At 47.7% G+C, this 72,089-nt stretch overlaps 2 protein-coding genes and 1 long non-coding RNA gene across 7 annotated transcripts in view; 1 reads left to right on the top strand and 2 right to left on the bottom strand.

The window, feature by feature from the left end:
• Positions 1 to 4,220: 4,220 nt before the first annotated feature.
• Positions 4,221 to 37,342, bottom strand: LOC118367680 (urotensin-2 receptor-like). 3 transcript variants are annotated; one of them, XR_008119567.1, is made up of 4 exons: positions 37,061 to 37,342; positions 34,683 to 34,733; positions 5,781 to 5,874; positions 5,297 to 5,424 (listed from the first exon to the last, which is right to left on the bottom strand). XR_008119567.1 is itself a non-coding variant. In XM_052509712.1 (3 exons), the coding sequence occupies exon 3, from the start codon at positions 5,776 to 5,778 to the stop codon at positions 4,627 to 4,629; it is 1,152 nt and encodes a 383-aa protein (XP_052365672.1). In that variant the 5' UTR covers positions 5,779 to 5,874; positions 34,683 to 34,733; positions 37,061 to 37,342; the 3' UTR covers positions 4,221 to 4,626. The 3 variants fall into 3 exon arrangements, 2 of the variants coding, with proteins under 2 accessions (XP_052365672.1, XP_052365673.1); XM_052509712.1 differs by having other exon boundaries at positions 4,221 to 5,874; XM_052509713.1 differs by lacking the exons at positions 34,683 to 34,733; positions 37,061 to 37,342 and adding an exon at positions 7,610 to 7,840 and having other exon boundaries at positions 4,221 to 5,874.
• A 9,612-nt stretch (positions 37,343 to 46,954) lies between these two features.
• Positions 46,955 to 48,122, bottom strand: LOC127925029 (uncharacterized). Of its 2 annotated transcripts, none has more exons than XR_008119569.1 (3): positions 48,108 to 48,122; positions 47,308 to 47,367; positions 46,955 to 47,027 (listed from the first exon to the last, which is right to left on the bottom strand). It is a non-coding gene; the product is annotated as an uncharacterized LOC127925029 (long non-coding RNA). The 2 variants fall into 2 exon arrangements; XR_008119568.1 differs by lacking the exon at positions 48,108 to 48,122 and adding an exon at positions 47,748 to 47,762.
• Positions 48,123 to 68,980: 20,858 nt separating this feature from the next.
• LOC127925028 (inward rectifier potassium channel 2-like) overlaps positions 68,981 to 72,089 on the top strand; it is a 15,730-nt gene continuing 12,621 nt past the window's right edge. For both annotated transcript variants that reach the window (XM_052509710.1, XM_052509711.1), the window contains exon 1: positions 68,981 to 72,089. This exon is cut by the window's right edge and continues 295 nt beyond it. In XM_052509710.1, coding sequence (XP_052365670.1) covers positions 71,347 to 72,089 — 743 coding nt within the window. In that variant the 5' untranslated portion in view covers positions 68,981 to 71,346.

Genomic DNA, 72,089 nt, shown 5'->3' on the forward strand with positions numbered 1-72,089 from the left:
CTTGCTGTTTGGGGTTTTAGGCTGGGTTTTTGTACAGCACTTTGAGATATCAGCTGATGTACGAAGGGCTATATAAATAAATTTGATTTGATTCATAATGGGGCATTGTGTGTAGATGGGTGAAAGAAAACAATCTATTTAACCCATTTTGAATTCAGGTTGTAACACAACTAAATGTGGAATAAGTCAAGGGGTCTGACTACTTTCTGAAGGCACTGTAACTTTGCCCTGTGATTCTCAGAGCATGCTCTTCATATAGCCTATAGTATAGGGTATGGAACATTTGATGGAGACCACACTAGGCGGACTCTATTGCACGCCCAGCAGAGAATCAGGTATGAGGGGCAGCATTGGGCACACATCGAGATATAATAAGCAATTAAGTCTCAAACACTGAGCAATATGACATTTAACTGATTACAAATGACATGCCCCTCCCCTGGACTAAATAAGACAAATATTAAACCCTCCCCTTTAAAAAGTACAACCATCCCCGATTTTCCTCTGGGTAACAAATGTGTACATTTCAACCACTACCGTATGTCCTTGATTGCCACGTGATTTGAATGGACAGAGGAAACACATCATTCATCAGTAATGTAATATTAGACCGGCCTTTTACCTTCTGCAATTCATTTAAAACCCTACTTGATGGATCTGTGTTGACCCTGAACCATTCATCTAAAGGAGAATATCTCTGAGGGACTGGGATGGATAAAGTGCCCTTCTGTCTCTGTTTCTTTAACTCTGGCGTTAATGATCACATCATACAGAGGACAGAACCATAGTATGGTGATATAACTGATATAAATGGATATTTCTATTATATTATTTCAATAGGATGTTATGACTAAACATTGTATTGAATCAAATAATGAGATTATTAGAATAGTTTGGGACTGATGGAATCAGTTTTAAACATGTCAATTATGACATACAGTGCATTCAGAAAGTATTCAGACCCCTTGACTTTTCCACATTTTGTTACGTTACAGCCTTATTCTAAAATGGATTAAATAAAAACAATCCCATAACGACAAAGCGAAAACAGGTTTTTCGAAATGTTTGCAAATGTATTACAAATAAAAACCAAAAGTATTCAGACCCATTGCTATGAGACTCGAGATTGAGCTCAGGTGCATCCTATTTCCATTTATCATCTTTGAGATGTTTCTACAACTTGATTGGAGTCCACCTGTGGTAAATGTAATTGATTGGAAATGATTTGGAAAGGCACACACCTGTCTATATAAGGTCCCACAGTTGACAGTTCATGTCAGAGCATAAACCAAGCCATGAGGTCGAAGGAATTGTCCATAGAGCTCAGAGACAGGATTCTGTCAAGGCACAGGTCTGGGGAAGGGTACCAAAAAATGTCTGCAGTGTTGAAGGTCCCCAAGAACACAGTGGCCTCCATCATTCTTAAATGGAAGAAGTTTAGAGTAAGCATAGAGTAGAGCTGGCTGTCTGGCCAAACTGAGAACTCTGGGGAGAAGGGCCTTGGTCAGGGAGGTGACCAAGAACCCAATGGTCACTCTGACAGAGCTCCAGAGTTCCTCTGTGGAGATGGGAGAACCTTCCAGAAGGACAACCATCTCTGCAGCACTCCACCAATCATGCCTTTATGGTAGAGTGGCCAGAAGGAAACCACTCCTCAGTAAAAGGCACATGACAGCCCGCTTGGAGTTTGCCAAAAGTACCCAGAAGACTCAGACCATGATGAAACCAAGATTGAACTCTTTGGCCTGAATGCCAAGCGTCACATCTGGAGGAAACCAGGTCCGCTCATCACCTGGCCAATACCATCCCTACGATGAAGCATGGTGGTGGAAACATCATCCTTTGGGGGTGTTTTTCAGCGGCAGGGACTGGGAGACTAGTCAGGATTGAGGGAAAGATGAACGGAGCAAAGTACAGAGAGATCCTTGATGAAAACCTGCTCTAGAGCACGCATGACCTCAGACTGGAGCGAAGGTTCACCTTCCAACAGGACAGCAACCCTAAGCAAACAGCCAAGAAAACGTTGGAGTGGCTTTGGGACAAGTCTCTGAATGTCCTTGAGTGGCCCAGCCAGAGACCGGACTTGAACCCGATCCAACATCTCTGGAGAGACCTGACAATAGCTGTTCAGCGACGCTCCTCATCCAACCTGACAGAGCTTGAGAGGATCTGCAGAAAATAATGTAAGAAACTCCCCAAATACAGGTGTGCCAAGCTTGTAGCTTCATACCCAAGAAGACTCGAGCATGTAATCTCTTCCAAAGGTGTTTCAACAAAGTACTGAGTAAAGAGTCTGAATACTTATGTAAATGTGATATTTCTGTTTAGTTTTTTTATAAATTGGCAAAAATATATAAAACTATATTTAAAAAAGGCTGAAAGGTATCAAAAGGTGGAAAAACTCAAGGGGTCTGAATACTTTCCGAATGCACTGTATATTTAAAAGGTATGCTACATGGTCTCCCTATATAATTTTGTTTGATTACCTCCACTTTTCTAGTCTGCATTGTCACGTTGGTATGAAGAGAATCGGGAGACAGGTGCAGGAATGCGTAATAGGGTTTTTAATTAAGCCCGAATTACGGCGTGCGGTGTAAGGGCATGGGGACAAAGACCAAACGAACACGTAACAAAAACACAGGGTTGAATCTTCGGCAGCCACAACCGGTCCGTCCGACGCCGCCACAACCGGTCCATCCGACGCCACTGGTCCATCCGACGCCGCCGCAACTTTGGCAGCGGCAACTGGCCTGTCTGACAATGACGCAACTTCGGCAGCTGCATCAAGTCCTGAACGACCCGCACTGCGTTCCTGTGATCGTCCTCAAGGCCGGTGTCGTTGCGCTGCTAGTGCAGCACGTCGGGGGGTGTTACTGTCACGGATCCATCCGGAACTTTCATTACACACACCTGTCCCCTATTCCCAATGATTAGCAGCTTGACATGCATCAACAAGTCCATTCTCCTTCTCCCCTCTCTTAAATGCACTCGCACAATACTTCTAAACAAACTCCTTCACATATGTACACCTCCACCACCCAACCCCCATCTCTCCCACCACCCAGACCATAACCCCCCCACCCACCCAGCCCCTATCCCCCACAACCTCACTCCTCACTGTCAAACAACAATATTTGCTCATCTGCATCAAAGAGCCACAGGGTTTTGTTGGGTGTATAGTACAGTCAGTGTTTGAGTCAGACACAGACAGACACGCCGTTGCTACAAGGAGACACACAGAGAGAGAGACTGCCCAACGAACACACACAGGGAAGGGGAAGACCTGAGAGAATCACAGACACGCTGACACAGACACACAAATAAAAGTAGTGCAAACTCAAATCCAGGGATTTTTCCACTCAGCACTTTCTTCTTGGCCTTTCATTCTCTGCTTTTTTCTCTCTTTTTCTGTCTCTCCTTCTTCTCGCCTTCTGTCCCCCTCCTTCCCTCTACATCTCTTTGCTCACTCTCTCTGGCCATCCCTCTTTTTCTCACTGTCTCTCTCTCTCTGGCCATCCCTCTTTTTCTCACTGTCTCACTCTCTCTGGCCATCCCTCTTTTTCTCACTGTCTCTCTCTCCCTGGCCATCCCTATTTTTCTCACTGTCTCTCTCTCTCTGGCCATCCCTCTTTTTCTCACTGTCTCTCTCTCTCTGGCCATCCCTCTTTTTCTCACTGTCTCTCTCTCTCTCTGGCCATCCCTCTTTTTCTCACTGTCTCTCTCTCTCTCTGGCCTTCCCTCTTTTTCTCACTGTCTCTCTCTTCCTGGCCATCCCTCTTTTTCTCACTGTCTCTCTCTCTCTCTGGCCATCCCTATTTTTCTCACTGTCTCTCTCTCTCTGGTCATCCCTCTTTTTCTCACTGTCTCTCTCTCTCTCTGGCCATATCTCTTTTTCTCACTGTCTCTCTCTCCCTTGCCATCCCTCTTTTTCTCACTGTCTCTCTCTCTCTGGCCATCCCTCTTTTTCTCACTGTCTCTCTCTCTCTGGCCATCCCTCTTTTTCTCACTGTCTCTCTCTCTCTCTGGCCATATCTCTTTTTCTCACTGTCTCTCTCTCTCTCTGGCCATCTCTCTTTCTCTCCCCTCGTCTGCTATTGTCATAAATACCATAAAACCGTGGGTATGAGATCTGTATTTTCAGTTATGTTGTGTTCTTTTCTGAGGGGTCAGGAGGAACACATCCTCTCCTCTAAGGAACAAAAAACCTGTGACATAGACTCTAGTATATAAAGCATGTTTTTATTTGATATATTATATCATATTATACACACCAAACTGGATATAAATACAGATGTCATCGTCACCATGCAAAGCATTGCAGAGTTCATTACAAAATAAAAGTCCAAACTCAACATGCAGGTATCAATGAGATATTTCTCAAGTTTTGAAGCTTTGGTATTTTTGCTCAGCCCATCACATTTTTAATCTCCAAATAGGAAATATGGTCCAGTCACATCCGTGCATATAAAGTGCTGTCTTTAATATAGTCCTTAACAATCACACAGTGAAATGCCCTTTGATATTTCAGGGGGAGACGGGGGTGTTTGAATCGGACAGTTTGTAAGCAGCCCCCCACCAGCCCCCAGAGCAGTCTATTATACCGGACTGTCTGTGTTGTCACGAACACTACTGCGGACTGCTCTTGCGGCAGAGCTGATTCGCTGACGTCGGTGTCTGCCTGTTCCTCCGTGGTTTCCCCCCTGTGAGCAGCGTGTAGAAGAATGGGTTCACGCAAGAGTTCCCGTACGTCAGCCCCGTTAGGATCCGGTTCACCGTCACCTGGGTACCCACCGGTACTGTCCGCAGCATGTCGGGCCGGTATAGCGGCAGCAGCTGCCACACCCAGAAGGGCAAGAAACAGGCCCAGAAGGCCAGAACTATCCCCAGGATGAGGAGAAGGACCTTGGGCCTTGGGGCCCGCGGAGGGTAGGACGTGCTACCCCCACTACCACTGGCCCAGGGCTGGGTCTGGGACACCCAGTAGAGACGGCCCAGAGTAGCATACAGCGCCCCGATGGCCAGCCCCGGCCCTATCATACTGGTACAGAACAGCACGCTCATATACACTTTGGAGCTCTGCTCGTCCCAGGCAGGGACACACAGCTGTCCGTCGTCTCCGTCCTCCAGATGGAGGGTGATCATCATGGGCAGGCTGAGTGCCACCGCCAGGCCCCAGGCCAGGGCCACACGGAGCAGCCCAGAGGAGGGGGAGGACGAGGTGGCCAGGGGGTTGGCCACAGCCCGATAGCGGTCCAGACTCATGGCGGTGAGGGTGTAGATGGAGGCGTGCAGGGTGATCAGGTCCAGGCTGAAGAGGAGGCGACAGCCCAGCTCCCCAAACGCCCAGTCAGCCGCCAGGCTGTCGTACACGATGAAGGGAGCCGTGAAGAGGTAGAGGAGGTCCGCCAGAGCTAGACTCAGCACCTGGAGATGGAGGGAGGTGGAGGAAGAAGAGGTGGGAGAGGAGGAAGGGGAGAGGGAGGGGGGAGAGGAGGAGAGGCAGGATGGTAACGGTACTCCTCTCCCTCCTAAACAGCAGCTAGAACACCCTCGCCTCCTCCTGCCTCTCCTGCGTCTGATGAGGACACCCATGGTGTAGAGGTTCCCCCCAATGCCCAGGAGAGCCAGGAGGGACAGGAGGGAGCAGAAGAGAGCGGTTGAGGCCAGGCTGGGGGAAGGAGAGATGTATGGAGAGGCGGAGGGGAAGGAGGAGTTGGGGATGAAGGGGGAGGTGTATAATGGAGAAGGTGAGGGAGGCAGGGAGCTAGAGAAATCCATACTTTTTAGTTGAGACTTCTGAAATGGTGGTGTGGAGGTTAGCTGGGTTTATATAAATGTCAGAGGTAGAGGAACTATTATTTTGATTCCACTTGACTGGATGGGAGGGTTTTGGTGGTGGACAATAGTAAGAGTGTGTGTGTGTGTGGGGGGGGGGGGGGTAGACATAGGAGATGGGGACCATGGTTGAGAAAGGGAAATGGGAGAGGAGAAAGTTATATGTATTAGCATTGAAACACAGAAAATGGCCTTCTGAAAAGCATCTACAGCATTTCATGATTTGCCACACAACTGTATTCTGCCTCTTGTTGGCCATTTTGTTTTTGGCATATGGATGAATGTTCTGTCAATGTATTGTATTTGTGTAGTAGTCCCAGTAACAGAGGCATTTTAGAACGGCATCATCATAGAAGTCGTATTGGCAAAGCTTCAATTCTAGATAAGTTTATAGTGCTTTTTTTCACACTGGCTTTTCTGTGTAGGGCTGTAGAGCCGGTTGTAGATCATAAATGTACTGATGAACCCCCTGCACTCATGTTAAGGTCGCACCGCTGATTGTGGACAACAATTTCATGGCACGAAACGAACTGTGGAACCCGACGCATACAAATGTTCACCGCGCGCCTCATGAAGTTGAACATGAGGCCAGTAAACTGACGCGTTTTTCGGCCCTTTCCAGATGTATGTCTACGTGCACATTTGCGCACCGGGGGCACGAGAATGCAGAGACTCCTGCTTCAAGCTGTCCCTAAATTATTTACGTAACAGAACATACTCACCAGTTTATGAAATTCCATCGGCTTGCTACACCGCTGTGGCTGGGGATAGGAAGAGCAGGAGACAGAGAGAACCCATGTTGTAGGCAATAAAACATCGTGTTTTGCTCGGTGATTTATTAGGGCATAAAATGAGGTTTGAAACCCACTGTTTCATTAAACAAAACATTGCGATATCTACATTAGGATAATTATAATAAGTTAATGGTTATAAACACACAAGTATAGACTTGTTTGCAACGTGGTTTCCTATAGGCGAATCCAAATAACCTATCCAACCTAACGTATAACTCTCGGTGTAGTGGTAAATGTAGTGATTGTAATTGTACGCGGTAACGTCAAAGCAGATCGAGGGCTAAAACTAGAGTGCAGAAAGAAAGCCTATGACACATGTTGGCTCCGCCAGTACCGGGGTTAAGAGCTACTGTTGAACTGTGGAGGGCCTGCCGAACTCCCGCTGTGGCCCATGTCACAGGGGTTTAATGTGCCCCCTAAAATAACATCTCTGTTAATATCTTTAACGAATGGACATTCAGACTGTTGCATTTTTACTGGACGTTTCTTTCCTTTGATTGTTACTTAGATATTTAATATTTTAGTCTAATTTAGCTTTCTAAAAATATTAGGCCAAGGCTACCACATCATAATCTAAAACGATTAGGCTATGTCTTCTAAATGTAGGTGACAGGTATTATTTAGTGAAAATATTTGTGCAAACTCCAAATATAACATTTAGTCAGAGAATATAAATGACGATTGAATGTAATAAAAATGTTGACAAACAGGCCTCGGCCTACGGTAAACACTGTGACATAAACATAACTGAGAAGACTGACTGAAGAGTAGAGTAGGCCTAATGATGACTTGTTAATTATTGATAATAATCATTTAGGCTAAATGGTCAGATGAATGGGTAGCGTATCCACCCAGCATTAGACAATTCTTCCAAAGAAGTGTATATCCAAGACCAGAGCTCTGTATTACAGACTGCTCTAGCCAAGACAACAAATACACCTTTTTGAAGTAGGCTATATAATCTGTTGAGTTGTCTTTACCTTATTCAATCCAATTCCGGTAGTTGCAAATAACATCATCATCCATTTAATTTGTCTGAATGTCCGATTCAGTTTCCATTCAAAAATCCAAAGAGGCCTATAGTTGGTCCAGTTTTTGTCTATAGAAAAAATAGATATCCTCAATTCTTTATTATTCGTTGTCAGACAGGTGATGGTTGATGGATCTGAAGCTGTTCCTCCTAACTTTGTGCCTCGCTATGCTATGTTTCCTCTCCCTCCTCATAGTGTGGCTCTCGCCCCCTCGGCCCAGTCTCTGGTGTGTCTACGAGGCCACGGGAGGGGAAGGAGGAGAAACAGACACGCTCACAGCGTAAGAGGGAGAGAATGATAGAGAGAGAGAGAGGTCTTTCACCCATCACTCATATATTAGTGACACATAGAGTTCCATACTTTGGCTGAACATTTGTTGTGGTTTGTTTTGTTTTTTGTATTGGACATCTGGTTATATTAGTCAGTTATTAAAGGTTGTGGTTAAAGTAACTATTATAGCTGTCATTCATGCAGCCTATAATCAAGTACTTACAGTAAATGGTTATTGTCAAATGGTGGAAGTTAGGACACTCTTCAAGCTTCCCTAATGCATATCTAGATCATATTTCTTCTATTCTAAATTGAAATAATGAATAGATTTGGAAATATAACATTGCTTGCTTGAATGAGTGTCTTTCAATACTTTAGGTTCATATGAAGTGTTCTGTATTTACAGCCTCACATAACACTTCATATTATGGTCAACATAATGGGCTCCGTTACACTTGAATTGGGCTTTCTTGTGTTACTATGTGCGTTTTTAGATGAGTTGTATTTGCTGGAAAGAAAAGGTGAGGGTTGAACAGTGTTGTTGCATGATCTTGCGTGTGAAAATTCTATATTTTGATATAATAGGTTCAATATTTTTGAGCCAGGTCCAGATAAACGTCCTGGAAAGATTTCCCCACAAAATTCAAGTATTTGACCATAAATGGTATCTGAAAATCAGACTGCAGTACATTGCAGATGCCAATGAGTCAGGGATGTATTACCATGATGTCTAAATGTTAAAAGTTCTCCATAAAGTATATCATTATAGATTTGTATCAGCTGGATGCTTTGGTCTCAGCTGTGATTCCAAGAGGAGGAATAAGTTGGGGATCTGGCATTCTGATGAGATGACTCAGCAAAGAGATTACTGTTGGAGGGTAAAACTAATACAAACCTTTCAATTAAGAGATCAAGAACATCCCTTTTGAAGCCAAATAAATATTTATCTTACGAAGCCTTTACTGAAATAAAAAGTTTGTTTATTTTATATAGGATGTTATATTATTACAAATACTTAAATGTCCCATAGGGCAGCGCACAATTGGCCCTGCGTCGCCTGGGTTAAGGGAGGATTTGGCCCTGCGTCGCCTGGGTTAAGGGAGGGTTTGGTCCTGCGTCGCCTGGGTTAAGGGAGGGATTGGCCCTGCGTCGCCTGGGTTAAGGGAGGGTTTGGCCCTGCGTCGCCTGTGTTAAGGGAGGGATTGGCCCTGCGTCGCCTGGGTTAAGGGAGGGTTTGGCCCTGCGTCGCCTGGGTTAAGGGAGGGTTTGGCCCTGCGTCGCCTGGGTTAAGGGAGGGTTTGGCCCTGCGTCGCCTGGGTTAAGGGAGGGTTTGGCCCTGCGTCGCCTGAGTTAAGGGAGGGTTTGGCCGGGGTAGACCGTCATTGTAAAATAAGAATTTGTTTTTAACGGACTTGCCTAGTTAAATAAAATGTTTTTAAAAATAAATAAATAAAAACAGTATCTGGCTCCCTCATAGCCGAGGCCAAGACATACTAATGCTATTCACTGTGAATCAGTGAATCACTTTGAAATGAATTATGCAATATTTCTCCTGCCAGTGCAATAAACAGTAGGCTTAATTACTTTATAACAACATGACACAAAAATGAACAACACAAGAACAAAGCCAATGGTGAGTACATTAGACTAGACTACAATACATATTGTACAAACATTGTTGCTATGACTTAACGAAATTGTACATTCTTCATTACAGACATTACGTTACTAGGGTTTACTGAACATGCACCTTCCAGTAAGAGTCACGATGACGCAGGAGAATAGTCTTTCAGTGAAATTTACACTCGTGTGTTTCTTCAATTACAAAGTCAATCACTCAATTGGGACTGATTAAGATAAGGTGAAGGGCGGCAGGCAGCCTAGCAGATAGAGAGTTGGGCGAGTAACGGAAAGGTTGCTGGTTCGAATCACAGTGCCAACAAGGTGGGGAAATTATGTTGATGTGCCCTTCAGCAAGGCACTAAACCCTAATTGCTCCTGTAAGTTGCTCTGGTTAAGAGCATCTGCAAAATGATTCAAATGTAAAAATGTAACTTTATGGACTCCAAAAGGAATCAATTCTCAATTGCACCAGCCAATCCAACAGACAGAACTACAATCAGCAACGTTCTGCCGCAACATACTGTAAATTGAATAAGTATCTAGATTACACAAACACACTGGTCTTGATATGCGTGTTAGTTCCAGTATCTTCCAGTAAAAATGTGTGGCTCATGAGGCTTTCCAGTGAAACAGACCAGAACAGGACAGGAGGCAGACGGACAGACGTGCTGACACACCAGTGAGACGTCCTTATTTGCTGGCATTTCAACTTTAGCCCAATGTCAATACTACACACACAGATTCTCTCTCTAACACACACGCACGCACGCACGCACGCACGCACGCACGCACGCACACACACACACACACACACACACACACACACACACACACACACACACACACACACACACACACACACACACACACACACACACACACACACACACACACACACACACACACATACAGCGTTATATGGTGGTGGGATGTCTGAATTACAGTAAGGCAGCCAGTGCCTCTAACAACATATTTCCATGTCAGAAACAAGTTCAAATAGCAATGATTTGGTCATTAAGCATAGAAGAAACTTCTAACTCACATTCAGGCTTGTGCACGGGAATTAAAACCACCATCTTGGGTCTGCCAGCACCACTATGCCCCGAGCAACTCAACCACATTGACCTGGTTGTGTGTGGTACTTATTGAGTTATTGACCTGTGCACTGTACGCCTCTTAGCATGATTACTGTCTGGTCTTGATGTCCCATACATGTGTTAGCAAGAGAACACAAGACCGACTGAGATAAAGACGAGGGGTAGAGAGAGGGAGGGTGGGTGGGGGGACATACCTAGCCCCGCATGGTGTGAGGAATTTGAACAAATACCTGGCACGGGCATGCCAAAGAAGGAGGAGAGGGTTAGGGGAGAGGGGCTAAGGGGGAGAGGGGCTGGGGGAAGCTGGAGGGAGAGTAGCTCGGAGGGAGAGGGGCTAGGGGCGGAGAAGCTGGAAGGAGAGGGGCTAGGAGGAGAGGGGCTCGGGCGGGAGAAGCTGGAGGGAGAGGGGCTAGGAGGGAGAGGGGCCAGGGGCAGGAGAAAATGGAGGGAGAGGGCTAGGAGGGAGAGGGGCTAGGAGGGAGGGGGCTAGGAGGGAAAGGACTAGGGGCGGGAGAGGCTGGAGGGAGAGGGATTAGGGCCGGGAGAAACTGGAGGGAGAGGGATTAGGGGCGGGAGAAGCTGGAGGGAGAGGGGCTAGGAGGGAGAGGGGCTAGGGGGAGAGGGTCTAGGAGGGAGGGGGGCTAGGAGGGAAAGGGACTAGGGGCGGGAAAGGCTGGAGGGAGAGGGCCTAGGAGGGAGAGGGATTAGGGGCGGGAGAAGCTGGAGGGAGAGGGATTAGGGGAGGGAGAAGCGGGAGGGAGAGGGGCTAGGAGGGAGAGGGGCTAGGAGGGAGAGGGGCTCGGAGGGAGAGGGGCAAGGAGGGAGGGGGGCGAGGAGGGAAAGGGACTAAGGGCGGGAGAGGCTGGAGGGAGAGGGGCAAGGAGGGAGGGGGGCTAGGGGCGGGAGAAGCTGGAGGGAGAGGGGCTAGGTGGGAGAGGGGCTAGGAGGAGGGGGCTTGGAGGAATGGGGCTAGGGGGGGGAGAAGCTGGAGGGAGAGGGGCTAGGAGGGAGGGGGCTAGGAGGGAAAGGGACTAGGGGCGGGATAGGCTGGAGGGAGAGGGATTAGGGGCGGGAGAAGCTGGAGGGAGAGGGGCTAGGAAGGGAGAGGGGCTAGGAGGAGAGGGGCTATGAGGGAGGGGGCTAGGAGGGAAAGGGACTAGGGGCGGGATAGGCTGGAGGGAGAGGGATTAGGGCGGGAGAAGCTGGAGGAGAGGGGCTAGGAAGGAGAGGGGCTAGGAGGGAGAGGGGCTATGAGGGAGAGGGGCTAGGAGGAAAGGGACTAGGGGCGGGAGAGACTGGAGGAAGAGGGGCAAGGAGGGAGGGGGCTTGGAGGGAATGGGGCTAGAGGCAGGAAAAGCTGGAGGGAGAGGGGCTAGGAGGGAGAGGGATTAGGGGCGGCATTCTGATGAGATGACTCAGCAAAGAGATTACTGTTGGAGGGTAAAACTAATACAAACCTTTCAATTAAGAGATCAAGAACATCCCTTTTGAAGCCAAATAAATATTTATCTTACGAAGCCTTTACTGAAATAAAAGTTTGTTTATTTTATATAGGATGTTATATTATTACAAATACTTAAATGTCCCATAGGGCAGCGCACAATTGGCCCTGCGTCGCCTGGGTTAAGGGAGGATTTGCCCTGCGTCGCCTGGGTTAAGGGAGGGTTTGTCCTGCGTCGCCTGGGTTAAGGGAGGGATTGGCCCTGGCCGCCTGGGTTAAGGGAGGGTTTGGCCCTGCGTCGCCTGTGTTAAGGAGGCATTGGCCCTGCGTCGCCTGGGTTAAGGGAGGGTTTGCCCCTGCGTCGCCTGGGTTAAGGGAGGGTTTGGCCCTGCGTCGCCTGGGTTAAGGGAGGGTTTGGCCCTGCGTCGCCTGGGTTAAGGGAGGGTTTGGCCCTGCGTCGCCTGAGTTAAGGGAGGGTTTGGCCGGGGTAGACCGTCATTGTAAAATAAGAATTTGTTTTTAACGGACTTGCCTAGTTAAATAAAATGTTTTTAAAAATAAATAAATAAAAACAGTATCTGGCTCCCTCATAGCCGAGGCCAAGACATACTAATGCTATTCACTGTGAATCAGTGAATCACTTTGAAATGAATTATGCAATATTTCTCCTGCCAGTGCAATAAACAGTAGGCTTAATTACTTTATAACAACATGACACAAAAATGAACAACACAAGAACAAAGCCAATGGTGAGTACATTAGACTAGACTACAATACATATTGTACAAACATTGTTGCTATGACTTAACGAAATTGTACATTCTTCATTACAGACATTACGTTACTAGGGTTTACTGAACATGCACCTTCCAGTAAGAGTCACGATGACGCAGGAGAATAGTCTTTCAGTGAAATTTACACTCGTGTGTTTCTTCAATTACAAAGTCAATCACTCAATTGGGACTGATTAAGATAAGGTGAAGGGCGGCAGGCAGCCTAGCAGATAGAGAGTTGGGCGAGTAACGGAAAGGTTGCTGGTTCGAATCACAGTGCCAACAAGGTGGGGAAATTATGTTGATGTGCCCTTCAGCAAGGCACTAAACCCTAATTGCTCCTGTAAGTTGCTCTGGTTAAGAGCATCTGCAAAATGATTCAAATGTAAAAATGTAACTTTATGGACTCCAAAAGGAATCAATTCTCAATTGCACCAGCCAATCCAACAGACAGAACTACAATCAGCAACGTTCTGCCGCAACATACTGTAAATTGAATAAGTATCTAGATTACACAAACACACTGGTCTTGATATGCGTGTTAGTTCCAGTATCTTCCAGTAAAAATGTGTGGCTCATGAGGCTTTCCAGTGAAACAGACCAGAACAGGACAGGAGGCAGACGGACAGACGTGCTGACACACCAGTGAGACGTCCTTATTTGCTGGCATTTCAACTTTAGCCCAATGTCAATACTACACACACAGATTCTCTCTCTCTAACACACACGCACGCACGCACGCACGCACGCACGCACGCACACACACACACACACACACACACACACACACACACACACACACACACACACACACACACACACACACACACACACACACACACACACACACACACACACACACACACATACAGCGTTATATGGTGGTGGGATGTCTGAATTACAGTAAGGCAGCCAGTGCCTCTAACAACATATTTCCATGTCAGAAACAAGTTCAAATAGCAATGATTTGGTCATTAAGCATAGAAGAAACTTCTAACTCACATTCAGGCTTGTGCACGGGAATTAAAACCACCATCTTGGGTCTGCCAGCACCACTATGCCCCGAGCAACTCAACCACATTGACCTGGTTGTGTGTGGTACTTATTGAGTTATTGACCTGTGCACTGTACGCCTCTTAGCATGATTACTGTCTGGTCTTGATGTCCCATACATGTGTTAGCAAGAGAACACAAGACCGACTGAGATAAAGACGAGGGGTAGAGAGAGGGAGGGTGGGTGGGGGGACATACCTAGCCCCGCATGGTGTGAGGAATTTGAACAAATACCTGGCACGGGCATGCCAAAGAAGGAGGAGAGGGTTAGGGGGAGAGGGGCTAAGGGGGGAGAGGGGCTGGGGGGGAAGCTGGAGGGAGAGTAGCTCGGAGGGAGAGGGGCTAGGGCCGGGAGAAGCTGGAAGGAGAGGGGCTAGGAGGGAGAGGGGCTCGGGCGGAGAAGCTGGAGGGAGAGGGGCTAGGAGGGAGAGGGGCCAGGGGCAGGAGAAAATGGAGGGAGAGGGGCTAGGAGGGAGAGGGGCTAGGAGGGAGGGGGGCTAGGAGGGAAAGGGACTAGGGGCGGGAGAGGCTGGAGGGAGAGGGATTAGGGGCGGGAGAAACTGGAGGGAGAGGGATTAGGGGCGGGAGAAGCTGGAGGGAGAGGGGCTAGGAGGGAGAGGGGCTAGGGGAGAGGGTCTAGGAGGGAGGGGGCTAGGAGGGAAAGGGACTAGGGGCGGGAAAGGCTGGAGGGAGAGGGCCTAGGAGGGAGAGGGATTAGGGGCGGGAGAAGCTGGAGGGAGAGGGATTAGGGAGGGAGAAGCGGGAGGGAGGAGAGGGGCTAGGAGGGAGAGGGGCTAGGAGGGAGAGGGGCTCGGAGGGAGAGGGGCAAGGAGGGAGGGGGCGAGGAGGGAAAGGACTAAGGGCGGGAGAGGCTGGAGGGAGAGGGGCAAGGAGGGAGGGGGCTAGGGGCGGGAGAAGCTGGAGGGAGAGGGGCTAGGTGGGAGAGGGGCTAGGAGGGAGGGGGCTTGGAGGGAATGGGGCTAGGGGGAGAAGCTGGAGGGAGAGGGGCTAGGAGGGAGGGGGCTAGAGGGAAAGGGACTAGGGGCGGGATAGGCTGGAGGAGAGGGATTAGGGGCGGGAGAAGCTGGAGGGAGAGGGGCTAGGAAGGAGAGGGGCTAGGAGGAGAGGGGCTATGAGGGAGGGGGGCTAGGAGGGAAAGGGACTAGGGGCGGGATAGGCTGGAGGGAGAGGGATTAGGGGCGGGAGAAGCTGGAGGGAGAGGGGCTAGGAAGGGAGAGGGCTAGGAGGGAGAGGGGCTATGAGGGAGAGGGGCTAGGAGGAGGGAAAGGGACTAGGGGCGGGAGAGACTGGAGGAAGAGGGGCAAGGAGGGAGGGGGCTTGAGGGAATGGGGCTAGAGGCAGGAAAAGCTGGAGGAGAGGGGCTAGGAGGGAGAGGGATTAGGGGCGGGAGAAGCTGGAGGGAGAGGGGCTAGGAGGGAGAGGGGCTAGGAGGGAGAGGAGCTTGGAGGGAGAGGGGCTAGGAGGGAGGGGGCTAGGAGGGAAAGGGACTATGGGCGGAGAGGCTGGAGGGAGAGGGATTAGGGGCGGGAGAAGCTGGAGGGAGAGGGATTAGGGCGGGAGAAGCTGGAGGGAGAGGGGCTAGGAGGGAGAGTGGCTAGGAGGGAGGGGGCTAGGAGGGAAAGGACTAGGGGCGGGAGAGGCTGGAAGGAGAGGGGCGAGGAGGGAGAGGGGCTAGGATGGTGGGGCTAGGGGCGGGAGAAGCTGGAGGGAGAGGGATTCGGGCGGGAGAAGCTGGAGGGAGAGGGGCTAGGAAGGGAGAGGGGCTAGGAAGGAGAGGGGCTAGGAGGGAGAGGGGCTAGGAGGGAGGGGGCTAGGAGGGAAAGGGACTAGGGGCGGAGAGGCTGGAGGGAGAGGGGCAAGGAGGGAGGGGGCTTGAGGGAATGGGGCTAGAGGCAGGAAAAGCTGGAGGGAGAGGGGCTAGGAGGGAGAGGGATTAGGGGCGCTTGGAGGGAGAAGCTGGAGGGAGAGGGGCCAGGAGGGAGAGGGGCTAGGAGGGAGAGGAGCTTGGAGGGAGAGGGGCTAGGAGGGAGGGGGCTAGGAGGGAAAGGGACTATGGGCGGGAGAGGCTGGAGGGAGAGGCATTAGGGGCGGGAGAAGCTGGAGGGAGAGGGATTAGGGCGGGAGAAGCTGGAGGGAGAGGGGCTAGGAGGGAGAGGGGCTAGGAGGGAGGGGGCTAGGAGGGAAAGGGACTCGGAGGGAGAGGGGCAAGGAGGGAGGGGGCGAGGAGGGAAAGGACTAAGGGCGGGAGAGGCTGGAGGGAGAGGGGCAAGGAGGGAGGGGGCTAGGGGCGGGAGAAGCTGGAGGGAGAGGGGCTAGGTGGGAGAGGGGCTAGGAGGGAGGGGGCTTGGAGGGAATGGGGCTAGGGGGGGAGAAGCTGGAGGGAGAGGGGCTAGGAGGGAGGGGGCTAGGAGGAAAGGGACTAGGGGCGGGATAGGCTGGAGGGAGAGGGATTAGGGCGGGAGAAGCTGGAGGGAGAGGGGCTAGGACGGGGAGGGGCTAGGAGGGAGAGGGGCTATGAGGAGGGGGCTAGGAGGGAAAGGACTGGGGGCGGGATAGGCTGGAGGGAGAGGGATTAGGGCGGGAGAAGCTGGAGGGAGAGGGGCTAGGAAGGAGAGGGGCTAGGAGGGAGAGGGGCTATGAGGAGAGGGGCTAGGAGGGAGGGGGCTAGGAGGGAAAGGACTAGGGGCGGGAGAGACTGGAGGAAGAGGGGCAAGGAGGGAGGGGGCTTGGAGGGAATGGGGCTAGAGGCAGGAAAAGCTGGAGGGAGAGGGGCTAGGAGGAGAGGGATTAGGGGCGGGAGAAGCTGGAGGGAGAGGGGCTAGGAGGGAGAGGGGCTAGGAGGGAGAGGAGCTTGGAGGGAGAGGGGCTAGGAGGGAGGGGGGCTAGGAGGGAAAGGGACTATGGGCGGGAGAGGCTGGAGGGAGAGGGATTAGGGGCGGGAGAAGCTGGAGGGAGAGGGATTAGGGGCGGGAGAAGCTGGAGGGAGAGGGGCTAGGAGGGAGAGGGGCTAGGAGGGAGGGGGGCTAGGAGGGAAAGGGACTAGGGGCGGGAGAGGCTGGAAGGAGAGGGGCGAGGAGGGAGAGGGGCTAGGATGGTGGGGCTAGGGGCGGGAGAAGCTGGAGGGAGAGGGATTCGGGGCGGGAGAAGCTGGAGGGAGAGGGGCTAGGAAGGGAGAGGGGCTAGGAGGGAGAGGGGCTAGGAGGGAGAGGGGCTAGGAGGGAGGGGGGCTAGGAGGGAAAGGGACTAGGGGCGGGAGAGGCTGGAGGGAGAGGGGCAAGGAGGGAGGGGGCTTGGAGGGAATGGGGCTAGAGGCAGGAAAAGCTGGAGGGAGAGGGGCTAGGAGGGAGAGGGATTAGGGGCGGGAGAAGCTGGAGGGAGAGGGGCCAGGAGGGAGAGGGGCTAGGAGGGAGAGGAGCTTGGAGGGAGAGGGGCTAGGAGGGCGGGGGGCTAGGAGGGAAAGGGACTATGGGCGGGGGAGGCTGGAGGGAGAGGGGTTAGGGGTGGGAGAAGCTGGAGGGAGAGGGATTAGGGGCGGGAGAAGCTGGAGGGAGAGGGGCTAGGAGGGAGAGGGGCTAGGAGGGAGGGGGCTAGGAGGGAAAGGACTAGGGGGGGGAGAGGCTGGAAGGAGAGGGGCGAGGAGGAGAGGGGCTAGGAGGGAGGGGGCTAGGAGGGAGAGGAGCTAGGGGCAGGAGAAAATGGAGGGAGAGGGGCTAGGAGGAGAGGGGCTAGGGACGGAGAAGCTGGAGGGAGAGGGGCAAGGAGGGAGAGGGATAGGGGCGGGAGAAGCTAGAGGGAGAGGGGCTAGGTGGGAGTGGGGCTTGGAGGGATAGGGGCTAGGATGGAGAGGGGCTAGGAGGGAGGGGGCTAGGAGGGAGGGGGCTCGGAGGGAAAGGGATTAGGGGCGGGAGAAGCTGGAGGGAGAGGGGCTAGGAGGGAAAGGGACTAGGGGCGGGAGAGGCTGGAGGGAGAGGGGCTTGGGCCGGGAGAGGCTGGAGGGAGGGGGCTAGGGGCGGGAGAAGCTGGAGGGAGGGGGCTAGGGGCAGGAGAGGCGGGGAGAAGCTGGAGGGAGAGAGGCTAGGAGGGAGAGGGGCTAGGGGTGGGAGAAGCTGGAGGGAGAGAGGCTAGGAGGGAGAGGGGCTAGGAGGGAGGGGGCTAGGAGGGAGAGGGGCTAGGGACGGGAGAAGCTGGAGGGAGATGGGCTAGGAGGGAGAGGGGCTAGGAGGGAGAGGGGCTAGGGGCGGGAGAAGCTGGAGGGAGAGAGGCTAGGAGGGAGAGGGGCTAGGAGGGAGGGGGGCTAGGAGGGAGAGGGGCTAGGGACGGGAGAAGCTGGAGGGAGAGGGGCTAGGAGGGAGAGGGGCTAGGAGGGAGAGGGGCTAGGGGGAAGCTGGAGGGAGAGAGGCTAGGAGGGAGAGGGGCTAGGAGGGAGGGGGCTAGGGGGAGAGGGGCTAGGGTCGGGAGAAGCTGGAGGGAGAGGGGCTAGGAGGGAGAGGGGCTAGGAGGGAGAGGGGCTAGGGGCGGGAGAAGCTGGAGGGAGAGGGGCTAGGAGGGAGAGGGGCTAGGAGGGAGGGGGCTAGCGGGGGAAAGGGACTAGGGGCGGGAGAGGCTGGAGGGAGAGGGGCTTGGGGGAGAGGGATTAGGGGCGGGAGAAGCTGGAGGGAGAGGGGCTAGGAGGGAGAGGGGCTAGGGGCGGGAGAAGCTGGAGGGAGAGGGGCTAGGGGCGGGAGAGGCTGGAGGGAGGGGGCTAGGGGCGGGAGAAGCTGGAGGGAGGTGGGCTAGGGGCGGGAGAGGCTGGAGGGAGGGGGCTAGAGCGGGAGAAGCTGGAGGGAGAGAGGCTAGGAGGGAGAGGGGCTAGGGGTGGGAGAAGCTGGAGGGAGAGAGCCTAGGAGGGAGAGGGGCTAGGGGCGGGAGAGGCTGGAGGGAGGGGGGCTAGGGGCGGGAGAAGCTGGAGGGAGGGGGGCTAGGGGCGGGAGAGGCTGGAGGGAGGGGGCTAGAGCGGGAGAAACTGGAGGGAGAGGGGCTAGGAGGGAGAGGGGCTAGGAGGGAGGGGGGCTGGAGGGAAAGGGCCTAGGGGCGGGAGAAGCTGGAGGGAGAGGGGCTAGGAGGGAGAGGGGCTAGGGGCAGGAGAAGCTGGAGGGAGAGGGTCTAGGAGGGAGAGGGGCTAGGGGCAGGAGAAAATGGAGGGAGAGGGGCTAGGAGGGAGAGGGGCTAGGGGCGGGAGAAGCTGGAGGGAGAGGGGCAAGGAGGGAGAGGGGATAGGGGCGGGAGAAGCTGGAGGGAGAGGGGCTAGGTCGGAGTGGGGCTAGTAGGGAGAGGGGCTAGTAGGGAGAGGGGCTAGGTGGGAGGGGGCTAGGAGGGAGGGGGCTCGGAGGGAAAGGGATTAGGGGCGGGAGAAACTGGAGGGAGAGGGGCTAGGAGGGAGAGGGGCTAGGAGGGAGGGAGGCTCGGAGGGAAAGGGACTAGGGGCGGGAGAGGCTGGAGGGAGAGGGGCTTGGGGCGGGAGAGGCTGGAGGGAGGGGGCTAGGGGCGGGAGAAGCTGGAGGGAGGGGAGCTAGGGGCGGGAGAGGCTGGAGGGAGGGGGGCTAGGGGCGGGAGAAGCTGGAGGGAGAGAGGCTAGGAGGGAGAGCGGCTAGGGGTGGGAGAAGCTGGAGGGAGAGAGGCTAGGAGGGAGAGGGGCTAGGAGGGAGTGGGGCTAGGAGGGAGAGGGGCTAGGGGCGGGAGAAGCTGGAGGGAGAGGGGCTAGGAGGGAGAGGGGCTAGGAGGGAGAGGGGCTAGGAGGGAGAGGGGCTAGGAGGGAGGGGGCTCGGAGGGAAAGGGACTAGGGGCGGGAGAGGCTGGAGGGAGAGGGGCTAGGGGTGGGAGAAGCTGGAGGGAGAGGGGCTAGGAGGGAGAGGGGCTAGGAGGGAGGGGGGCTAGGAGGGAAAGGGACTAGGGGCGGGAGAGGCTGGAGGGAGAGGGGCTAGGGGCGGGAGAAGCTGGAGGGAGAGGGGCTAGGAGGGAGAGGGGCTAGGGGGAGAGGGACTAGGGGCGGGAGAAGCTGGAGGGAGAGGGGCATGGAGGGAGAGGGGCTAGGAGGGAGGGGGCTCGGAGGGAAAGGGACTAGGGGCGGGAGAGGCTGGAGGGAGAGGGGCTTGGGGCGGGAGAGGCTGGAGGGAGAGGGGCTTGGGGCGGGAGAGGCTGGAGGGAGGGGGGCTAGGGGCGGGAGAAGCTGGAGGGAGGGGAGCTAGGGGCGGGAGAAGCTGGAGGGAGAGGGGCTAGGAGGGAGAGGGGCTAGGGGGAGAGGGGCTAGTGGCGGGAGAAGCTGGAGGGAGAGGGGCATGGAGGGAGAGGGGCTAGGAGGTAGGGGGCTAGGATGGAGAGGGGCTAGGGGTGGGTGAAGCTGGAGGGAGACGGGCTAGGAGGGAGGGGGCTAGGAGGAAAGGACTAGGGGCGGGAGAGGCTGGAGGGAGAGGGGCTAGGAGGGAGAGGGGATAGGTGCGGGAGAAGCTGGAGGGAGAGGGGCTAGGTGGGAGAGGGGCTAGGAGGGGGGGGGGCTCGGGGGGAAAGGGACTAGGGGCGGGAGAGGCTGGAGGGAGAGGGGCTTTGGGCGGGAGAGGCTGGAGGGAGGGGGGCTAGGGGCGGGAGAAGCTGGAGGGAGGGGGGCTAGGGGCGGGAGAGGCTGGAGGGAGAGGGGCTAGGGGCGGGAGAAGCTAGAGGGAGAGAGGCTAGGAGGGAGAGGGGCTAGGGGTGGGAGAAGCTGGAGGGAGATAGGCTAGGAAGGAGAGGGGCTAGGAGGGAGGGGGCTAGGAGGGAGAGGGGCTAGGGGCGGGAGAAGCTGGAGGGAGAGGGGCTAGGGAAGGGAGAAGCTGGAGGGAGAGGGGCTAGGGGTGGGAGAAGCTGGAGGGAGAGGGGCTCGGGACGGGAGAAGCTGGAGGGAGAGGGGCTAGGAGGGAGAGGGGCTAGGGGCGGGAGAAGCTAGAGGGAGAGGGGCAATTAGGGAGAGGGGCTAGGGGTGGGAGAAGCTGGAGGGAGAGGGGCTAGGAGGGGTACAGGGACATAGGCTTGCTCCGATACAGACAGAACAATGGACTGAAATAGAGATACAGTGTATATAGACAGGGATGAAGAAAGGTAGAAGGAGAGGCCAAAGACGGGAAAGAGCAGTGAGCTCTGGGTGCTCTGGGTGCTCTGGGTGCTCTGGGTGCTCTGGGTGCTCTGGGTGCTCACTGCTTGGGCTCTCAAGTGGACAGAGATAGAGAGAAAGATAGAGATGAAGGGGTTTGGAAATAGTTAGGTGAGAGAATTTAGAGGTCAATGTTGACTCAGACAAATGACGAGAAAATTGAGAACGACAAATTGGGAGAAGGAGGGGAGAAATGGAGAGAAGGGGGGATGAGAAGGAAAGTTCATCTGAGATGGCATGCGGCGTGTTTTCTTCTGTGGTACACATCCAGCCCATCGATCTCTGTTCACATGCCAGTTCTGTCTGGTGTAATCTCTAATTAAATGCACTTGAGCTGAGACTGCGGCATCTTAACCTAGTCTACAGTTGTTTCAATGAACATTTGAGGGACGAAGAATAACCTCATTCAGAGATGTGACTTCAGATCAATTATATCATTTCTTATTTTCTGAACTATTATCTTTTTCTTTCGTCATTGAAATTGACCCCAAACCAGGGTCTTCATTCTCCTCCTGACCATTGTTGTGCTGATCACATTTATGCTCTATAACGTTACATTTATGTTGTTTTAGGTTGTGTCTGGAAGGGACCTGGATCTAGCTGTCGCTGGACATCACATAGAGAACCTGGCTGGTCTAAAACCTTGGATGACAGAGGTAAATTGTAATATGCCAAGGTAGGAACCATATCCTTGAGGCAGCTGTCACAGTGGTACTACGCTGTCATGACCATGATAACGACAACAGACATTATATTTCAGTATTTCATGACAGCCAACAGTTATCCGTATTGTTCTGATGTAAGTCAGGTGTGTGTCTGATGTATGTAATTAATCTGTATTGTTCTGATGTAAGTCAGGTGTGTGTCTGATGTATGTAATTCATCTGTATTGTTCTGATGTAAATCAGGTGTGTGTCTGATGTATGTAATTCATCTGTATTGTTCTGATGTAAGTCAGGTGTGTGTCTGATGTATGTAATTCATCCGTATTGTTCTGATGTAAGTCAGGTGTGTGTCTGATGTATGTAATTCATCCGTATTGTTCTGATGTAAGTCAGGTGTGTGTCTGATGTATGTAATTAATCTGTATTGTTCTGATGTAAGTCAGGTGTGTGTCTGATGTATGTAATTCATCTGTATTGTTCTGATGTAAGTCAGGTGTGTGTCTGATGTATGTAATTCATCCGTATTGTTCTGATGTAAGTCAGGTGTGTGTCTGATGTATGTAATTAATCTGTATTGTTCTGATGTAAGTCAGGTGTGTGTCTGATGTATGTAATTCATCTGTATTGTTCTGATGTAAGTCAGGTGTGTGTCTGATGTATGTAATTCATCCGTATTGTTCTGATGTAAGTCAGGTGTGTGTCTGATGTATGTAATTCATCTGTATTGTTCTGATGTAAGTCAGGTGTGTGTCTGATGTATGTAATTCATCTGTATTGTTCTGATGTAAATCAGGTGTGAAGCCTTCCATGTGACCCACAATCCTTCTGACGTGTCTCTGTAGACTACTGCTGAGAGTTCCAGAGGTTATGACTATAAAACAGAACTGAGCTTGAAATCACACTCAAACTGAGCTTGGAATCACACTCAAACTGAGCTTGGAATCACACTCAAACTGAGCTTGGAATCACACTCAAACTGAGCTTGGAATCACACTCAAACTGAGCTTGGAATCACACTCAAACTGAGCTTGGAATCACACTCTAACTGAGCTTGGAATCACACTCAAACTGAGCTTGGAATCACACTCAAACTGAGCTTGGAATCACACTCAAACTGAGCTTGGAATCACACTCAAACTGAGCTTGGAATCACACTCAAACTGAGCTTGGAATCACACTCAAACTGAGCTTGGAATCACACTCAAACTGAGCTTGGAATCACACTCTCCTTGGAAAAACAGTTTTTATTTTTCTATATATCAGCATCTGTGAGCAGTAGTTACAAGGGATGTAACTTTAGTAGCCTGTCATGGCAGAAATATAAATACACCAAATAATCCCCTCCGGCTTCTCGTGCTGTCCTTCCGCTATACCTTCATTATGTTCATTCATGTATTCCTGTTTCTCAACGACTGACTGACAAATTGCCCACCGGTTGGCCAGCTTCCCATACTAATAATTAAATGGGCGGACATCTTTTCTGCGTGACAAACGGTTGTTTCTTCCGGCTGATTAGCCACGCTCGCGATGAGTTATTGATCCCTCTCCGCACACAGGCCTATGTAGGACTCTAAACAAGATGTTTCACTTTCACTAATCCACAGAGCAAGAGTTGTTTTGGCTTTATTGTGTTGTCATTTACCAGCACAACAGATGCCGATATTTCTTTCAGCGAGACTGGCCTCTGCCAATAGGTCTAGATCATTATGGCACAGGAAGAGTTACCTCCGCATTGGTAGTCCTTTTCCCCCCTCAATTGCTACTGTCCCATGTAGTCAGAGTAACAGTGATGTGGCCGGTCTCTGAGGAAAGGTTGACAGCAGTATTGAACGTTTGACTGAAGCCTCGCAAATCGATGTTTGTGTCTTTTGGACGAACATCATATATAGCAGTGAGTTTGTGAGATCGTGTTGGATGTGGCATCCCACAGGAGTCATATGAACTGCTGATGGCTGCTCTAAGGGAGGAACAGTTTAACCTGCGCCTCTGAATCACTTATATATGATGTTTCTAGTCTCTTTTGACAGGCAGTGAAGTCTGGAGAACCTCAAAGCCACAGATTGAACCAAGATGGTCTCTCCTCCTCCTCCTGAATCCTGGAGCATTTGATTTGGACATTCTGTGACCATGACCAAATCTGGAAACTGTTACTCTCTTTGTCCCAGATCAGAATTTTAGTGGGCCCATGTGGAATGATGTCTCTGCAGCCAAGGTCTTACTGCAGAGGAGGGAGATGGTCTCCATCACTGTGATGAGCAGATCAGTGGAACTATTGGACATATCCGTCTTGTCTTCTTTCTCCCAGATGCTGAGAGGGTTATAAAGCATTTATTCAATGTAACTTTAGTTTAACATCTATAATGATCATTTTAATGTAATAGTTATGTAATACTTACAGTATTGGTGTAGGATGCAATATATTTAGTGTCAAATCACTTGACAATCACAAAAAATAAACCCTTATACTCTGAAACAAGCCCAGAGAGGAAAGCCACATGAAAATGGTCAAATAAATGGCATGTTCTCCCAAGGCAGAAGGAAATAGTGCTTATATTCCCTGTTGGGTAGTTTATACTATCATGCATAATCTAAATCCTTAACCTCGACCGTGTGGTGCAGTGGTCTAAGGCACTGCATCGCGGTGCTTGAGGCGTCACTACAAACCCAGGTTCGATCCCAGACTGTGTTGCAGCCGGCCACCTCTCCCAAGTCCGTACGGGAGTTGCAGCGATGGGACAAGACTGTAACTACCAATTGGGGAGAAAAAGGGGTAAAAAATAAAAATAAGCCCAAACCTCCTTGGTTGCTGCAAGCACTTTGGTGATGATTGCAAAAATGGCTGACATCTGCTCTCTGGTGGTTATGTGTTGCTAAAGCACCCTCCCTCTACTCTACCCAGACAAGCACCCTAGAAAAAGCTTATCCTGCCCTTGGGCTGGAAAGGCCAAGGGCAGGGAAACATGTTCTGAATGATGGGATGTATATTTTAATTGAACCCGGCGCGTAGGTACGGGTGGGCCTGGGTGGGTGCAGGCCCACCTGCTGGGAGACAGGCCCATCCTGCTGGGAGACAGGCCCACCTGCTGGGAGACAGGCCCATCCTGCTGGGAGACAGGCCCATCCCGCTGGGAGACAGGCCCATCCCGCTGGGAGACAGGCCCATCCCGCTGGGAGACAGGCCCATCCCGCTGGGAGACAGGCCCATCCCGCTGGGAGACAGGCCCATCCCGCTGGGAGACAGGCCCATCCCGCTGGGAGACAGGCCCATCCTGCTGGGAGACAGGCCCACCTGCTGGGAGACAGGCCCATCCTGCTGGGAGACAGGCCCATCCTGCTGGGAGACAGGCCCACCCGCTGGGAGACAGGCCCATCCCGCTGGGAGACAGGCCCACCCGCTGGGAGACAGGCCCATCCCGCTGGGAGACAGGCCCATCCCGCTGGGAGACAGGCCCATCCTGCTGGGAGACAGGCCCATCCTTCTGGGAGACAGGCCCATCCTTCTGGGAGACAGGCCCATCCTGCTGGGAGACAGGCCCATCCCGCTGGGAGACAGGCCCATCCTGCTGGGAGACAGGCCCATCCTTCTGGGAGACAGGCCCATCCTTCTGGGAGACAGGCCCATCCTGCTGGGAGACAGGCCCATCCTTCTGGGAGACAGGCCCATCCCGCTGGGAGACAGGCCCATCCCGCTGGGAGACAGGCCCATCCTGCTGGGAGACAGGCCCATCCTGCTGAGAGACAGGCCCATCCTGCTGGGAGACAGGCCCATCCTGCTGGGAGACAGGCCCATCCAATCAGATTGAGATGAAAAAAATAAAGGATGGTGTTTACTTGTCAGTGTTCCAAATGGGACATTCTTTGTCTTTTACCTTAAACATGCAAATGCCATCAGATAGAATTCATAGCAAGCAGTGCACTGGGTTAGTCATATTTGATGAACTGCAATGACATTCACTCTCATAGTATGGGTTGCCAAAAATAACTACCTGAAAGCCACAACCCCAATTTGCCACAAATATGACTGCATTGAAGCATATGTCAATGTGCTTCTTTGGCTATATGCACCATGCCACTGCCTATGTCATTTGTTTATTTAGCAAACAAGACAGCTCATAACCCAGTGCCTTTATCACAGTTAACACACCTATATTTTAGCTTTAATTGCAGGAAATTAAACATTTTCTCTCAGCCTCATGGCAAAATGTGCAAAAATATGTTTTGGGGGGACACCCACCAACGAATTTCTGTCTATGCCACTGAATTGAACTGTTTCATAAAACCATGCCTCCATTCTCTCTCTCTTTGCTGTGCTGATCATGAACTTTCACATTCAAAAGCTGTTAGAGGCAATAATGAAGTATTTCTTCCATCTCTCTTTCTCTCTCTCTCTCCTCTCTCTCTCTCTCTCTCTCTCTCTCTCTACTCTATCTTTCCCGCTCTCCCTCTCTCCCTCTCATATACACATTTCTCTCTCTATCTCTCTCTCTCTCTCTCTCTATTTCAGGAGCAGGAGGTTAGGAAGTGCAGCTCAGTTTCCACCTCATTTTGTGGGCAGTGAGCACATAGCCTGTCTTCTCTTGAGAGCCATGTCTGCCTATGGCGGCCTTTCTCAATAGCAAGGCTATGCTCACTGAGTCTGTACATAGTCAAAGCTTTCCTTAATTTTGGGTCAGTCACAGTGGTCAGGTATACTGCCACTGTGTACTCTCTGTGTAGGGCCAAATAGCATTCTCGTTTGCTCTGTTTTTTTGTAAATTCTTTCCAATGTGTCTCTCTCTCCCTCTCATGTACACATTTCTCTCTGTCTCTCTCTCTCTACTCTATCTTTCCCGTTCTCCCTCTCATGTACACATTTCTCTCTCTCTATTTCTCTCTCTCTCCCTCCCTCTCTCTCTCTCTATTTATCTCTCTCTATTTATCTCTCTCTATTTCTCTCTCTCTCTCTCTCTCTCTCTCTCTATTTCTCTCTCTATTTCTCTCTCTCTCTCTCTCTTTCTCTCTCTCTCTTTCTCTCTCTCTCTCTTTCTCTCTCTCTCTCTCTCTCTCTCTCTCTCTCTCTCTTTCTCTCTATTTCTCTCTCTCTCTCTCCTCTATCTTTCCTGCTCCCCTTCTCTCCCTCTCATGTACACATCTCTCTCTCTCTCTCTCTCTCTCTCTCTCTCTCTCTCTCTCTCTCTCTCTCTCTCTCTCTCTCTCTCTCTCTCTCTAATTCTCTCTCTCTCTATTTCTCTCTCTCTCTATTTTTCTCTCTCTATTTCTCTCTCTATTTCTCTCTCTATTTCTCTATCTTTCTTTCTCTTTCTCTCTCTCTCTCTCTCTCTCTCTCTCTCTCTCTCTCTCTCTCTCTCTCTCTCGCTTTCTCTCTATTTCTCTCTCTCTCTCTCCTCTATCTTTCCTGCTCCCCTTCTCTCCCTCTCATGTACACATTTCTCTATCTTTCTCTCTCTCTCCTCTCTCTCTCCCTCTCATCTCTCTCACTCTTCTCTCTCTCTCTCTCTCTCTCTCTCTCTCTCTCTCTCTCTCTCTCTCTCTCTCTCTCTCTCTCTCTCTCTCTCCCTCTCATGTACACATTTCTCTCTCTCTCTCTCTCTCTCTCTCTCTCTCTCTCTCTCTCTCTCTCTCTCCCTCTCTCTCTCTCTCCCTCTCATGTACACATTCTCTCTCTCTCTCTCTCTCTCTCTCTCTCTCTCTCTCTCTCTCTCTCTCTCTCTCTCTCTCTCCTCTATCTTTCCCGCTACCCTTCTCTCCCTCTCATGTACACATTTCTCTCTCTCTCCCTCTCATGTACACATTTCTCTCTCTCTATATATTTCTCTCTCTCACTGCCTGGAGAGAATTTTCCATCGATCAATTACAATCAGTGTACCTTTCTCACACTATGCAAGGACAGACTGACGGCTAGATGAACCAGTGGCATAACGGTACAAGCCCACAGCTAATGTATTGAATCACTGGTAGTCCTTTTAATCCTTCATATCTAATTCGCACAGTGAGGTGATCATTCACTCCTTATTATGATTGTACAGTATGTGATTCATTTGCTAACTTTAGCCAGAGAAAAGTTAATACTTTATTGCCCAGCATCATGATATGACGTTATTGGTTTCAGCCCCTAACCTCCTTTCCATCACCTTCCAGTGCGCTGCTGGTTGTCTGATCCTATTTGCATTAGATGACAGAGGCCTTGGTGAATTTGACCGAGATTAAAACAGATGAAGTTTTAGTAAACACACACACACACATCCTACACATACATACACAGACACACAGCCTACACATACACACACACAGCCTACACATACATACACAAACGCCTCCTACACATACATACACACACGCCTCCTACACATACATACACACATGCCTCCTACACATACATACACACATCCTACACATACATACACACACGCCTCCTACACATACATACACACACGCCTCCTACACATACATACACACACGCCTCCTACACATACATACACACACGCCTCCTACACATACATACACACATCCTACACATACATACACACACACCTCCTACACATACATACACACACGCCTCCTACACATACATACACACATCCTACACATACATACATACACACATCCTACACATACATACACACACGCCTCCTACATATACATACACACATCCTACACATACATACATTTACATTACATTACATTACATTTACATTTACATTTAAGTCATTTAGCAGACGCTCTTATCCAGAGCGACTTACAAATTGGTGCATTCACCTTATGACATCCAGTAGAATAGTCACTTTACAATAGTGCATCTAAATCTTAAAGGGGGGTGAGAAGGATTACTTATCCTATCCTAGGTATTCCTTAAAGAGGTGGGGTTTCAGGTGTCTCCGGAAGGTGGTGATTGACTCCGCTGTCCTGGCGTCGTGAGGGAGTTTGTTCCACCATTGGGGGCCAGAGCAGCGAACAGTTTTGACTGGGCTGAGCGGGAACTGTACTTCATCAGTGGTAGGGAGGCGAGCAGGCCAGAGGTGGATGAACGCAGTGCCCTTGTTTGGGTGTAGGGCCTGATCAGAGCCTGGAGGTACTGAGGTGCCGTTCCCCTCACAGCTCCGTAGGCAAGCACCATGGTCTTGTAGCAGATGCGAGCTTCAACTGGAAGCAAGTGGAGAGAGCGGAGGAGCGGGGTGACGTGAGAGAACTTGGGAAGGTTGAACACCAGACGGGCTGCGGCGTTCTGGATGAGTTGTAGGGGTTTAATGGCACAGGCAGGGAGCCCAGCCAACAGCGAGTTGCAGTAGTCCAGACGGGAGATGACAAGTGCCTCGATTAGGACCTGCGCCGCTTCCTGTGTGAGGCAGGGTCGTACTCTGCGGATGTTGTAGAGCATGAACCTACAGGAACGGGCCACCGCCTTGATGTTAGTTGAGAACGACAGGGTGTTGTCCAGGATCACGCCAAGGTTCTTAGCGCTCTGGGAGGAGGACACAATGGAGTTGTCAACCGTGATGGCGAGATCATGGAACGGGCAGTCCTTCCCGGGAGGAAGAGCAGCTCCGTCTTGCCGAGGTTCAGCTTGAGGTGGTGATCCGTCATCCACACTGATATGTCTGCCAGACATGCAGAGATGCGATTCGCCACCTGGTCATCAGAAGGGGGAAAGGAGAAGATTAATTGTGTGTCGTCTGCATAGCAATGATAGGAGAGACCATGTGAGGTTATGACAGAGCCAAGTGACTTGGTGTATAGCGAGAATAGGAGAGGGCCTAGAACAGAGCCCTGGGGGACACCAGTGGTGAGAGCGCGTGGTGAGGAGACAGATTCTCGCCACGCCACCTGGTAGGAGCGACCTGTCAGGTAGGACGCAATCCAAGCGTGGGCCGCGCCGGAGATGCCCAACTCGGAGAGGGTGGAGAGGAGGATCTGATGGTTCACAGTATCGAAGGCAGCCGATAGGTCTAGAAGGATGAGAGCAGAGGAGAGAGAGTTTAGCTTTAGCGGTGCGGAGCGCCTCCGTGATACAGAGAAGAGCAGTCTCAGTTGAATGACTAGTCTTGAAACCTGACTGATTTGGATCAAGAAGGTCATTCAGAGAGAGATAGCGGGAGAGCTGGCCAAGGACGGCACGTTCAAGAGTTTTGGAGAGAAAAGAAAGAAGGGATACTGGTCTGTAGTTGTTGACATCGGAGGGATTGAGTGTAGGTTTTTTCAGAGGGGGTGCAACTCTCGCTCTCTTGAGGACGGAAGGGACGTAGCCAGCGGTCAGGGATGAGTTGATGAGCGAGGTGAGGTAAGGGAGAAGGTCTCCGGAAATGGTCTGGAGAAGAGAGGAGGGGATAGGGTCAAGCGGGCAGGTTGTTGGGCGGCCGGCCGTCACAAGACGCGAGATTTCATCTGGAGAGAGAGGGGAGAAAGAGGTCAGAGCACAGGGTAGGGCATTGTGAGCAGAACCAGCGGTGCCGTTTGACTTAGCAAACGAGGATCGGATGTCGTCAACCTTCTTTTCAAAATGGTTGACGAAGTCATCTGCAGAGAGGGAGGAGGGGGGAGGGGGAGGAGGATTCAGGAGTGAGGAGAAGGTGGCAAAGAGCTTCCTAGGGTTAGAGGCAGATGCTTGGAATTTAGAGTGGTAGAAAATGGCTTTAGCAGCAGAGACAGAGGAGGAAAATGTAGAGAGGAGGGAGTGGAAGGATGCCAGGTCCGCAGGGAGGCGAGTTTTCCTCCATTTCCGCTCAGCTGCCCGGAGCCCTGTTCTGTGAGCTCGCAATGAGTCGTCGAGCCACGGGGCGGGAGGGGAGGACCGCGCCGGCCTGGAGGATAGGGGACATAGAGAGTCAAAGGATGCAGAAAGGGAGGAGAGGAGGGTTGAGGAGGCAGAATCAGGAGATAGGTTGGAGAAGGTATGAGCAGAGGGAAGAGATGATAGGATGGAAGAAGAGAGAGTAGCGGGGGAGAGAGAGCGAAGGTTGGGACGGCGTGATACCATCCGAGTAGGGGCAGTGTGGGAGGTGTTAGATGAGAGCGAGAGGGAAAAGGATACAAGGTAGGTCGGAGACTTGGAGGGGAGTTGCAATGAGGTTAGTGGAAGAACAGCATCTAGTAAAGATGAGGTCGAGCGTATTGCCTGCCTTGTGAGTAGGGGGGAAGGTGAGAGGGTGAGGTCAAAAGAGGAGAGGAGTGGAAAGAAGGAGGCAGAGAGGAATGAGTCAAAGGTAGACGTGGGGAGGTTAAAGTCGCCCAGTACTGTGAGAGGTGAGCCGTCCTCAGGAAAGGAGCTTATCAAGGTATCAAGCTCATTGATGAACTCTCCGAGGAACCTGGAGGGCGATAAATGATAAGGATGTTAAGCTTGAAAGGGCTGGTAACTGTGACAGCATGGAATTCAAAGGAGGCGATAGACAGATGGGTGAGGGGAGAAAGAGAGAATGACCACTTGGGAGAGATGAGGATCCCGGTGCCACCACCCCGCTGACCAGAAGCTCTCGGGGTGTGCGAGAACACGTGGGCGGACGAAGAGAGAGCAGTAGGAGTAGCAGTGTTGTCTGTGGTGATCCATGTTTCCGTCAGTGCCAAGAAGTCGAGGGACTGGAGGGAGGCATAGGCTGAGATGAACTCTGCCTTGTTGGCCGCAGATCGGCAGTTCCAGAGGCTACCGGAGACCTGGAACTCCACGTGGGTCGTGCGCGCTGGGACCACCAGATTAGGGTGGCCGCGGCCACGCGGTGTGGAGCGTTTGTATGGTCTGTGCAGAGAGGAGAGAACAGGGATAGACAGACACATAGTTGACAGGCTACAGAAGAGGCTACGCTAATGCAAAGGAGATTGGAATGACAAGTGGACTACACGTCTCGAATGTTCAGAAAGTTAAGCTTACGTAGCAAGAATCTTATTGACTAAAATTATAAAAATGATACAGTACTGCTGAAGTAGGCTAGCTGGCAGTAGCTGCGTTGTTGACACTACACTAATCAAGTCGTTCCGTTGAGTGTAATAGTTTCTGCAGTGCTGCTATTCGGGGGCTAGCTGGCTAGCTAGCAGTGTTGTTTACGTTACGTTGCGTTAAAAGAACGACAATAGCTGGCTAGCTAACCTAGAAAATCGCTCTAGACTACACAATTATCTTTGATACAAAGACGGCTATGTAGCTAGCTATGTAGCTAGCTACGATCAAACAAATCAAACCGTTGTACTGTAATGAAATGAGATGAAATGAAAATGTGATACTACCTGTGAATGCGACACATCCTACACATACATACACACACGCCTCCTACACATACATACACACACGCCTCCTACATATACATACACACATCCTACACATACATACACACACACACACACACACACACACAGCCTATACATACATACACACATGCCTCCTAAAACATACACACACACATCCTACACATACATACACACACACATCCTACACATACATACACACATGCCTCCTACACATACATACACACACACACAGCCTACACATACATACACACACGCCTCCTACACATACATACACACACGCCTCCTACACATACACACACACACACCTCCTGCACATACATACACACACACAGCCTACACATACATACACACACGCCTCCTACACACACATACACACACGCCTCCTACACATACATACACACACACATCCTACACATACATACACACATGCCTCCTACACATACATACACACACGCCTCCTACACACACATACACACACGCCTCCTACACATTCATACACACACACCTCCTACACACACATACACACACGCCTCCTACACATACATACACACACGCCTCCTGCACATACACACACACACAGCCTACACATACATACACACACACACAGCCTACACATACATACACACACGCCTCCTGCACATACATACACACACACAGCCTACACATACATACACACATGCCTCCTACACATACATACACACACACACACAGCCTACACATACATACACACACGCCTCCTACACATACATACACACAGGCCTCCTACACATACACACACACACACACCTCCTGCACATACATACACACACACAGCCTACACATACATACACACACGCCTCCTACACACACATACACACACGCCTCCTACACATACATACACACACACCTCATACACATACATACACACACGCCTCCTACACATACATACACACACGCCTCCTACACACACATACACACACGCCTCCTACACATACATACACACACACCTCCTACACACACATACACACACGCCTCCTACACATACATACACACACGCCTCCTACACATACATACACACACGCCTCCTACACATACATACACACACACCTCCTACACATACATACACACACGCCTCCTGCACATACATACATACACACCTCCTGCACAATGACCTTTTATTTGCATGACAAACATTTACATTATTAATGACACCAGAAATGAAGGTAACAAAATGTGTTTTAGCTGCTGAGCAACCTACCCATTTCACAATGCCTCTTCATCGACGTTGTATGACCAATATTCTCCACTTTACATTTAAACTTTAGACAATAAAATCATATGAAAAATGTATTAGTTTTACTGTCACACCATTAGTTTTACTGTCACAACACAGCACAGGTGGGGGATATTTGAAGTAGCCAGTTGTTGCTGGAGGGAGAAGGAGCCAGTCAGAGCGCACGACGAGACGTGGCCGGTAGCAGTCAGTCAACGAGGGTAATATCCTGGTGTGAGCCAGTGCACGGGCATACAGAGCGAGAGGAGCGCACCCGTCCCGGACACTTTACATTAGGCTGGCTACCTCCTGTGTTACAAATTCATATATGAAGAAAAGCAATCAGGTGGTTCTGAATGGTGAATAAAAGGTGAATAAAACGGTGAGTGATAAAAAAATTTGAATTAAATAAGTTGCCAAAATACATCAATTTGATCATTATACTTTTGCTGTTTTAACCGATATAACTGTTTTGACATTTGCGCACAGGCTTCCATAAATGGTAGCATCATGGACATTAGAAATAACCTGCTGTTGTTCATCGTTGACAAACCACAAACATATATTATATAGTTTATGTCGCAGTGGAATAATGTCTGTTTACACTGTTTTAAAGTTCTCTGTTAGAAACATGCAGATAGTAGACACTTGAAAATGCCTTGCCTCTTAATTATTTGACAATTGTTTTGTACAGTGTTTTTCAATGTAAATCTGTCAATTTTCGTATTGGGCAGGTTTTTATTTCCGAGGAAGCAACTATAAACAGCCTCGTCTGTTTTGCATTTTGTGTATTTTTAGTTGGCGACATGTTATTAATAGCCATCTGTTTTGGTCGGGATCCTCACTAGAATAGTGGGAACATATTGTACAAAGGGATTTGGTGGAACTGTCCTTCAAAGTGACAGATTTTCACCCCACTGCAGACATATCTGTACATTGTATACTGATAGGTTAAAGGAAAAGGGAAAGAAAGGCCTGTATTGCTGTGTTTTTATGGCTGATTATTTTGGGTAATGGAGAAACATTCCTAAAAAAACCACAGGCTTTTATAATTTGACAGGGTTTCTATGTGACCTCTGTCTGTGACTGGGCTGTTGGGAAGAACCTTACTTTATTATTTTGTAGTTATTTAAAGTATAATTGAAGGTCAGAACTGTATTACCTACTCTTACTGTAGGCCAAACAATCAGAATTTGGATGATGATAATGCTGAAATCGTCTCCATTTACATCATCATAAGTTATGTTGTTATCTGTGTGTGGTTCGCTGGGCCATGTGAGCCAGTGTTTGGCAGCTCTGTAAGAGGGAGTGCTGTATTTGGACTTGGGGCCAAGGATTACCCCTCTACCATCCACCCTGTCCATTGAAGCTAGGGATATAGTGAGAGGTCAGAGAGATGGAAAGGGGAGAAAAATATATAGTTTCACAGACTTACATGCCACCTTGCGTGCCAAATCTCTCTCGGTCATTATCAGATGATTGAGTTCTGTGAAGCACAGCAAGAGATGAGGAATGAGAGAGAGAGAGAGAGAGAGAGAGAGAGAGAGAGAGAGAGAGAGAGAGAGAGAGAGAGAGAGAGAGAGAGGGAATTACAGAGAGAAAGAGAAGGACAGAGAGAGAGAGAGAGAGAGAGAGAGAGAGAGAGAGAGAGAGAGAGAGAGAGAGAGAGAGAGAGAGAGACAGAGAGAGAGAGAGAGAGAGAAATTAGAGAGAGAAAGAGAAGGACACAGAGAGAGAGGAGGACATAGAGAGAGAAATTGAAGGACAGAGAGAGAGAGGGGAATTACAGAGAGAGAGAGGGGAATTGCAGAGAGAGAGAGAGAGAGAGAGAGAGAGAGAGAGAGAGAGAGAGAGAGGTATTACAGAGAGAGAGGAATTACAGAGAGAAAAAGAAACAGAGAGAGAGAGGAGGAATTACAGAGAGAATGAGAGGGACACAGAGAGAGAGAGGAGGAATTAGAGAGAAAGAGAAGGACACAGGGAGAGAGAGGAGGAATTGCAGAGAGAAATAGGACATGGAGAGAGAGAGAGGAGGAATTACAGAGTGAAAGATAAGGACACAGAGAGAGAGGAAGAATTGCAGAGAGAAATAGGACATGGAGAGAGAGAGAGGAGTTACACAGAGAAAGAGAAGTACACACAGAGAGGAATTACAGAGAGAAATAGGACACGGAGAGAGAGAGAGGAGTTACACAGAGAAAGAGAAGTACACACAGAGAGGAATTACAGAGAGAAAGAGGACACAGAGAGAGAGGAGGAATTACAGAGTGAAAGATAAGGACACAGAGAGAGAGAGAGGAGGAATGAGAGAGAGAAAGAGAAGGACACACAGAGGGAAAGGAGGAATTAGAGAGAAAGAGAAGGACACAGGGAGAGAGAGGAGGAATTGCAGAGAGAAAGAGAAGTGCACACAGAGAGGAATTATATAGAGAAAGAGGACACAGAGAGAGAGGAGGAATGAGACAAAGAGAGAGAGAGGAATTACAGAGAGACAGAGAAGGACAGATAGAGAGAGAGGAGGAATTACTGAGTGTAAGATAAGCACACACAGAGAGAGAGAGAGAGAGAGAGAGAGAGAGAGAGAGAGAGAGAGAGAGAGGAGGAATTACAGAGAGAAAGAAGGACACACAGAGAGAGAGAGAGAGAGAGAGAGAGAGAGATAGAGAGAGAGAGGGAGGAATTACAGAGAGAAAGAAGGACACACAGAGACAGAGAGAGAGAGAGAGAGAGAGAGAGAGAGAGAGAGAGAGAGAGAGAGAGAGAGAGAGAGAGAGGAATTACAGCGAGAAAGAGAAGGACACAGAGAGAGAAAGAGAAGGACACAGATAGAGAGAGAGAGACAGAGAGAGAGAGAGAGAGGGGAAGGAATTACAGAGAGAAAGAGAAGGACACAGAGAGAGAGAGGAGGACATAGAGAGAGAAATTGAAGGACACAGAGAGAGAGAGAGGAATTAGAGAGAGAAAGAGAAGGACAGAGAGAGAGAGGAATTACAGAGAGGAAGAAGGACACACAGAGAGAGAGAGAGAGAGAGAGAGAGAGAGAGAGAGAGAGAGAGAGAGAGAGAGAGAGAGAGAGAGAGAGAGAGGATTTACAGCGAGAAAGAGAAGGACACAGAGAGAGGAAGAGAAGGACACAGAGGGAGAGAGAGAGAGAGAGAGAGAGAGAGAGGAATTACAGCGAGAAAGAGAAGGACACAGAGAGAGGAAGAGAAGGACACAGAGAGAGAGAGAGAGAGAGAGAGAGAGAGAGAGAGAGAGAGAGAGAGAGAGAGGGGAGGAATTACAGAGAGAAAGAGAAGGACACAGAGAGAGAGAGGAGGACATAGAGAGAGAAATTGAAGGACACAGAGAGAGAGGGGAATTAGAGAGAGAAAGAGAAGGACACACAGAGAGAGAGAGAGAGAGAGGAAGAGAGAGGAGGAATTAGGGAGAAAGAGAAGGACACAGGGAACAAGAGGAGGAATTGCAGAGAGAAAGGGGACACTGAGAGATAGAGGAGTTACACAGAGAAAGAGAAGTACACACAGAGAGGAATTACAGAGAGAGAGAGAGAGAGAGAGAGAGAGAGAGAGAGAGAGAGAGAGAGAGAGAGAGAGAGAGAGAGAGAGAGAGAGAGAGAGAGAGAGAGAGAGAGAGAGAGAGAGAGAGAGAGAGGAATTACAGAGAGACAGAGAAGGACAGATAGAGAGAGGAGGAATTACAGAGCGCAAAAGCGTAAGCACAGAAAGAGATGGAAATTGAGTGAAAAAGAGGAACAGAGAGGAGAGCGAGGAAGGGAAAAATTACTCCAAATTAGCCAAAGTTATTATTGACCTCCAGGCGCTCTTCAGGTGTCATAAAGATGGCGGCGTAATGTTTGCCCGTGTCTCTCCTTCTCTTGTTTTGCCAAATAACTTTGGAAAAGTTAGCTGACATTGACCGTCATCCTATTTCTCCTCAAATGACTAGTGTTGTTGGATCTCACGTCTATATTAATTCCATGTGTGTCTGTATAAATGTCCAGTGTGTGTATTATTAGACTGAAAGGTGGCAGGTTGTAATCAGTTCCAGACCTTAGTGGTTCCATGATGAGCTGTCATCACTCTGTTCACACTGTGGTGGTCCTGATGGCATGAAGACAGAACACACTTAGTAGTGGAACAGAGAGCTAACCGATCGCTGCAGCTGTACATAGTCTATAGGTAAATAGCTCACCCTTTTTCACCTACCTCATTCCCATACTGTTTTTATACTGTTTTTATTTATTTACTTTTCTGCTCTTTTGCACACCAATATCTCTACCTGTACATGCCCATCTGATCATTTATCACTCCAGTGTTAATCTGCAAAATTGTATTATTCGCCTACCTCCTCATGCCTTTTGCACACATTGTATATAGACTGCCCATTTTTTCTACTGTGTTATTGACTTGCTAATTGTTTACTCCATGTGTAACTCTGTGTTGTCTGTTCACACTGCTATGCTTTATCTTGGCCAGGTCGCAGTTGCAAATGAGAACTTGTTCTCAACTAGCCTACCTGGTTAAATAAAGGTGAAATAAAAATAAATTAAAAAAGAGACAGGGAGGGGAAACCAACCAGGAACTAACCAGGGTGCTGCTACCTTAGTAGTCATGTAGAAGTTAATATCTGATCTGTTGTTAAGGTACTTTACTTATAACAAGATGAGCAGAGAGGAGAAGGACGAGAGAGAGAAGGGAGTGGGCTGGCTGGAAGCATAAAGAGGTAGAGAGAGGGAGGGATAGGGGGATGGAGAGAGGGATGGAGAGAGGGATTGAAAGAGGGAGAGGGGGATGGAGAGAAGGATAGAGAGAGGGAGGGATAGGGGGATGGAGAGAAGGATAGAGAGAGGGAAGGATAGGGGGATGGAGAGAGGGATGGAGCAGGGGATGGAGAGGGGGATGGAGAGAAGGATGGAGAGAGGGAGAGGGGGATGGAACGAGGGATGGAGAGAGGGATGGAGAGGGGGATCCACAGAAGGATGGAGAGAGGGAGAGGGGGATGGAGCGAGGGATGGAGAGAGGGAGAGGGGGAAGGAGGAGGGATGGAGAGAGGGATGGAGCAGGGATGGAGAGGGGGATGGAGAGAAGGATGGAGAGAGGAGATGGGGGGATGGAGAGGGATGGAGAGGGGATGGAGAGAGAAGGATGGAGAGAAGGATGGAGAGGGATGGAGAGAGGAGGGGGATGGAGAGAAGGATGGAGAGAAGGATGGAGAGAGGGATGGAGAGGGGATGGAGAGAAGGATGGAGAGAGGGAGAGGGGGATGGAGAGAGGGATGGAGAGAAGGATGGAGAGAGGGATGGAGAGAGGGAGAGGGGGATGGAGAGAAGGATGGAGAGAGGGATGGAGAGAGGGAGAGGGGGATGGAGAGAAGGATGGAGAGAAGGATGGAGAGGGAGAGGAGATGGAGGGGATGGAGAGAAGGATGGAGAGAAGGATGGAGAGAGGGAGACGGGGATGGAGAGAAGGATGGAGAGAAGGATGGAGAGAGGGGAGAGGGGGATGGAGCGAGGGAGAGGGGGATGGAGAGAAGGATGGAGAGAGGGAGAGAAGGATGGAGAGAGGGAGAGGGGGATGGAGAGAAGGATGGAGAGAGGGAGAGGGGGATGGAGAGAAGGATGGAGAGAAGGATGGAGAGAGGGAGAGGGGGATGGAGAGAAGGATGGAGAGAAGGATGGAGAGAGGGAGAGGGGGATGGAGCGAGGGAGGGAAAAACATCCAATTAGAGGGAATAAGGCCCAGTGCCAATGCACATTATTGTATGTTTGAGTGTGTGTGTGTGTATTTGTGTTTGTGAGTGTGTGTCCAGACCACTGTGTTGGCATGTGCCACCCTAATGACGTCACCTTTCCTAAGACCTGAGGACAGATGTTAACTCCCAGAGCTAGCCACCAGGTTAGGTACATTTGAAGACACACAGGTTCCACTCAGACTCATCATCCGAGCCCAGAGAAATTAGACCCGACTAACCGTATGACGAGATGTCCAGTGTTTTAAACGGGTGCACAAGTCCATTCCTCTAAGGTAGGCTTGATGGTTATTATTTGTTGTTCTCTGTATTCGGTCGTTGAACAGGTCCAGCTGACACTGTAAGCAGAGCCCAGGCCAAAGTGGTGAGAGAGAGAGAGAAAGAGAGAGAGAGAGAGAGGTAGAGAGAGAGAGAGAGAGAGAGAGAGGGGGGGGGGGAGCAGGAATAAGTGAAAGATAAAACGGGAGGGAGCTGGAAGAGAGGGCCATGTAACATGGAGAGGGCACCATTTTGTGGCCTGGTTTCAGACCCACACTGATCAATGACCCTATTGATCCTGCATATTTGGCTTGTCACACTCACATCACAGCCAAGAAACTCAGGCCAGGCCAGCAGTCATAGTTTTGAACAGACAACATATATCACACTCAAGTCACCTTATTATAAACTCAGCAAAAAAGGAAATGTCCTCTCACTGTCAACTGCGTTTATTTTCAGCAAACTTAACATGTGGAAATATTTGTATGAACATAACAAGACTCAACAACTGAGACATAAACTGAACAAGTTCCACAGACATGTCCACAGACAGATGTAGTCTATCACAGCGCCATCTGTTTTGTCACCAAAGCCCATATAATACTCACCACTGCGACCTGTATGCTCTTGTCGGCTGGCCCTCGCTTCATATTCATTGCCAAACCCACTGGCTCCAGGTCATCTATAAGTCTTTGCTAGGTAAAGTCCCCCCTTATCTCAGCTCACTGGTCACCATAGCAGCACCCACCCGTAGCACGCGCTCCAGTAGGTATATTTCAATGGTCACCCCAAAGCCAATTCCTACTTTGGCCGCCTTTCCTTCCAGTTCTCGGCTGCCAATGACTGGAACGAATTGCAAAAATCACTGAACCTGGAGACTCATATCACCCTCACTAACTTTAAGCACCAGCTGTCAGAGCAGCTCACAGATCACTGTACCTGTACATAACCCATCTGTAAATAGCCCATCCAACTACCTCATCCCCATACTGTTATTTTTTTCTCCTTTGCACCCCAGTATCTCTACTTGCACATTCATTTTCTATCACTCCAGTGTTTAAATTGCTAAATTGTAATTAATTCGCCACTATGGCCTATTTAAATAAAGGTGAAATATATGTATATATGATGAACAGAAATGGAATAATGTGTCCCTTAACAAAGGGGGGGTCAAAATCAAAAGTAACAGTCAGTATCTGGTGTGGCCACCAGCTGCATTAAGTACTGCAGTGCATCTCCTCCTCATGGACTGCACCAGATTTGCCAGTTCTTGCTGTGAGATGTTACCCCACTCTTCCACCAAGGCACCTGCAAGTTCCCGGACATTTCTGGGGGGAATGTCCCTAGCTCTCACCCTCCGATCCAACAGGACCCAGACGTGCTCAATGGGAGTGAGATCCGGGCTATTCGCTGGCCATGGCAGAACACTGACATTCCTGTCCTGCAGGAAATAACGCACAGAACGAGCAGTATGGCTGGTGGCATTGTCATGCTGGAGGGTCACGTCAGGATGAGCCTGCAGGAAGGGTACCACATGAGGGAGGAGGATATCGTCCCTGTAAAGCACAGTGTTGAGATTGCCTGCAATGACAACAAGCTCAGTCCGATGATGCTGTGACACACCGCCCCAGACCATGACGGACCCTCCACCTCCAAATCGATCCCGCTCCAGAGTACAGGCCTTGGTGTAACGCGAATCCGACCATCACCCCTGGTGAGACAAAACCGCAACTCGTCAGTGAAGAGCACATTTTGCCAGTCCTGTCTGGTCCAGCGACGGTGGGTTTGTGCCCATAGGCGACGTTGTTGCCAGTGATGTCTGGTGAGAACCTGCCTTACAACAGGCCTACAAGCCCTCGGTCCAGCCTCTCTCAGCCTATTGAGGACAGTCTGAGCACTGATGGAGGGATTGTGCGTTCCTGGTGTAACTCGGGAAGTTGTTGTTGCCATCCTGTACCTGTCCTGCAGGTGTGATGTTTGGATGTACCGATCCTGTGCAGGTGTTGTTACACGTGGTCTGCCACTGCGAGGGCGATCAGCTGTCCGCCTGTCTTAGGCGTCTCACAGTATGGACATTGCAATTTATTGCCCTGGCCACATCTGCAGTCCTCATGCCTCCTTGCAGCATGCCTAAGGCACAGTCATGCAGGCAGGCAGGGACCCTGGACATCTTTCTTTTGGTGTTTTTCAGAGTCAGTAGAAAGGCCTCTTTAGTGTCCTAAGTGTTCATAACTGTGACCTTAATTGCAAACCGTCTGTAAGCTGTGTTAGTGTCTTAATGACCGTTCCACAGGTGCATGTTCATGAATTGTTTTTGGTTCATTGAACAAGCATGGGAAACAGTGTTTAAACCCTTTATAATGAAGATCTGTGAAGTTATTTGGATTTTTACGAATTATCTTTGAAAGACAGGGTCCTGAAAAAGAGTATTTTTTTTTTTGCTGAGTTCATACTCCCCAAAGTGCCTATTACTAACACACTGAATAGAAAGCATTTCGAGCTATACCTGAAGGTGTCTGTCCTCCTATCAGTATGGCTCTCCACAGTCAATCAGTCAGTCAACTGGGGGCTTGTAGGGAGAGGTCAGGATTTCAGGTCTCCATGACTGGTTCAGTCTGTCAACAATGTGACTTGATGATCCAACTCAGTGGGCGGAGCTTTCTTTCAACTTTGATTCTCGGAAGTGTCCTGTGTGTCATCGTGAAAGTAGTTTTTGTTTTAGAAGGGGAGAGAGAAGAGAAAGGAAGTTTATCCTGTGGCTTACTGAATGACATTGAAATCCTATTCACAGGGAACCTTAATCTGGATACATAACACCTTAATATGGGAAGGTAATCTGTCTGTGTAGAGAGAGGAGGAAGGGAGGGGGAGAGGGGATGGAGAGAAAGTGAGAAAGTCACAGGATAAACTTCCCTTGTTTATCTCTCTCTCCCTCTCTCTCTCTCCCTCGCTCACTCTCTCTCTGTCTCTCTCTCTCTCTTTATATCTGGACAGGGCATATGTGATCAGATTAGGGTCATCCAATATGACAGTTTTCCACAGGGCAACTGATGACACACTGTAACCTCCACACATTTCTAGTGCATTATCATATCAGGCAACTCTGCGTATCTGACACTGTCCAGGGGTCGTGGGAACCGACAACTTCAGAAGAGCACTTTTCCCAGATAACCCGGGCATGGCCACTCACACGGGGGACATTTGAAGCATTTGCCACCTCACCACGATAAGAGTTGTCACTCTCTCTCTCACACAAACACACACTGTTTTATCTGGACCAAAAAGGGGCGTGACAGGGGGCCTGGTCTGCCTATCGTGGTTGAATTTTAGAGAAACATTTTACAGTTTTAAAGCTGATATGCTGTTTATTTTTTTTATAGATTGATTGATTTTGTGGGGGGGGATAGATGAGCTTTAATATTGCAGATAGATTGTGGCTAATGGACAACAATACTTAGGCTTCTACTTCCAGCTTATACACACTATATCGTTTTTACCGACACAGGATATTTTACATTAGTTATCTATTTTTGTATTTATTTTTGTCCTACCCTTCAGCTACCCTATGTCCTTTATCTCAAACATAATAACAAAATGAACACTGCTAAATTCATTGTTTTCGGGATTTTCAATTCTCAATTTTCCCTGACTATCTCTTTTATTTGGGTAATTGTTAGTGCTCTAAGATAGTATTATATGAAAAATATATAGGTCCATTATCTTTTCTGTACTTTATATTTGTTTTTTTCCAAACCCTGAATATTAAGTTCTTAAAAAAAGACTTAGACAGCCCGAAAAAAAATGCTTAAAATGCCCTCCCAATGATTTAAATGGAGGAAAAAATCACAAACACACACGCTAATGTAGTCAGTATTGGGTAGTGTAGTCAGGATGGGGTAGTGTAGTCAGGATGGGGTAGTGTAGTCAGGATGGGGTAGTGTAGTCAGGATGGGGTAGTGTAGTCAGGATGGGGTAGTGTTGTCAGGATGGGGTAGTGTAGTCAGTATGGGGTAGTGTTGTCAGGATGGGGTAGTGTAGTCAGGATGGGGTAGTGTAGTCAGGATGGGGTAGTGTAGTCAGGATGGGGTAGTGTAGTCAGGATGGGGTAGTGTAGTCAGGATGGGGTAGTGTAGTCAGGATGGGGTAGTGTAGTCAGGATGGGGTAGTGTAGTCAGGATGGGGTAGTGTTGTCAGGATGGGGTAGTGTTGTCAGGATGGGGTAGTGTTGTCAGGCTGGGGTAGTGTAGTCAGGATGGGGTAGTGTAGTCAGGACGGGGTAGTGTAGTCAGGACAGGGTAGTGTTGTCAGGACGGGGTAGTGTTGTCAGGATGGGGTAGTGTTGTCAGGATGGGGTAGTGTTGTCAGGATGGGGTAGTGTAGTCAGGATGGGGTAGTGTTGTCAGGCTGGGGTAGTGTTGTCAGGATGGGGTAGTGTAGTCAGGAATGGGTAGTTCTGTCAGGAATGGGTAGTGCTGTCAGGATGGGGTAGTGTTGTCAGGATGGGGTAGTGTTGTCAGGATGGGGTAGTGCTGTCAGGATGGGGTAGTGTTGTCAGGATGGGGTAGTGTTGTCAGGATGGGGTAGTGTAGTCAGGACGGGGTAGTGTAGTCAGGACGGGTAGTGTTGTCAGGACGGGGTAGTGTTGTCAGGACGGGGTAGTGTTGTCAGGGTGGGGTAGTGCTGTCAGGCTGGAGTAGTGTAGTCAGGATGGGGTAGTGTTGTCAGGATGGGGTAGTGTAGTCAGGATGGGGTAGTGTTGTCAGGATGGGGTAGTGTTGTCAGGATGGGGTAGTGTAGTCAGGATGGGGTAGTGTTGTCAGGGTGGGGTAGTGTTGTCAGGCTAGGGTAGTGTAGTCAGGATGGGGTAGTGTAGTCAGAATGGGGTAGTGTTGTCAGGATGGGGTAGTGTAGTCAGGATGGGGTAGTGTTGTCAGGGTGGGGTAGTGTTGTCAGGCTGGGGTAGTGTAGTCAGAATGGGGTAGTGTAGTCAGGATGGGGTAGTGTAGTCAGGATGGGGTAGTGTAGTCAGATTGGGGTAGTGTAGTCAGGACAGGGTAGTGTAGTCAGATTGGGGTAGTGTAGTCAGATTGGGGTAGTGTAGTCAGATTGGGGTAGTGTAGTCAGGATTGGGTAGTGTAGTCAGGACAGGGTAGTGTTGTCAGATTGGGGTAGTGTAGTCAGGATTGGGTAGTGTAGTCAGATTGGGGTAGTGTAGTCAGGACAGCGTATTGCAGTCAGATTGGGGTATTGTAGTCAGGACAGGGTAGTGTAGTCAGATTGGGGTAGTGTAGTCAGGCAAGGGTAGTGTAGTCAGATTGGGGTAGTGTAGTCAGGATGTGGTAGTGTAGTCAGATTGGGGTAGTGTAATCAGGATGGGTAGTGTAGTCAGTACAGGGTAGTGTAATCAGGACAGGGTAGTGTCGTCAGGACAGCGTATTGCAGTCAGATTGGGGTAGTGTAGTCAGGACAGGGTAGTGTAGTCAGATTGGGGTTGTGTAAAGGGTCAGGGGGAGAGTCCTCCTTCCAGTGTACCCCTGGTTCTTAAACTATTTGATCCCAAAGCCTGTCAACATTATTTGTAACCCACCCAAGCATAGATTTAGCACCATCTTGTACATGCCTGTGATTGTTTAGGACCAGGGAAGTAGTGGAGGGTAAATACACGTAAATGCTGTTTACAAACCTTTTTAAAAATGAAATAGATTAAACGTTTTTTATTTAGTTAATTAGCGTTTACCCAATTACTATTGCATTCCCAGTGTTGATCAACGCTCAGAACAGTTATATTCTCTGAGTTTTTATCACTCCTGCCTCTGTTATGTTTGCCTGCCCCTCCCAGATTTGCCTTGTTAGCTGTACATACACTACTCTCTCAAATGGCTAACTCCTCCCTCTCGTGAGTCACGGCACAGGCCAAGGGCCAGTGAGACGTGACATGAACTACCCCAGCTCGGAGTACTACCACACCCCGTTCAAAGACACTTCTTTTGTCTTGCACATTCACCCTCTGAATGACACACATACGCAATCTATGTCTCAATTGTCTCAAGTCTTAAAAAACATTCTTTAACCTGTCTCCTCACCTTCTACACTGAGTGAAGTGGATTTAATAGGTGACATTAATAAGGGATCATATCTTTCACCTGGATTCACCTGGTCAGTCTGTCATGGAAAGAGCAGATGTTGTTAATGTTTTGTCCACTCAGTGTAAATATGTCAGCCAGGTGTCTAGCAGCCGGCAGAGACCTCTATTCGTATTGCAGTAACGTTAAAGGGGCTCGGCTCTGGCTAGTGTTAGCCAGCTAGCTAGTTGGCTAGAAGGATGAAGTAAGAAGCTAATGTTAAATGGAGCCTGACCTCAGCAGGCTACTAAGTTCTCATCATAAACCTGCTTTACAGAGAGTACTGGTGAGACAGACGGTGGTGAGGCTGAGGCAGGCTGTGATGCATGGAGGAGGAGGCAGAGGAGACAGAGAGAGAAAAGTTAGTACAGTAGTTCCCATACTAGAGATCAGAGCCCCATGTGGGGTCCACTCAGAAAATCTGTGCTATTCTTATCAAACAAATGGAAGTACTTAAAGAAGATATGTTTCATTATGAACATCTCCCCATGGTCTACCTTCCCTATTGGCCTACAAATACAACCAACATGCTAATAATAGGGTATGTTATGGGAACACACCTCCCTTTTAAGGAAAATGTATTTTTGAAGTTTGATAAGATTTAGATATCCATAGACAAACAACATTTTGAACAGATATCAGTGTCTAGAATACATGTTTTGTTTGTTACTTGCTTTTCAAAGAGATGCACACGTTTTGTGCTCTTGTAGGAAGCAACCACTCCCCCGTTGCTGACTAGAAACTAGCTATAATTGGATTCACTAGCAAAGAATAGGAACACATTTACACAACTGGCTACATGCAAATCCATATATGGCAATGGTCTATTTGCATATAGGGATACTGCAGCTCTGATTGGTTATGGTGCACCAGTCTGTGTAGAGTATGGGCCTGAATCGTGCCTGTAAATGCAATAGAATCTTACTCAATGCACTCTTCCTACAAGAAAATCTCTTGCGTAGTTAGTTTTGTTTCAGTACGCTGGATTGAAAGTAGCTAATATTGTGTTGATTCGATCATAATTCGCACAGCAGAGGGAAACGTTGATCGTGTTAACTAAAGGGGAAAACTAGAAAGTTGAGGGAAATTCAATCTCGTGCTTCTCTGTGAGGGCTGATATTTCTTCTGCGAGGCAGTCCCAGGGAGCTGCACGCCCACGCGTAGCTGAGAGGGAATATTGATCACTATTAATATCCTCACTATGATGACGTTTCCTGTCCAAATTATACGAAAGGATCTCAAAATGTATTGTGTAACTCAATTCATTTACTTATATATGATTTGGACATGATTTGGAAAATGCTCTCTTTAAATTGTACACATTTATTTAAAAAATATTTCAAAATGTTCCTCTGTAACCATGTGAATAATTTATCTTTAGACTTCTCTTCTTGGAGTGTTTAACCCCAAGTTGTTATAAAAATGTAATACGTTTTTGTTCATATTGGTGGTGGTTTGTCTCGATCACCCACTGGAGTTTATAGTTTACCACTGGAGTTTATAGTTTACCTCTGGAGTTTATAATTTACCACTGGATTTTATAGTTTACCTCTGGAGTTTATAGTTTACCTCTGGAGTTTATAATTTACCACTGGAGTTTATAGTTTACCACTGGAGTTTATAGTTTACCACTGGAGTTTATAGTTTACCTCTGGAGTTTATAGTTTACCTCTGGAGTTTATAATTTACCACTGGAGTTTATAGTTTACCACTGGAGTTTATAGTTTACCAGTGGAGTTTATAATTTACCTCTGGAGTTTATAGTTTACGACGGGGGTTTATAGTTTACCTCTGGAGTTTATAATTTACCTCTGGAGTTTATAATTTACCACTGGGGTTTATAGTTTACCACTGGAGATTATAGTTTACCACTGGAGTTTATAGTTTACCACTGGAGTTTATAGTTTACCACTGGAGTTTATAGTTTACCTCTGGAGTTTATAGTTTACCACTGGAGTTTATAGTTTACCACTGGAGTTTATAGTTTACCTCTGGAGTTTATAGTTTACCAGTGGAGTTTATAGTTTACCAGTGGAGTTTATAGTTTACCTCTGGAGTTTATAGTTTACCTCTGGAGTTTATAGTTTACCACTGGAGTTTATAGTTTACCAGTGGAGTTTATAGGTTACCACTGGAGTTTATAGTTTACCACTGGAGTTTATAGTTTACCACTGGAGTTTATAGTTTACCACTGGAGTTTATAGTTTACCTCTGGAGTTTATAGTTTACCTCTGGGGGTTATAGTTTACCACTGGAGTTTATAGTTTACCAGTGTAGTTTATAGTTTACCACTGGGGTGTATAGTTTACCACTGGAGTTTATAGTTTACCACTGGGGTGTATAGTTTACCACTGGAGTTTATAGTTTACCACTGGAGTTTATAGTTTACCTCTGGAGTTTATAGTTTACCTCTGGAGTTTATAGTTTACCACTGGAGTTTATAGTTTACCTCTGGAGTTTATAGTTTACCAGTGGAGTTTATAGTTTACCACTGGAGTTTATAGTTTACCTCTGGAGTTTATAGTTTACCTCTGGAGTTTATAGTTTACCACTAGAGTTTATAGTTTACCACTGGAGTTTATAGTTTACCACTGGAGTTTATAGTTTACCACTGGAGTTTATAGTTTACCACTGGAGTTTATAGTTTACCTCTGGAGTTTATAGTTTACCACTGGAGTTTATAGTTTACCAGTGGAGTTTATAGTTTACCACTGGAGTTTATAGTTTACCACTGGAGTTTATAGTTTACCTCTGGAGTTTATAGTTTACCTCTGGGGGTTATAGTTTACCACTGGAGTTTATAGTTTACCAGTGGAGTTTATAGTTTACCAGTGGAGTTTATAGTTTACCAGTGTAGTTTATAGTTTACCACTGGAGTTTATAGTTTACCACTGGAGTTTATAGTTTACCACTGGAGTTTATAGTTTACCACTGGAGTTTATAGTTTACCACTGGAGTTTATAGTTTACCAGTGGAGTTTATAGTTTACCTCTGGAGTTTATAGTTTTCCCTCCTTTATTTACCACTACATCACTGTTTAGGACATATCAGTTGCTCCTTGAAACTAGGCTCATAGATGGTTAGTTGATAAAGCCCTCTGTGTAGAGGACAGAATGTGATGTTCTGATGGCTGTTCTGTGTCTGTCCAAGAAGATAATCAATTGACCCACTGATAATGAAGTTAACCAACACAACAGAGCAGGTCACATTCTGTGCCTAGCTTACATAGAGTATACTGCTGCAGGCAAAGGTTAGGGTTGCACATCGCAATTTCACAGGGACACCTTCCCTGTCACCTCTCTCTCACTTTTTCTCTCTCTCTCTAGCTGAATCCCAAATCACCCCCCCTGCCCTCCATTTGCGCGTTCACACGCCTCTCTACCAGTGTACCAAAGCTGAAGGAGTGAATATGATGGAGGGTGTAGGTGCTATTTAGGCCCTCCGATAACCACTTCAACCGTTCCAGCAATGCTGCTGGTTTCAGAACAAGTGGAATCCCATTAGGCACCAGATTATTTTAGAGCTTGTGCAGTTTCACACAAAATAATATAGGAGGTGTCTAATTATTTGTCACATGCAGTAGTGGAAAAAGTACCCAATTGTGATACTTGAGTACAGAGCCTTGCAAAAGTATTCACCCCCCCTTGGCGTTTTTTTCCTATTTTGTTGCATTGCAACCTGTAATGTAAATGGATTTTATTTGTATTTCATGCAATGGACATATACAAAATAGTCCAAATTGGTGAAGTGAAATGAAAAAAATTACTTGTTTAAAAAAACTCTACAAAAATAAAAAAGGGAAAAGTGGTGCTTGCATATGTATTCACCCCCTTTGCTATGAAGCCCCTAAATAAGGTGTGGTGCAACCAATTACCTTCAGAAGACACATAATTAATTAAATAAAGTCCACCTGTGTGCAATCTAAGTGTCACATGATCTGTCACATGATCTCAGTATACATACACCTGTTCTGAAAGGTCCCAGAGTCTGCAACACCACTAAGCAAGGGGCACCACCAAGCAAGCGACACCATTAAGACCAATGAGCTCTCCAAACAGGTCAGGGACAAAGTTGTGAAGAAGTACAGATCAGGGTTGGGTTATAAAAAAATATCTGAAACTTTGAACATCCCACAGAGCATCATTAAATCATTATTAAAAATGGAAAGAATATGGCACCACAACAAACCTGCCAAGAGAGGGCCGCCCACCAAAACTCACAGATCAGGCAAGGAGGGCATTGATCAGAGAGGCAACAAAGAGACCAAAGATAACCCTGAAGGAGCTGTAAAAGCTCCACAGCGGAGATTGGAGTATCTGTCCATAGGACCACTTTAAGCCGTACACTCCACAGAGCGTATGGAAGAAGGTACCCTGGTCAGATGAGACTAAAATTGAGCTTTTAGACCATCAAGGAAAACGCTATGTCTGGCACAAACCCAACACCTCTCATCTCCCCGAGAACCCTATCCCCATAGTGAAGTATGGTGGTGGCAGCATCATCCTGTGGGGATGTTTTTCATCGGCAGGGACTGGGAGACTAGTCAGAATTGAAGGAATGATGGATGGCGCTAAATACAGGGAAATTCTTGAGGGAAACCTGTTTGTCTTCCAGAGATTTATGACTGGGACAGAGGTTCACCTTCCAGCAGGACAATGACCCTAAGGATACTGCTAAAGCAACACTCGAGTGGTTTAAGGGGAAACATTTAAATGACTTGGAATGGCCTAGTCAAAGCCCAGACCTCAATCCAATTGAGAATCTGTGGTATGACTTAAAGATTGCTGTACACCAGCGGAACCCATCCAACTTGAAGGAGCTGGAGCAGTTTTGCCTTGAAGAATGGGCCAAAATCCCAGTGGCTAGATGTGCCAAGCTTATAGAGACATATCCCAAGAGACTTGCAGCTGTAATTGCTGCAAAAGGTGGCTCTACAAATATTGACTTTGGGGGGGTTAATAGTTATGCACGCTTAAGTTTTCTGTTTTTTTTGTCTTATTTCTTGTTTGTTTCACAATAAAAAATATTTTGCAAAGTGGATAGGCATGTTGTGTAAATCAAATGATACAACCCCCCCCAAAATATAGTTTTAGTTTAGTTTTAGTTCCAGGTTGTAAGGCAGCAAAATAGGAAAAATGCCAAGGGAGGTGAATACTTCCGCAAGGCACTGTAACAGTAAAGATACCTTAATAGAAAATGACTCAAATTAAAGTGATAGTTACCCAGTAAAATACTACTTGAGTAAATGTAAAAAAGTATAGGGTTTTACATATACTTAAGTATCAAAAGTAAATGTCATCGCTAAAATATACTTAAGTATCAAATTAAAAGTATAAATATTAAGCAAATATTTTTTAAATGTACGGATAGCCAGGGGCAGACTCCAACATTTAGACATCATTTACAAACGAAGCATGTGTGTTTAATGAGTCCACCAGATCAGAGGCAGTAGGGATGTAGGGATGTAGGGATGTAGGGATGTAGGGATGACCCGGGTTTAGTGTTCTGTTGATAAGTGCATGAATTGGACCACTTTCCTGTCCTGTTCAAAATGTAATGAATACTTTGGTTGTCAGGGAAAATGTATGGACTAAAAAGTACATGATTTTCTTAAGGAATCAAGTGAAGTAAAAGTAAAAGTAGTCAAAAATATAAATAGTAAAGTACAGATACCCCAAAAAACGATTTAGGTAGTACTTGAAAGTATTTTTACTTACTTTACACCACATGCATTTATTTGTCGGATTTCGAAACTTGACACATGTAAATGATGAAATACCTCCCAAATGAAATGTTTAACTGTTACTGAGATTTATATCTTGTAAACGACAGGGGGATTTGTTCGAATGTCATGCTTTTTTTATTATTTAAAAGTGGAACACGAATTGTATCATTCAAGTCAGGAGTGTGTCCCGAAGTTGATGGGTTTATTGATCCCATTGCCACTCTCTGGAAGTCACCCCCTGAGCTTCGTCAGCAACACGTGACAACGGGGGACCCTCCAAGGGAGTTGGTAGGGGCTAGGGGGCGGTTTGGGATTCACAGTCTCGCTCTCTCTCTCTCTCTCTCTCTCTCTCTCTCTCTCTCTCTCTCTCTCTCTCTCTCTCTCTCTCTCTCTCTCTCTCTCTCTCTCTCTCTCACACAGTCACACACACTGTGTGAAGTGTCTCACACACCACACACACAGTCAGCCACACACTGTGTACAGTTAAAGTTAACAGTGTGTAGTGGTTCCTGCCTGTGTGTTCAGTTACCTGTACTGTATCCTACCTTTGTGTGTGTGTATACTGCAGCCTATCATCAGTATGTGTACAGTTAAAGTTAACAATGTGTAGTGGTTCCTGCCTGTGTGTTCAGTTACCTACTGTATCCTACCTGTATGTGTACACTCCCTCTGGCCGTGGTTGAGTGGTTTTTATATAAAGACTTGAGTGGATTATCAGAGTCTTGGTGGGATTACTGCAGTCACGAGCCCAGCTGTAATCCACAGCATTCCGTCACCATCACCGCATCACAGATCTCAATACCGTTCCCAGTCTTAGTCTTCATCCCAATCTCATTTATAATTCACTATCAGATCTCTCTATCACGGCTACATTCCCCCTCAACCCAATCCTCTTCCTTTTCATCTCTTTTTCAGTTACCTCGCTGACTTTATATACTACTGTTCACCCCCTCTACTCTGTCTCATTCCATATACTACTGTTCACCCCTTCTACTCTGTCTCATTCTATATACTACGGTTCGCCCCCTCTACTCTGTCTCATTCTATATACTACGGTTCGCCCCCTCTACTCTGTCTCATTCTATATACTACGGTTCACCCTCTCTTCTCTGTCTCATTCTATATACTACTGTTCACCCCCTCTACTCTGTCTCATTCAATATACTACGGTTCACCCCCTCTACTCTGTCTCATTCTATATACTACGGTTCACCCCCTCTACTCTGTCTCATTCTATATACTACGGTTCACCCCCTCTTCTCTGTCTCATTCTATATACTACGGTTCACCCCCTCTACTCTGTCTCATTCTATATACTACGGTTCACCCCCTCTTCTCTGTCTCATTCTATATACTACTGTTCACCCCCTCTACTCTGTCTCATTCTATATACTACGGTTCACCCCCTCTACTCTGTCTCATTCCATATACTACTGTTCACCCCCTCTACTCTGTCTCATTCCATATACTACTGTTCACCCCCTCTACTCGGTCTCATTCCATATACTACTGTTCACCCCCTCTACTCTGTCTCATTCCATATACTACTGTTCACCCCCTCTACTCGGTCTCATTCTATATACTACGGTTCACCCCCTCTACTCTGTCTCATTCTATATACTACGGTTCACCCTCTCTTCTCTGTCTCATTCTATATACTACGGTTCGCCCCCTCTACTCTGTCTCATTCTATATACTACGGTTCACCCTCTCTTCTCTGTCTCATTCTATATACTACTGTTCACCCCCTCTACTCTGTCTCATTCCATATACTACTGTTCACCCCCTCTACTCTGTCTCATTCCATATACTACTGTTCACCCCCTCTACTCGGTCTCATTCCATATACTACTGTTCACCCCCTCTACTCTGTCTCATTCCATATACTACTGTTCACCCCCTCTACTCGGTCTCATTCTATATACTACGGTTCACCCCCTCTACTCGGTCTCATTCTATATACTACGGTTCACCCCCTCTACTCTGTCTCATTCTATATACTACGGTTCACCCCTCTCTTCTCTGTCTCATTCTATACACTACTGTTCACCCCTTCTACTCTGTCTCATTCTATATACTACGGTTCACCCCTCTCTCTGTCTCATTCTATATACTACGGTTCACCCTCTCTTCTCTGTCTCATTCTATATACTACTGTTCACCCCCTCTACTCTGTCTCATTCCATATACTACTGTTCACCCCCTCTACTCTGTCTCATTCCATATACTACTGTTCACCCCCTCTACTCGGTCTCATTCCATATACTACTGTTCACCCCCTCTACTCTGTCTCATTCCATATACTACTGTTCACCCCCTCTACTCGGTCTCATTCTATATACTACGGTTCACCCCCTCTACTCGGTCTCATTCTATATACTACGGTTCACCCCCTCTACTCTGTCTCATTCTATATACTACGGTTCGCCCCCTCTACTCTGTCTCATTCTATATACTACTGTTCACCCCCTCTACTCTGTCTCATTCCATATACTACTGTTCACCCCCTCTACTCGGTCTCATTCTATATACTACGGTTCACCCCCTCTACTCGGTCTCATTCTATATACTACGGTTCACCCCCTCTACTCTGTCTCATTCTATATACTACGGTTCGCCCCCTCTACTCTGTCTCATTCTATATACTACGGTTCACCCCCTCTACTCTGTCTCATTCTATATACTACTGTTCACCCCCTCTACTCTGTCTCATTCTATATACTACTGTTCACCCCCTCTACTCTGTCTCATTCCATATACTACTGTTCACCCCCTCTACTCTGTCTCATTCCATATACTACTGTTCACCCCCTCTACTCTGTCTCATTCTATATACTACTGTTCACCCCCTCTACTCGGTCTCATTCTATATACTACGGTTCACCCCCTCTACTCTGTCTCATTCTATATACTACGGTTCACCCCCTCTACTCTGTCTCATTCTATATACTACGGTTCACCCCCTCTACTCTGTCTCATTCTATATACTACGGTTCACCCTCTCTTCTCTGTCTCATTCTATATACTACTGTTCACCCCCTCTACTCTGTCTCATTCCATATACTACTGTTCACCCCCTCTACTCTGTCTCATTCCATATACTACTGTTCACCCCCTCTACTCGGTCTCATTCCATATACTACTGTTCACCCCCTCTACTCTGTCTCATTCCATATACTACTGTTCACCCCCTCTACTAGGTCTCATTCTATATACTACGGTTCACCCCCTCTACTCGGTCTCATTCTATATACTACGGTTCACCCCCTCTACTCTGTCTCATTCTATATACTACTGTTCACCCCCTCTACTCGGTCTCATTCTATATACTACTGTTCACCCCCTCTACTCGGTCTCATTCTATATACTACTGTTCACCCCCTCTACTCTGTCTCATTCTATATACTACTGTTCACCCCCTCTACTCTGTCTCATTCTATATACTACTGTTCACCCCCTCTACTCGGTCTCATTCTATATACTACTGTTCACCCCCTCTACTCTGTCTCATTCTATATACTACTGTTCACCCCCTCTACTCTGTCTCATTCTATATACTACTGTTCACCCCCTCTACTCTGTCTCATTCTATATACTACTGTTCACCCCCTCTACTCTGTCTCATTCCATATACTACTGTTCACCCCCTCTACTCGGTCTCATTCCATATACTACTGTTCACCCCCTCTACTCGGTCTCATTCCATATACTACTGTTCACCCCCTCTACTCTGTCTCATTCTATATACTACTGTTCACCCCCTCTACTCGGTCTCATTCTATATACTACTGTTCACCCCCTCTACTCGGTCTCATTCTATATACTACGGTTCACCCCCTCTACTCTGTCTCATTCTATATACTACTGTTCACCCCCTCTACTCGGTCTCATTCTATATACTACTGTTCACCCCCTCTACTCTGTCTCATTCTATATACTACTGTTCACCCCTCTACTCTGTCTCATTCCATATACTACTGTTCACCCCCTCTACTCTGTCTCATTCATATACTACTGTTCACCCCTCTTCTCTGGTCTCATTCTATATACTACTGTTCACCCCCTCTACTCTGTCTCATTCTATATACTACTGTTCACCCCTCTACTCTGTCTCATTCTATATACTACTGTTCACCCCCTCTACTCTGTCTCATTCCATATACTACGGTTCACCCCTCTCTCTGTCTCATTCTATATACTACTGTTCACCCCTCTACTCTGTCTCATTCTATATACTACGGTTCACCCCCTCTACTCTGTCTCATTCTATATACTACGGTTCACCCCCTCTACTCTGTCTCATTCTATATACTACGGTTCACCCCTCTACTCTGTCTCATTCTATATACTACGGTTCACCCCCTCTACTCTGTCTCATTCTATATACTACGGTTCACCCTACTCTGTCCTTCTCTGTCTCATTCTATATACTACGGTTCACCCCCTCTACTCTGTCTCATTCTATATACTACGGTTCACCCCTCTTCTCTCTGTCTCATTCTATATATACTACGGTTCACCCCCTCTACTCTGTCTCATTCTATATACTGTCTCATTCTATATACTACGGTTCACCCCCTCTTCTCTCTGTCTCATTCTATATACTACGGTTCACCCCCTCTCTCTGTCTCATTCTATATACTACGGTTCACCCCCTCTACTCTGTCTCATTCTATATACTACAGTTCACCCCCTCTACTCTGTCTCATTCTATATACTACGGTTCACCCCCTCTTCTCTCTGTCTCATTCTATATACTACGGTTCACCCCTTCTACTCTGTCTCATTCTATATACTACGGTTCACCCCCTCTACTCTGTCTCATTCTATATACTACGGTTCACCCCCTCTTCTCTCTGTCTCATTCTATATACTACGGTTCACCCCCTCTTCTCTCTGTCTCATTCTATATACTACGGTTCACCCCTCTACTCTGTCTCATTCTATATACTACGGTTCACCCCCTCTACTCTGTCTCATTCTATATACTATGGTTCACCCCCTCTACTCTGTCTCATTCTATATACTACGGTTCACCCCCTCTACTCTGTCTCATTCTATATACTACGGTTCACCCCCTCTACTCTGTCTCATTCTATATACTACGGTTCACCCCCTCTACTCTGTCTCATTCTATATACTATGGTTCACCCCCTCTACTCTGTCTCATTCTATATACTACGGTTCACCCCCTCTCTCTCTGTCTCATTCTATATACTACGGTTCACCCCCTCTACTCTGTCTCATTCTATATACTACGGTTCACCCCCTACTCTGTCTCATTCTATATACTACGGTTCACCCCCTCTCTCTGTCTCATTCTATATACTACGGTTCACCCCCTCTACTCTGTCTCATTCTATATACTATGGTTCCCCCTCTACTCTGTCTCATTCTATATACTACGGTTCACCCCCTCTTCTCTGTCTCATTCTATATACTACGGTTCACCCCTTCTACTCTTCTCATTCTATATACTACTGTTCACCCCCTCTACTCTGTCTCATTCTATATACTACGGTTCACCCCCTCTCTCTCTGTCTCATTCTATATACTACGGTTCACCCCCTCTACTCTGTCTCATTCTATATACTACAGTTCACCCCCCTCTACTCTGTCTCATTCTATATACTACGGTTCACCCCCCCTCTCTCTCTGTCTCATTCTATATACTACGGTTCACCCCCTTCTCTCTGTCTCATTCTATATACTACGGTTCACCCCCTCTCTCTGTCTCATTCTATATACTACGGTTCACCCCCTCTCTCTGTCTCATTCTATATACTACGGTTCACCCCCCTCTACTCTGTCTCATTCCCGGTTCACCCCTCTCTCTGTCTCATTCCATATACTACAGTTCACCCCCTCTACTCTGTCTCATTCTATATACTACGGTTCACCCCCTCTACTCTGTCTCATTCTATATACTACAGTTCACCCCCTCTACTCTGTCTCATTCTATATACTACAGTTCACCCCCTCTACTCTGTCTCATTCTATATACTACGGTTCACCCCCTCTTCTCTGTGTCTCATTCTATATACTACGGTCCACCCCCCCTTCTCTCTGTCTCATTCTATATACTACGGTTCACCCCCTCTTCTCTGTGTCTCATTCTATATACTACAGTTCACCCCCTCTACTCTGTCTCATTCTATATACTACAGTTCACCCCCTCTACTCTGTCTCATTCTATATACTACGGTTCACCCCCTCTACTCTGTCTCATTCTATATACTACGGTCCACCCCCCCTTCTCTCTGTCTCATTCTATATACTACGGTTCACCCCCTCTTCTCTGTGTCTCATTCTATATACTACAGTTCACCCCTCTACTCTGTCTCATTCTATATACTACGGTCCACCCCCCCTTCTCTCTGTCTCATTCTATATACTACGGTTCACCCCCTCTCTCTGTCTCATTCTATATACTACAGTTCACCCCTCTACTCTGTCTCATTCTATATACTACGGTCCATCCCCCCCTTCTCTCTGTCTCATTCTATATACTACGGTTCACCCCCTCTTCTCTGTGTCTCATTCTATATACTACGGTTCACCCCCTCTACTCTGTCTCATTCTATATACTACAGTTCACCCCCTCTACTCTGTCTCATTCTATATACTACGGTTCACCCCCTCTACTCTGTCTCATTCTATATACTACGGTTCACCCCCTCTTCTCTGTGTCTCATTCTATATACTACGGTTCACCCCCTCTACTCTGTCTCATTCTATATACTACGGTTCACCCTCTCTTCTCTGTGTCTCATTCTATATACTACGGTTCACCCCCTCTCTCTCTGTCTCATTCTATATACTACGGTTCACCCCCTCTTCTCTGTGTCTCATTCTATATACTACGGTTCACCCTCTCTTCTCTGTGTCTCATTCTATATACTACGGTTCACCCCCTCTACTCTGTCTCATTCTATATACTACGGTTCACCCTCTCTTCTCTGTGTCTCATTCTATATACTACAGTTCACCCCCTCTCTCTGTCTCATTCTATATACTACGGTTCACCCCTCTCTTCTCTGTGTCTCATTCTATATACTATTCGGTTCACCCCTCTTCTCTCTGTCTCATTCTATATACTACTGTTCATTCCCCCTCTTCTCTGTGTCTCATTCTATATACTACGGTTCACCCCTCTTCTCTCTGTCTCATTCTATATACTATTCGGTTCACCCCCTCTTCTCTGTGTCTCATTCTATATACTACGGTTCACCCCTCTTCTCTCTGTCTCATTCTATATACTACGGTTCACCCCTCTTCTCTGTGTCTCATTCTATATACTACGGTTCACCCCTCTTCTCTGTGTCTCATTCTATATACTACGGTTCACCCCTCTACTTTGTCTCATTCTATATACTACAGTTCACCCCTCTACTCTGTCTCATTCTATATACTACGGTTCACCCCTCTTCTCTGTGTCTCATTCTATATACTACGGTTCACCCCTCTTCTCTCTGTCTCATTCTATATACTACTGTTCACCCCTCTTCTCTGTGTCTCATTCTATATACTACGGTTCACCCCCTCTACTCTGTCTCATTCTATATACTACGGTTCACCCCTCTTCTCTGTCTGTCTCATTCTATATACTACGGTTCACCCCCTCTTCTCTGTGTCTCATTCTATATACTACGGTTCACCCCTTCTACTTTGTCTCATTCTATATACTACGGTTCACCCTCTCTTCTCTGTGTCTCATTCTATATACTACGGTTCACCCCTCTTCTCTGTGTCTCATTCTATATACTACGGTTCACCCCCTCTACTCTGTGTCTCATTCTATATACTACGGTTCACCCCCTCTCCCTGTGTCTTCTTTTATATACTACGGTTCACCCCCTCTTCTCTGTGTCTCATTCTATATACTATGGTTCACCCCTCTACTCTGTCTCATTCTATATACTACGGTTCACCCCCTCTACTCTGTCTCATTCTATATACTACGGTTCACCCCCTCTTCTCTGTGTCTCATTCTATATACTACGGTTCACCCCCTCTACTCTGTCTCATTCTATATACTACGGTTCACCCCTCTCTACTCTGTGTCTCATTCTATATACTACGGTTCACCCCCTCTTCTCTGTGTCTCATTCTATATACTACGGTTCACCCCCTCTACTCTGTCTCATTCTATATACTACGGTTCACCCCTCTTCTCTCTGTCTCATTCTATATACTACGGTTCACCCCTCTTCTCTGTGTCTCATTCTATATACTACGGTTCACCCTCTCTTCTCTGTGTCTCATTCTATATACTACGGTTCACCCCCTCTTCTCTGTGTCTCATTGTATATACTACGGTTCACCCCCTCTACTCTGTCTCATTCTATATACTACGGTTCACCCTCTCTTCTCTGTGTCTCATTCTATATACTACGGTTCACCCCTCTACTCTGTGTCTCATTCTATATACTACGGTTCACCCCCTCTTCTCTGTGTCTCATTCTATATACTACGGTTCACCCCCCCTTCTCTCTGTCTCATTCTATATACTACGGTTCACCCCCCCTTCTCTCTGTCTCATTCTATATACTACGGTTCACCCCTCTTCTCTGTGTCTCATTCTATATACTACGGTTCACCCCCTCTTCTCTCTGTCTCATTCTATATACTACGGTTCACCCTCTCTACTCTGTGTCTCATTCTATATACTACGGTTCACCCTCTCTACTCTGTGTCTCATTCTATATACTACGGTTCACCCCCCCCTCATTCTTCTCTGTGTCTCATTCTATATACTACGGTTCACCCCTTCTCTTTGTCTCATTCTATATACTACGGTTCACCCTCTCTCTCTGTGTCTCATTCTATATACTACGGTTCACCCCCTCTTCTCTGTGTCTCATTCTATATACTACGGTTCACCCCCTCTTCTCTCTGTCTCATTCTATATACTACGGTTCACCCCCTCTCTCTGTCTCATTCTATATACTACGGTTCACCCTCTCTTCTCTGTGTCTCATTCTATATACTACGGTTCACCCCTCTTCTCTGTGTCTCATTCTATATACTACGGTTCACCCCTTCTACTCTGTCTCATTCTATATACTACTGTTCACCCCCTCTTCTCTGTGTCTCATTCTATATACTACAGTTCACCCCCTCTCTCTCTGTCTCATTCTATATACTACGGTTCACCCCCTCTTCTCTGTCTCATTCTATATACTACGGTTCACCCCCTCTTCTCTGTCTCATTCTATATACTACGGTTCACCCCTCTTCTCGGTCTCATTCTATATACTACGGTTCACCCCTCTTCTCTCTGTCTCATTCTATATACTACGGTTCACCCCTCTTCTCTCTGTCTCATTCTATATACTACGGTTCACCCCTCTCATTCTCTGTCTCATTCTATATACTACGGTTCACCCCTCTTCTCTCTGTCTCATTCTATATACTACGGTTCACCCCCTCTTCTCTCTGTCTCATTCTATATACTACGGTTCACCCCCTTCTCTCTGTCTCATTCTATATACTACGGTTCACCCCCTCTTCTCTGTCTCATTCTATATACTACGGTTCACCCCCTCTCTCTCTGTTTCATTCTATATACTACGGTTCACCCCTCTTCTCTGTGTCTCATTCTATATACTACGGTTCACCCCTTCTACTCTGTCTCATTCTATATACTACTGTTCACCCCCTCTTCTCTGTGTCTCATTCTATATACTACGGTTCACCCCTCTACTCTGTCTCATTCTATATACTACGGTTCACCCCCTCTTCTCTGTGTCTCATTCTATATACTACGGTTCACCCCTCTTCTCTCTGTCTCATTCTATATACTACGGTTCACCCTTTCTTCTCTGTGTCTCATTCTATATACTACGGTTCACCCCCTCTTCTCTGTGTCTCATTCTATATACTACGGTTCACTCTGTCTCATTCTATATACTACGGTCCACCCCCCCTTCTCTCTGTCTCATTCTATATACTACGGTTCACCCTCTCTTCTCTGTGTCTCATTCTATATACTACAGTTCACCCCCTCTTCTCTGTGTCTCATTCTATATACTACGGTTCACCCCCTCTACTCTGTCTCATTCTATATACTACGGTTCACCCTCTCTTCTCTGTGTCTCATTCTATATACTACAGTTCACCCCCTCTTCTCTGTGTCTCATTCTATATACTACGGTTCACCCTCTCTTCTCTCTGTCTCATTCTATATACTACGGTTCACCCTCTCTTCTCTGTGTCTCATTCTATATACTACGGTTCACCCCCTCTTCTCTGTGTCTCATTCTATATACTACGGTTCACCCCCTCTTCTCTCTGTCTCATTCTATATACTACGGTTCACCCCCTCTCTCTGTCTCATTCTATATACTACGGTTCACCCCCTCTTCTCTCTGTCTCATTCTATATACTACGGTTCAGCCCCTCTTCTCTGTGTCTCATTCTATATACTACGGTTCACCCCCTCTTCTCTCTGTCTCATTCTATATACTACGGTTCACCCCCTCTTCTCTGTGTCTCATTCTATATACTACGGTTCACCCCCTCTTCTCTGTGTCTCATTCTATATACTACGGTTCACCCCTTCTACTCTGTCTCATTCTATATACTACGGTTCACCCCCTCTACTCTGTCTCATTCTATATACTACAGTTCACCCCCTCTACTCTGTCTCATTCTATATACTACGGTTCACCCCTCTTCTCTGTGTCTCATTCTATATACTACGGTTCACCCCCTCTACTCTGTCTCATTCTATATACTACGGTTCACCCCCTCTACTCTGTCTCATTCTATATACTACGGTTCACCCCCTCTACTCTGTCTCATTCTATATACTACGGTTCACCCCCTCTACTCTGTCTCATTCTATATACTACGGTTCACCCCCTCTACTCTGTCTCATTCTATATACTACGGTTCACCCCCTCTTCTCTGTGTCTCATTCTATATACTACGGTTCACCCCCTCTACTCTGTCTCATTCTATATACTACGGTTCACCCCCTCTACTCTGTCTCATTCTATATACTACAGTTCACCCCCTCTACTCTGTCTCATTCTATATACTACGGTTCACCCCCTCTTCTCTGTGTCTCATTCTATATACTACGGTTCACCCCCTCTTCTCTGTCTCATTCTATATACTACGGTTCACCCTCTCTTCTCTGTGTCTCATTCTATATACTACGGTTCACCCCCTCTTCTCTCTGTCTCATTCTATATACTACGGTTCACCCCCTCTTCTCTGTGTCTCATTCTATATACTACGGTTCACCCCCTCTTCTCTGTCTCATTCTATATACTACGGTTCACCCCCTCTTCTCTGTGTCTCATTCTATATACTACGGTTCACCCCCTCTTCTCTCTGTCTCATTCTATATACTACGGTTCACCCCTCTTCTCTCTGTCTCATTCTATATACTACGGTTCACCCCCTCTTCTCTCTGTCTCATTCTATATACTACGGTTCACCCCCTCTTCTCTGTGTCTCATTCTATATACTACGGTTCACCCCCTCTTCTCTGTGTCTCATTCTATATACTACGGTTCACCCCCTCTTCTCTCTGTTTCATTCTATATACTACGGTTCACCCCTCTACTCTGTCTCATTCTATATACTACGGTTCACCCCCTCTACTCTGTCTCATTCTATATACTACGGTTCACCCCCTCTCTCTCTGTCTCATTCTATATACTACGGTTCACCCCCTCTTCTCTGTGTCTCATTCTATATACTACGGTTCACCCCCTCTACTCTGTCTCATTCTATATACTACGGTTCACCCCCTCTACTCTGTCTCATTCTATATACTACGGTTCACCCCCTTCTCTCTGTCTCATTCTATATACTACGGTTCACCCCCTCTTCTCTCTGTCTCATTCTATATACTACGGTTCACCCCCTCTTCTCTCTGTTTCATTCTATATACTACGGTTCACCCCCTCTTCTCTGTGTCTCATTCTATATACTACGGTTCACCCCCTCTACTCTGTCTCATTCTATATACTACGGTTCACCCCTCTCTCTCTGTCTCATTCTATATACTACGGTTCACCCCCTCTTCTCTGTGTCTCATTCTATATACTACGGTTCACCCCTTCTACTCTGTCTCATTCTATATACTACGGTTCACCCCCTCTTCTCTCTGTCTCATTCTATATACTACGGTTCACCCTCTCTTCTCTGTGTCTCATTCTATATACTACGGTTCACCCCCTCTACTCTGTCTCATTCTATATACTACAGTTCACCCCCTCTACTCTGTCTCATTCTATATACTACGGTTCACCCCCTCTTCTCTGTGTCTCATTCTATATACTACGGTTCACCCCTCTTCTCTCTGTCTCATTCTATATACTACGGTTCACCCCTCTACTCTGTCTCATTCTATATACTACAGTTCACCCCTCTTCTCTGTCTCATTCTATATACTACGGTTCACCCCCTCTACTCTGTCTCATTCTATATACTACGGTTCACCCCTCTTCTCTCTGTCTCATTCTATATACTACGGTTCACCCCCTCTACTCTGTCTCATTCTATATACTACGGTTCACCCCCTTCTACTCTGTCTCATTCTATATACTACTGTTCACCCCTCTACTCTGTCTCATTCTATATACTACGGTTCACCCCCTCGGTTTCTCTCTGTCTCATTCTATATACTACGGTTCACCCCTCTACTCTGTGTCTCATTCTATATACTACGGTTCACCCCCTCTTCTCTCTGTCTTATTCTATATACTACGGTTCACCCCCTCTCTCTGTCTCATTCTATATACTACGGTTCACCCCTCTACTCTGTCTCATTCTATATACTACGGTTCACCCCCTCTACTCTGTTTCATTCTATATACTACGGTTCACCCCCTCTTCTCTCTGTCTCATTCTATATACTACGGTTCACCCCCTCTTCTCTGTTTCATTCTATATACTACGGTTCACCCCCTCTTCTCTGTGTCTCATTCTATATACTACGGTTCACCCCCTCTACTCTGTTTCATTCTATATACTACGGTTCACCCCCTCTTCTCTGTCTCATTCTATATACTACGGTTCACCCCCTCTACTCTGTCTCATTCTATATACTACGGTTCACCCCCTCTTCTCTGTGTCTCATTCTATATACTACGGTTCACCCCCTCTACTCTGTTTCATTCCTACGGTTCACCCCCCCCTCTTCTCTCTCTGTCTCATTCTATATACTACGGTTCACCCCTCTTCTCTGTGTCTCATTCTATATACTACGGTTCACCCCCTCTACTCTGTCTCATTCTATATACTACGGTTCACCCCCTCTACTCTGTCTCATTCTATATACTACGGTTCACCCCCCCTTCTCTCTGTCTCATTCTATATACTACGGTTCACCCCCTCTACTCTGTCTCATTCTATATACTACGGTTCACCCCCTCTTCTCTCTGTCTCATTCTATGAACAAATCAAATTGTATTTGTCACTTGCGCTGAGTACACCAGGTTTTGACCTTACCCTGAAATGCTTACTTACAAGCCCTTAACCGACAATGCTGGTCAAAAATAAAACATAAAGTAACACAATAAAATAACGAGGCTCTATACAGGGGATACCGGTACTGAGTCAATGTTTGGGGGTACAGGTCAGTCGAGGTCATTTGTACATGTAGGTTGGGGTAATGTGACTATGCATAGATAATAAACAGCCAGTATCAGCAGTGTAGAAACAAATGGTTGTCAATGTAAATAGTCCTGGTGGCCATTTGATTAATTGTTCAGCAGTCTTATGGCTTGGGGGTAGAAGCTGTTGAGAAGCTTTTTGGTCCCAGACTTGGCGCTCCGGTACCGCCTGCCGTGCGGTAGCAGAGAGAACAGTCTATGACTTGGGTGACTGGAGTCTCCTCCCTCTTTCTCCTTGTCCTTCTTTAGCAGCATGATTCATCAAATGTTGCCTCGGTAACACATCAGTATTCCTCTGTAGTTGTTTCCATGTGATACAGCACCATGTACACTGCAGTGTTGTGATCCATAGCAGCATGGCAGTGGACTATAGCATGACAATGGAATGGCCCCAGGCCACAGGCCCCAGGCCCCAAGCCCCAGGTCTCAGGCCCCAGGCCCCAGGGCCCATGCCCCAGGCCCCAGGCCCCATGCCCCATGCCCCAGGCCCCAGGCCCCAGGCCCCAGGCCCCAGGCCCCAGGCTAGTATATGGGATATGTAATTCCCTCGCTGTCTCACAAGTACACGTGTGTGGTTTGGTTTTTCTATCCTTGTGGGGACCAGAAGTCCTCACAAAGATAGTAATACAAGGAAAATTGGAGACATTCCGCCAGTCCCCTTCGGCTTTTTTAGGCTTAGGTGTTAGAATTAGTGTTAAAGTTAGGGTTCAGGGTTAGAGTTTGGGTTAGTTTTAAGGTTAGGATTTTGCGGTTAAGGTTAGCGTTAGGGTTAAGGGCTATGGAATGTAGGATTTGAAATGGGAATCAGTTGTTTGGTCCCCAGAAGGATAGTAAAATAAACATGTGTGTGTGTTTGCAATAACCGTCAAGATGTACAGTGTTGGGGCCCAAATTCACAGCTTATTCACCTGTATGGGTCATAAAATATGACCGTAAAGATATACAGTAAACTATCACAATGGAAGTGGTTCTCTTATTCCACCCCTCTGTTTCTTTTTATTCCAGGTTCCATGATGGAGACATTTTCATTTGTAATTCCGGAGACATTTCTTCCCATTCTTTCCAAGAAGTGACGCAACATCAACACTCCCAGTAAACTGGACACTGAATATTTGTCGTGTTACAAGAGCTACGCCAGAGCACCCAGACAGACCAAGTCTCAACGAACAGGTTACTGATTACATGATTTTATTATGGGTTTTCATTGAGCTATTACAAATGAAGATGAAAACCATGGAGGGTTAGAGACGGTGAGTCCATCCTGCTCTTTTGCTCTTTACCGTCTTACATTCTCAGAATGTCCACAAGACAAGACCTACCTGCTTACATCATCAGAGCATCTGTTTTCACAAAGGAGATCTGAAGTCATGGTTGTATCTCTGTTTATGCTGATTGTTGGTTGGTCTGTATTGTCATGTTATTACCAGGTTGGCAAGGACACAGGAGAGGCGTCATGGGAGGAACAAAACAGGATAAGAAACCAGACGGGATAAGAAATGTGACGACTGACTGAGCAAAATAAGAAAACGTCAGAGAAAGAAGGAAAGAGAGAAGGATTGTGTGTTCTCTACTTTCTCAGAAGTGCAGCCCCTAAATTCCTGTTACTATGCCTGAGAGAGGAAGGGCAGCAGACCAGTCAAAATGAACCCCTACGTCACCTCTCATTTTAGGAGGGATCTCTTTCCCCACTTCCACTTGTTGTAGAGGCTTCTCTTCTCTTCTCCCTTCTCTTACTGTTTGTGTGACATGACAACACCTGTCTCTGTGTAAACCTAGGACAGTAGGTAACACCTGTCTCTGTGTGAACCTAGGACAGTAGGTAACACCTGTCTCTGTGTAAACCTAGGACAGTAGGTAACACCTGTCTCTGTGTAAACCTAGGACAGTAGGTAACACCTGTCTCTGTGTAAACCTAGGACAGTAGGTAACACCTGTCTCTGTGTAAACCTAGGACAGTAGGTAACACCTGTCTCTGTGTAAACCTGGGACAGTAGGTAACACCTGTCTCTGTGTGAACCTAGGACAGCAGGTGACATCTGTCTCTGTGTGAACCTAGGCCAGTAGGTAACACCTGTCTCTGTGTAAACCTGGGACAGTAGGTAACACCTGTCTCTGTGTGAACCTAGGACAGCAGGTGACATCTGTCTCTGTGTAAACCTAGGACAATAGGTAACACCGGTCTCTGTGTAAACCTAGGACAGTAGGTAACACCTGTCTCTGTGTAAACCTAGGACAGTAGGTAACATCTGTATCTGTGTAAACCTAGGACAGTAGGTAACACCTGTCTCTGTGTGAACCTAGGACAGTAGGTAACATCTGTCTCTGTGTGAACCTAGGACAGTAGGTAACATCTGTCTCTGTGTGAACCTAGGACAGTAGGTAACATCTGTCTCTGTGTGAACCTAGGACAGTAGGTAACATCTGTCTCTGTGTAAACCTAGGACAATAGGTAACACCGGTCTCTGTGTAAACCTAGGACAACAGGTAACACCTGTCTCTGTGTGAACCTAGGACAGTAGGTAACATCTGTCTCTGTGTAAACCTAGGACAGTAGGTAACATCTGCCTCTGTGTAAACCTAGGACAACAGGTAACACCTGTCTCTAAACTTAGGACAACAGGTAACACCTGTCTCTGTGTAAACCTAGGACAGTAGGTAACATCTGCCTCTGTGTAAACCTAGGACAACAGGTAACACCTGTCTCTGTGTAAACCTAGGACAGTAGGTAACACCTGTCTCTGTGTAAACCTAGGACAGTAGGTAACATCTGTCTCTGTGTAAACCTTGGACAACAGGTAATATCTGTCTCTGTGTAAACCTAGGACAGTAGGTAACACCTGTCTCTGTGTAAACCTAGGACAATAGGTAACACCTGTCTCTGTGTAAACCTAGGACAGTAGGTAACACCTGTCTCTGTGTAAACCTAGGACAGTAGGTAACACCTGTCTCTGTGTAAACCTAGGACAGTAGGTAACATCTGTATCTGTGTAAACCTAGGACAGTAGGTAACACCTGTCTCTGTGTGAACCTAGGACAGTAGGTAACATCTGTCTCTGTGTGAACCTAGGACAGTAGGTAACATCTGTCTCTGTGTAAACCTAGGACAGTAGGTAACATCTGCCTCTGTGTAAACCTAGGACAACAGGTAACACCTGTCTCTGTGTAAACCTAGGACAACAGGTAACACCTGTCTCTGTGTAAACCTAGGACAGTAGGTAACATCTGCCTCTGTGTAAACCTAGGACAACAGGTAACACCTGTCTCTGTGTAAACCTAGGACAGTAGGTAACACCTGTCTCTGTGTAAACCTAGGACAGTAGGTAACATCTGTCTCTGTGTAAACCTTGGACAACAGGTAATATCTGTCTCTGTGTAAACCTAGGACAGTAGGTAACACCTGTCTCTGTGTAAACCTAGGACAACAGGTAACACCTGTCTCTGTGTAAACCTAGGACAGTAGGTAACACCTGTCTCTGTGTAAACCTAGGACAGTAGGTAACATCTGTCTCTGTGTAAACCTTGGACAACAGGTAATATCTGTCTCTGTGTAAACCTAGGACAGTAGGTAACACCTGTCTCTGTGTAAACCTAGGACAACAGGTAACACCTGTCTCTGTGTAAACCTAGGACAGTAGGTAACACCTGTCTATGTGTAAACCTAGGACAGTAGGTAACATCTGTCTCTGTGTAAACCTTGGACAACAGGTAATATCTGTCTCTGTGTAAACCTAGGACAGTAGGTAACACCTGTCTCTGTGTAAACCTAGGACAGTAGGTAACACCTGTCTCTGTGTAAACCTAGGACAGTAGGTAACACCTGTCTCTGTGTAAACCTAGGACAACAGGTAACACCTGTCTCTGTGTAAACCTAGGACAGTAGGTAACATCTGCCTCTGTGTAAACCTAGGACAACAGGTAACACCTGTCTCTGTGTAAACCTTGGACAGTAGGTAACACCTGTCTCTGTGTAAACCTAGGACAGTAGGTAACACCTGTCTCTGTGTAAACCTAGGACGGTAGGTAACACCTGTCTCTGTGTAAACATTGGACAGTAGGTAACACCTGTCTCTGTGTAAACCTAGGACAGTAGGTAACATCTGTCTCTGTGTAAACCTAGGACAGTAGGTAACATCTGTCTCTGTGTAAACCTAGGACTGTAGGTAACATCTGTCTCTGTGTAAACCTAGGACAGTAGGTAACATCTGTCTCTGTGTAAACCTAGGACAGTAGGTAACATCTGTCTCTGTGTAAACCTTGGACAACAGGTAACGACTGTTGCCTTGGTATTCTCCTGTGTTGTGCCTTTGTTGCTCCTAGTCAGGGTGTTACACTGTAAACTGTCCTCAGGGAGTTGGTCAAGGTGTTACACTGTAAACTGTCCTCAGGGAGCTGGTGAAGGGTTGAACTGTTCCTCAGGAACCTAGTAATATTTTTAGCTTGTTCACTGGGAGTCAAAGACTTGCCAGCGTTCGAAACCCACAGTCCACTGGAAATGTGTACGGAAGGTAAAGTCTAATATCGCAACCAAACATTTTTTATGTCATTTGGATTTGCCCTGATTCAAACCTTTTGAGTTTTCTTTGTTTTTTATCCATAAGGGATTTGGCATGCAACAAACTAAAACAATCTCCCTTCCCAGAATATTACCTTTTTGCCTCAGTGGGTTGTTGTTTTTACCCAGTTTTCCTTGCACGTCCTCTGCACATTATTGCCACATTTTTCCAAAGGAATTAGACTGGAAGCTTTTCTGAAATGGATGAACATGTGTGTTCTCTGTCAAGCAGGGGTGTTGAGTGTGACACTTGAACCAAGAGGAGAGAACTAAAACCAACCCGTTTGGAAAAAACAAGGACACGGCACCTCCCGTCCCAGGATTGGACAGGATTTGACCTCTGAAATAACATTTGAGCTCTGAGTTTTTGTAGAGGTCATCCACGGGTGTATGCCCTGTGTGCCTGTTACCCCTCCCCTCTTTCCCCACAACCGGCCAATAGGATTCTGCTCCTCCTACACATTCACTTTGACTCTATAATAGGTGTTGTATAGAATTAATCCTGGTATCATATGTATAGGATGGTACACAACAATAGGTACACAGAAAGTACACACAATTGTACATGCCTTGGCGTTCAAGTCGCTCTGGATAAGAGCGTCTGCTAAATGACTTAAATGTAAATGTAAATGTAAGTAACTTCATTCTCTCTCCTTTTATTTATTGTATTTCTCCCTCTCTTTCCCTCACTCCCTCTGTTGTAGAGAATTCTCCCATGCAGTTGTAGTGGAGAGTAAGTCTCCTTATTGTTGTATACATTTTTACAACACTGAGTTAATACGATGTAGCTGATCTGGTCAGTAGTCAGTCTGTGCAGTGTGTTCTGTACTGAATTGACAATGCCTTTAGGTGAAACACAGAGCCTCTCAGGAATAGGATATCCAGCAGTTACCTGAGAGAGCCGCAAAAATATTTCAAATGTCTCTAAAAGTCTGCTTTTGTTGTGCCAAGAACTTACCACTAACATTTGAGGACTTTTGTGGCTTGGAAAAGATACCTGGATTTGAGGGGAAACTGCTGGTCACAGTCTCCCACTTGTGAGAGACACTGAGTGAGTATTATTTACACAGTGCATGGCTACTGTAGCTCATAAATGTGTTCCAAGGTCCTGTAGCAAAGGAAACATAGATATAAAAGGGTGGAGGAACATATTCTGACTGATAGGAAGTGAATGGATTGGAATTGTGTACCATTATCTGAATCAATAGTCTAAGGAGTTCCTCCTCTGTTTCAATCTGCCTTGTGTATTTTCCATGACCAAACCACTGGGAAGTGAAGATCATGGAACGTAAGAAACAGCATGCTATTCTTTTCTCTGCTGGTTGCATGTTAGATACATGTTAGAAACGTAGACACCGTTTGACTGTACTGTACTGTGGATCTACCCCTGGACTCTGTATTGTCGTATTGCACTTTAGTGAATGTGGGGAGTATATATCCTCCTTACTACTACCCCATTGTATCCCCAGCTCTCATCCTTTCAAGCTTCTCAGTTCCTGTAGCCTGCTCAATTTCCCTCGTGCTGTTTCAAACTGTCAGCAAAACTCCTGCTTCCTCGTAAGATGGCCACAGACTATGGGTCCCTCCTGTTGATACCCTGGACACGTGCATAACCTCCCTCTTCAGCCCAAAGGAGTGTAAGTACTACAGGGACTATACAGTATTACTGCGAGACTGTCTATCTGCTGCTGTGGAATACGTTTCTGACCAGAGGAGTACATACAGCAACAACTTGACCACTGAGTTTCCTTCAAGAGAAGGGAAGGAAGACTGTGAATCAGGACACTGTAGAGCTGTGAGTAACCCTGACTGTTAATAAAAAGTTAGTGGAACAATGATCCGGGAAGTGAGGGAAGTCATCTACTGCTGGATACAGTTTTTCCTCGTGGATTTACCTTTACCACATCAGATGGATTACTTTTCACCATAGAAACAGTGGAACTGGAAAGAAGTACAGAACACCAGGTTCTTATCAATACCTAGGTGGTCATAAACTCACAAAGCACATAGGAGTTGAGACTACAGCTTCATCAGCGTAAGACATTGTATTTAGCGCCATGGGAGCGGCGCGTGTTAAGCAACGTTTCAGTGCGGTGGTTGACGGGCTGGTAGAAGAGGAGGAAGTCATTAAGCTGGCTCTGAGTGTTGCTGACACGGCCAGGGTGGGGGGGAGCACGGGAGGCTCAGGGAGCCCCACCGGTCTCTCTCCCACACACAACCGAAATGGCAAAGCACTCCCCCTGCAGGGCAACGGCAGCAATGCACGGAGGCCCAGTGGAGCCCTGGAGGCAGGAGGAGGGGAAGGATCGATGAAAGGAGGAGGGCGCTCAGGACTGAGGGGCGGGAGGGGCGGAAGTCTGGGGAGAAGGGGAGAAGGCTGTTCGTCCTTGGACCGAGATTCAACACTGTCGTCCCCTTCCTCCTCAAGCCGCCGGCCCCCCCGGCGCTCTAGACGCCGGCCCCGCCACCGCTTTGTGGGCAAGGACGGGCGCTGCAACGTCATCTTCGTCAACATGAGCGAGAGAGGCCAGCGTTACCTCAGCGACCTCTTCACCACCTGCGTGGACATCCGCTGGCGTTGGATGCTAGTCATCTTCTGCCTCTCCTTCCTCCTCTCTTGGCTGCTCTTTGGCTCCGCCTTCTGGCTCATTGCCGCTGCACACGGAGACTTCGCCATCCGCCTCAACCCCAGCTCGGGTGCCTCTTCCGGGGGAGGAGATGAGTCCGGAGCAGGGGCGGTGGTGGAAGTGGAGGAAACGTGTTTCGTTCAGGTGAACAGCTTTATGGCGGCCTTCCTGTT

The sequence above is a fragment of the Oncorhynchus keta genome, unplaced genomic scaffold, assembly GCF_023373465.1.
Source record: "Oncorhynchus keta strain PuntledgeMale-10-30-2019 unplaced genomic scaffold, Oket_V2 Un_contig_496_pilon_pilon, whole genome shotgun sequence".
NCBI lineage: Eukaryota > Metazoa > Chordata > Actinopteri > Salmoniformes > Salmonidae > Oncorhynchus > Oncorhynchus keta.

Coding starts and splice junctions, on each gene's coding strand:
- LOC118367680 (XM_052509712.1), bottom strand. CDS start 5,778: ATGGATTTCTCTAGCTCCCTGCCTCCCTCACCTTCTCCATTATACACC.